Source organism: Vanessa cardui, chromosome W (assembly GCF_905220365.1).
Source record: "Vanessa cardui chromosome W, ilVanCard2.1, whole genome shotgun sequence".
In the NCBI taxonomy this organism is placed as follows: Eukaryota; Metazoa; Arthropoda; class Insecta; order Lepidoptera; family Nymphalidae; genus Vanessa; species Vanessa cardui.
Window position 1 is genome coordinate 4,466,372 of NC_061153.1, and position 72,089 is coordinate 4,538,460.

Genomic DNA, 72,089 nt, shown 5'->3' on the forward strand with positions numbered 1-72,089 from the left:
TGTGTCGAGGTTGGTGCGTACGCTTGCACTACCTTGAGGCTGTACCTCTCGGTGAGCTTTATTATGAGGTACGCAACCCTGTTCGACACACTGGAGATTTCCACAACGTTGTCAGCTAGGGACTTATTTACCAGAAACCCAACGCCACCTTGGGATTGTTGGTCTCCCTCTCGGAAGTACATGGTGGCCCGATTCGAGGGTTATGGTGTCCTCTCCCTCTCTACGGACTTTACATAGCCCTAATATGTGCCACCTAATTTTCCCAAGTTCCTCCTCAAGTTGCGCTAGATGCGAGTCAAGTCGTAGCGTGCGTCCGTTGTACGTCGCAAGGCTCAGTCGGTTGTGGTGGCCTCCCGTAGCCCGGTGATTCTTAGCACCCACCATCCCGCCGTTACCATCGTCGCCACCATGAAGAGGAATAGCGGAGCTGTCGGGAACTGGGGGCCGTGGCTTGCGTGTTCTGTGCATAGAAGGGAATGCCCGTAATCGCAGCGCTGGGCATGCGTGTTGGCGATCGCAGACCGTAGATTCTCGCACCGGTGACGCTGCTGCCCGTCATCGGCCTGTGGTATTTAGCTATGTTTATTTTTATGGTTATACCGCCATCATTTCGGTCGCCAGAGCCTCGTTTGCTAGTCGGCATGATGCACCACGGGCAGGTGAGGTTGGCTTGGGGCGCTAGGATGTAGTTAGCGCCCCCTTACATCCCAATCTTGTTAATCATAATTATTATCAATATCATTTACTTTATTTACTTATTTTATATATGTATGTATCTTATATGTGTATGTATATATAGTTGTTATGTATGTATGTATGTATATTTATTGTGTATTTATATTGCATTGTTGTGATTTATTTTGCACTAGCCCGTTGAGTTTGCAAGCTTCTTTCTTTAGGGTTGTCTGGTAGAGATCACTGTTCAGTGATAAGACCGCCCTTTGCACGCTTTGTATGTTAGTGTTAAGTTTGCTTCTTGCTGTATCTGTGTGATTTTCTTAGATTGTATTATGTGTGCAATAAAGTTATTTATTATTATTATTATTATCTTTCATTACTGTATTCTATAATGTGGGATTAACAAATTTATTTTTGACTTACCTCCTGTAGCATTCATTATATATTTATATTAGTTCTAACAGTTCTATATTAGGTAATTTTATGTAGCACACACTATTACACGTAGTAACACACGTTAGTCAACTTATAATTTAATAACTTTATATATATATATACAGATCTTTCTTTACAAATCCTGTTGACGTTTATCAGCGTTCGATCAAACGAGCGTCTAGACTACAACTAGGGCGTACACTTTCATCCATATAAATAGAACAAAACACATATTTTTTGATGATTAGTTAATTATTTTATTTATCTTCTTTTTTATCGCTACCTACGACGTGACGTACGTAGCTACTGGCGACCACAGAATACCAGCGTTGAAACTCATTTAACAATGGTTTCAACACAATCTGAGTGGTTTACCAATTTGGGCATCACATTATTTTTGTCTTTTGTTATTTTATAAAATTTTGTTAATGATTTAGAATAGAATAGAATAGAATATATTTGATTGAAACACAGGCACAGGTATTGCAATAAAAAAGGAACAAGAGAAACAAAAAAATCTACGAACTAACTAAAACTATGACAATAAATCCAAAATCAAATGATGTGCGTAGACATGTACACATGGAATGCCTGCAAATATGCCGTGTCCCAAACAGGCGGACCATTCAGCAAAATATGGGTCCCAAAAAAACCCAATGCTGATTTTCAATGGTCACCTTTTTGTCGTATTCATCGCTGTGACGAGCAGCGACAAAGACATCGAATTAACATAATAATAATTACGTGATGTTGTCTTAAATTTTCGCGATTATTACACATTTAAATAAAACTAGTTATACCCGATTTGAATCGCGTATATTAATTATTTTTTGGCATCCCGACGTTTCGAGCACTTTACAGCGTTCGTGGTCACGGATAGACTCGAAACGTCGGGATGCCAAAAAATAATTAATATACGCGATTCAAATCCGGTATAACTAGTTTTATTTAAATAATTACGTGAATTAAAATTAAAAAAGAGACTGATATCTGTATAATACATATGAGAAATATATATTTCTTAATAAAGTCATAATAATCATAAAAAAAAAAAAAAAAATAAAAAAAAATACGAAAAAAAAATAAAGGAATATAAACAATATATAAAACAATCGGCGCACGTGAAGTAATGCAGGTGTTCACCCTCCGGCCATCAGACAGCCACGCGCGCCGGTAACGGCAAGAGGTGTATGCTCGATTTTTTTAGTATTTTACGATTATTATATTACGTAACATGCACTCGTGAATTCATGATAAAGGAAACGTGCTTTGTTTGCAGAGTATAAAAAAAAAATGAAAAAATATATTAATAAGGTATGTTAATGCACACTTATAAAATAAATAAATATGTCTTGTCATAACCTGAAATTCATTTTTAGACCACCTTCACAAAACTTTGTGCGATAAATATAAATGAGGGAGCCGTCTCGGGAGCAGCAGCATGCACGAATGATGGAACAACCTGGTACACGCGACGGAGCCATACTAATTGGGTAAATAACAACGTGTACAACGCTGTACAACGGTATGTCTAAATAAATATGTACTTGATTTGATTTGATTTGAGGTGCGATGTTTAAGCGTCAGGTGACGCGCCGCATTGGTAGCCATCTTAGTTGCTCCGATGGCGGCGGACGTGAGGCTGTGTGTACCGCGGTGTTAAAACAACACGTGAGTAGATTTTTTCGTATTTAAACTTTTTGGTCTATTTTTCTTTATTATTGACTGATTTATGTGAATGTTTCCTATTTTAAAGTGGTATTAATCAGGTATTTTATAGCTTGGATGTTTTTTCAATTGAATTTGATAATTTCCTAGCATGATAGTTTTTATACAAAAATATGATCTGGGGTAACAAGTTCCCTTCCAAAGGGGCGAGTTGTTCCACGGAACAACTTACCCCAATCGATCCTTAAATTTCTTACGGTATATTTTTTATTTTTTTTAGGATGGTACGTAACTACAAACGGAAAACTGAAAGAAGGAAAACATCCGAAACTTTATTACGCAATGCTGCAAATTCTGTGATACAAGATGGAAGAAAAGTAAAAACGGTAGCCAGAGAACTGGAAATTTGCCACATGATATTACATCTATTTGTAAAAAATATGAGAGCTGGTAAAAATCCTACTGTAGGTTATAAAAGCAGATCAATATTTACTAAAGAACAGGAAAAAGACCTAGTTAACTATATTTTAAAATGTTCATCAATATACTTCGGTTTGCTGCCAGGAGAAATAAGGAAACTTGCATATGAATGTGCAGTTAAATTTTCTTTGGGAAACATTCCTCCTATGTGGCATAACAATCAAGAAGCTGGGGCAGATTGGTTCACTGGATTTATACAAAGGAACTCATTATTGTCTATACGTACACCAGAAGTGACCAGTGCAAGACGTGCATTTGCATTTAACTAACATAATGTTGATGATTTTTTCTCAAAGCTCAAGCAAAGGATATTTTACTCAAGTATAAGCTATCACCTTCCAGAATATGGAACCTGAACGAGACTGGAGTTACGACCGTTTTAAAGCCGAAGAAGGTAGTCGAAGAAGCTCAAAAAGGCAACTCAAAACAGGTTGGTGTTATAGTTTCTGCTGAGCGTGGGACTTTAGTTACTGTAGAGCTAGCAGCAAGTGCCGCAGGAAATACGATTCCACTAATGTTCGTGTTTCCCTGCTGAAAATATAAAGACTTGTTTTAAGAGATGGGCCTTCTGAGTCAATTGGAACTGGGAATAAATCAGGATGGATAACTGCTACTGAATTCCTCAGATATTTGGAACACTTTATTAAGTTCACGAAACCCAGTCCAGATGACCCAGTGCTACTATTGTTAGACAACTCGTCACATATAGACATCAACGTAGTTGCGAAAGCAAACTCAATAATAATGCCGTCAATCCCACCTCACTGCACTCATAGGTTAAAGCCACTGGATGTGGGCATCAATGGGCCTTTTAAATCGTATAACGCCAAAGCTCATGACAACTGGCTACGAAATCACCCGGGAAAAACAATGTCAATTTATGAAATTTCTGGAATTGTTAAATCGGCATGGCTTTTGGCAGCTACGCCTATAACTATTATGAATGCTTTTAAAAAGACTGGAATATGTCCCTTTAACCCTAGCGTTTTTACAGAGGAGGATTATGCACCATCTTCCGTGACAGATAGGCCACTGTTACAAGCTGCGCCTTCACAAGCTAAATCAAATGAGAAACCCCTCTAGCCTTCTAGTAATTCATTTGCCATAGAAATGAATGACCAGCCAGGACCGTCCAATATTCAAATATTACCGTAGATTAATTTTCAGCCTGAATCTAAAACCATAAACACTTCAACATCCGGTCAGATTGGTGAACCACCTCAACAATCTGCAGTATATCAGGGTGATGTAGTTCAGAATGCCTTTGCGACCATTAATAGTTCACAAGAACTTCAATTAACACCAGTAAAGACAAATGCTCCAGCTGTGTTTAATTCTGATATTGTAAAGCCTTTACCAAAGGCAAGATTGCAGACGGCGACAAAACGCCGTATAAGAAAATCGGCTGTTTTGACTGACACGCCAGAAAAAAATGCACTAGCTGAAGAACAGGTAAAAAAGAAAATAAAGATAGATGAAGTTGTTAGAAAAAAGGGAAAGGAAAAAAACAATAACAAAGGAAAAGGTAAAGGAAAGGAAAAATCTCAAAAAAAGCTAAACGAAGAGTGTTACACGAAAGCGAACGAAGATGAGGATCTGGAATGGTATTGCATAATTTGTTGTGATTCATATTCAAATTCTCTTCCAAGAGAACAATGGATAGAATGCAGCATGTGTATATAATAAGAGAAATTTGATAACTTGAAGAAGATAAATAATAATATTTAAGTTAGCAGTTTCGTATTGTTGTTTAATTATAATTGAAATTTTTGATAGATTTCCAGTTATATTTTGTTGACTTTTTTTTAAGCTCTGTTACGGAAGGGCCAATATTTCTTAGTTATAAAAAATGTTTATCTCGAATATACTTTCTAGTAAGATTTTTAGGCTAACGGCTCTCAATTTTTGTTAACTAATACAAAATGTTAATTAGATGTAGCTAGTCATTTTTTTGTTGTTTTTTAAAGTTTATATGTTATGTATTGCATAACAACTGAATAAATGTAACTGTAGAAATTATTGTTTTATTTTAAAGAAATCATACAATGTCCTTATACTTTATTTGTGTTATCCAAGTGGCACAATTTGCCCTACACATGGAACAACTCACCCCAAAAGTGGGATTGAATGTTCCCTTCCGAAATTTGGAAAAAATATGAAAACATGTCAAGAGATGAAAACAAAGTCGCTTTCTCTGTCCCTATATCTTTAAAACTACGCAACGGATTTTGATGTGGTTTTTTTTAATAGATAGAAAGGGAAGGTTTGTGTATATAATAAATGAACAATATAGTAAAGAAACACTGAAAATTTTAGAAGTTTGCAATGTGATGTCGTAAATAAACAAATTCTTTAGTACCTATATTTAGTATCAATATTGCAGCCGTGAGAAGTCGGTACGGGTCGCTAGTTCATTATAATATTCGATTATGATAATTACATGAACATAACCACGTTCCGGAAGGTGACTTAAATATCCAAATAACCTATAAATAAAAGATTCGACTGAGTATCGCTAACGTGCTCCTCAGAATTGTTCCGTTCCCTTCCGTTTCGTTACTTTGTCATGGATCCTGTGCTCAGAACCTTACCAAACTTTCACCAAATTACCCTTGAAGTATATATTTTATAATAAAAAAAGAATTATCAAAATTGGTTAACGTGATTTTCAGTTATTCACCTATTGGTCGCGCATATACATAATGCAAATTTAAGACTTATGTCGTTTTCATATGGATACCATCATCGGAAAAAAATAAAAAAAAACGGGACCCCACGGGAAGCACTACCTTTCAAACAAAAAAAAATATCAAAATCGGTCCACCCAGTGAAAAGTTATGAGGTAACAAACATAAAAAAAAAAAAAAAAATACAGACGATATATACGAAAAGATAAGTGTACATTCTTTGCCGACTCTGTTACATATTTAGGTTTTGTAATTAGCAAAGAAGGGGTTCATACATGCCCAAATAAGATTGAAGCAATTCAGAAGGTTTGCATACCGAACAATGTATCCGAATTGCGCTCATTTTTAGGATTAGTAATGTATTACGCTAGATTTAATTCGTGAACAGTAGCTCCACATTCGTGAACAGTAGCTTCATTCGTGAACAGTAGCTCCAATAGACAACACGCTCTGTACGCCACTTATATTAGAGTACCCTCAATATGAATTTGTGCGATAAATGTTCTAAAAATATTACAAAAAGAAGTCCTGGATTAGAATGTAGCAAATGTGAGAAAGTGGTTCATAGCATTACTTCATGCTCAGGTCTTATCAACAAACAAATTGCTGCACTACGTGCTGCTGAAAATTTGGACTGGACATGCCAAGAATGTCATAACTCTTCCTTTAGGCGTAGCTCATTCTTCATACCGGAGGAGAACGAAGATGAAGAAACTTCTCAAGATTCAGCGGAAGTTTCCAAGAACGTCAAACAACTTTTGAAAGAAATGACAAAGGAAATGGAAAAAGCTATACAACGGGAGATGAAGGATTTTATGAAATCATTACAATATCAGAGCGATAAAACGAATGAAATAATGGAAAATATTGAGTTTTGTAAGCAATAAATTCAAGAATTAAAAAGAAAAAATACAGAATTAATGAATAAAAATTCTAATTTAGAAACTAGAATTAACGCTTTAGAGCAACGTCAACATGAAATAGAACAACAGAAATTAAATAATCAGCTCGAAGTTTTTAATATTCCGACCTCTGATGACAAAGAAATTAAGATTATAGCCGAAAACATTGCAAAAAAATTACATATGCCATGCGAAGATATTGTTAGTGTACAGGTAAATAGTTTAACGCGAAAAGAGAACACCGGAACAATTCAAATAAAAATGAAAAATACTGAAACCGTTCATAAATGGTTGTCTGTATCTAAATCTACAAAAATTTTAGTTAAAGATATAATAGTCAACGAAAGTGAAAAATCATGTAATAAAACTGTGTTCTTGAAAGAATCTCTTACTTTATTATTATTGTAAGGCACAATAAAAATTGCTATGGAATGAAAAACAGAAATTAAAAGACGTCTACAAGTTTATATGGTGTAAAAGAGGAATAATTTGTGTACGAAAAAACAGCGACTCCTAGCAAATCATACTGAGGTCACTAGAAGATATCAATAAGCTTATATAAGTAGATTAGTCATTTCTTTGGTTATTCATAGTCAAGAACGTATTAGTTTTGTTAAATTGTGCCTAAATTGATGAAATCAACGAGGAGGTAACTGAAATTTATAATTGTTCAAATTTGTATGATTTTATAAAGAATATACCTAATAATAATACTATAACCTTGTCTTGTGTTCATGTAAATATAAGGTCCATGATTAAAAATTTCTCAGCCTTAGAACAAAGCATTAATATGTGTATTAAAGTTCTGGATATCATAGTTGTAACTGAAGCTAACATCACTGACTCAATAAGTAATATGTATAATTTGGAAGGGTATGAAATGCACACAGCGTTGCGTAAAGCGAGAAAAGGCGGTGGAATTATTATCTATGTAAAAAAAAAATTAAGACTACTATTATTAAATCACAAACAAATAACTTTAAATGTATTCTAGCTAAAATTAAAACACCAAACAATTGTACTACAACACTGTGTGCAATCTATCGTCCACCTAACTACAACAAACACTCATTTCTAAAAGAACTGGAACAACTTCTGAAAAGTTTCTATTGTAAAAACGATTTGCTCATAATAGGTGATGTAAATATATATTTAAAATCAGATAATCCGGTAAAACATAACTATATAAATATGATGTCTAGCCTAGGTCTAGTGTGCGGGATCTCAGATTACACACGAGTTGAATTATGTAATAATAAAATTTGTAAATCATGTATTGACCACATATTTATCAAATCCCGTTCACTAGATCTATACACAGTAGCGCTCGACACTGTACTAGCGGACCATCGAATGATTGCATTGGCCTGCGTTGGCTGAACGCCTATACAGTATGATCGAATAAAATACAAAATATTAATTAATAATAACCGTCTAAACAATATTTTCAACGATATTAACTGGACGTCTGTGGAATCTTTGAAATGTCCTTTAGAAATATATGAATTAAATAAAAATAAATTTAATAATTGTTATAACGAATCCAAAGTAAAAATCAAAATCAAAAATAATCCTAGGCGTATAAATAATAATTGGATAAATGAAAGTATAATTAAGGCATGTAAATTCAGAGATAACCTATTCAAAAAATGGAAAAAGGATGTTCACAATATGATACTAAAACTTCAATATAATAAAGCAAGAAATTATGCAAATAAAAAAAATAATTACTTTAAAAATAAATACTATAAAAAAGAAATACACAAACATAGAAAAGATTGTAGACAATTGTGGCAGTTATTAAATTCACTAACAGGTAGAATAAAAAAAAAAGCTTAGATAGAATAATATTACAATCTTTTAACAAAAAATCAACTTCAATTCAAGATATAACTAATCAATTCGCAAAATCTTTTGATAACGGCGTAAAAAATATAATTCCTTCGTGCAAGATTCCACTACTTAACATAAATAATTATAAAAAATCAATAAATGTCACGTGTAGATTTGTTAAAGCTAACGAATATGAAGTCTCAAAAATCATAAAATCACTTAACATCAATAAAACGGCCGGAATAGATAATATTAGAGCAGTTGATATCAAAAAACTATATGAAACATTTACTTCTATTCTTGTAAAGTTTATTAATAATAGTGTCACATCAGGACTTTATCCCAAAGATCTAAAATCTGGCATTGTAAGACCTATATTCAAACGAGGAGATGGTAATAAATTTGAAAATTATAGACCAATAACTATTCTCCCTATAATCGATAAAATTATGGAAAAGTTCATTAGCCAACAAATATACACATTTTATAAAGAAAATAATATATTATATAATAATCAATTCGGTTTTCAGCCCAAGAAAAGTACCACACAACTACTATCAATGTTTACAAATTCCGTTAATAAACATTTAAATAATAAAAAACACGTTTTGGTAGTTTTTGTTGACTATACGAAAGCTTTTGATACATTGCGACATAATACACTACTTGAGAAATTGGAAGACAACGGTATTAGAGGTCCACTGTTAAACTGGTGCCGTAATTATCTAACTGACAGAACGTACCGAGTTAAAATTTCTGAAACTATTAGTGACGAGATACAAGTGACAGAAGGAACAGCGCAGGGTTCAGTATTAGGACCCCTTCACTATATAACTTATGTTAACGACCTCGGAAATGTCATCAGGCAATGCGAAATGTACCAATTCGCTGATGATACATGTCTCTTGTCAGCTCATCTCGATATAAAAGAAGCAACGAAACAAATACAACACGATTTTAATCAATTGGCGAAATGGTCTCATGACGTTGGTCTTGTAATCAATCAAGAAAAAACAAAAGCAATGTACATAAGTTCAAGTCACAACAGACACACTGGAAATATAAAAATTATTGCTCATAGTCATCAATGCTTTCACAAACCATACGTTGATTCCTGCAACTGTTCTTGCATTGACACAGTTAAAAATCAACGCTATCTTGGAGTAATCATTGATAGTAATTTAAATTCATATCAATAGTATATGCGACAAATTAAGAGCCCTATTAGCTAAATTAACAATAATTAAAACTAAAATTCCCTTTTCAATTTTATTAATGCTATACAGATCTCTTGGTGAATCAATAATATCATACGGACTAAGTAGCTATGGCCTAACCTTTAAAACAAATATCGAACGTATTTACAACCTTCAACTAAGACTATTAAAAACTATTGTACCCAAAAAAATTAAAAACCAAATTCGAAACGACCCTAGCTAGTTATTTAATTTTTGCAAAGTAATGCCAATATCTACTAAAATTAAATATACAATATTATGAGAACAATACTTAAATTCAAAGTTACAAATAAAAAAAATGTCATAATAAATTTACTAGAAACATTATAAATCAAACATTGGAGATCCCTAGATATTCAATTTTTTACGGTAAACGAGTTCTGGAATATATTGTTCCTACCTTATTAAACAATTTACCCAGAAATATTAAACAAAAAATAAATCATAAAAATTATAAAACTGTACTTAAAAAATACTTTATAGATCAACCTGTATAGGAGAGCAAAACAGCGTCAAACTTGTTTTTATATAAAAATAAAATCAATATTTATAATATATTATTAAATATTAAGTATTATTATTATAAAGTAGAAGTATATTTTATTATTCGTAGTACAAATCTTCGTGCAAAAAATTATAACAGCTGTATTGTGTGTGTTTTGTCTTTTGTAAACTTTTATTATTATTATTACTAACTACTGTTTAAGAATCGTCAGAGCACAGTAAAATTAACTGTGGTTTATGCTGCACTGATTATATGAAATATTTGTTATTTTTTTCTTAGTAAATAAATAAATAAATAAAAAAAAAAAAATTGTTCCAAACATTAGTACAATTTTAGCACCATTGTATATATTATTAAAAAAAGAAAAAAAATATGAGTGGAATACAGAAAGGAATAAAGCTTTTAATAAGGTTAAGCAATTGTTAACATCTAGTGAAATTTTAGCAGATTATTCACCTGACTTTCCCTTAATTCTAACAACTGACGCTAGTAGTTATGGAGTAGGGGCTTTAATATCACATATAACCGCTAAAGGAGAGCGTCCTATAGCTTATGCGTCTCGGGTGCTTAATGCTGCTGAGAAGTCGTATGCTCAAATAGAAAAGGAAGCTTTAGCTATAATTAATGGCATTAAAAAAATTCACACGTACTTATACGGAAGGCAATTTACGTTACGTAAGGATCATAAACCGTTGCTAGCTATTTTCGGTGATAAGCACGGTATCCCTACAATGGCGGCTAGCAGATGCAACGGTGGGCCGTTATTTTAGCCGGTTATAATTATAACATTGAATACGTTCAAAGTAATAAGAACGCGGCCGATGCTTTATCTAGATTTTCAACGGAAGAAGGGAAACTACAAGTTGAGGAGAAAACTTACGTTAATTTCATACTTTTTTTTACCTATAACACGAAAGACAGTAGTAGAACATCAGAATAAGGATAACATACTTAAGAAAGTAATTTTATATTTGCAATCCGGGTGGTCCAAGACGTGCGACGAAGAAGATCTTAAGCCGTATTTTGTACGTCGTAATGAATTATATTTAGATGCTGGGTGTATAATTTGGGGATACCGCTTAGTAATACCTAAATCATTAACATCTGAGTTACTAAAGGAAATACACGTTGGTCATTTAGGTATAGTAAAGATGAAGAGCATTGCACATAGTTACGTTTGGTGGCCCGGTATCGACGCCGACATTGAACGCACTTGTAATGAGTGTGTTACGTGTGCAATGGAAAACGCAGCACCAGCGAAAGCTCCGATCAAGCCATGGCCTTTTATTCCGGAACCATGGTCAAGATTACACATTGACTTCTTAGGACCGCTTAACGGTAAAACATTTTTAGTCTTAATAGATTCCACATCGAAATGGTTAGAGTTTTTTAACATGTCAAATACGACCGCGTCTGCGGTTATTAAAGTTTTACGTGAAACTTTCACCAGGTTCGGTTTGCCTAAGGAAATAGTTTCTGATAATGCCGCCTTTCTCGAGCAAAGAATATGTCAATTTTATGAGGAACAACGGTATTAAGGTTACATTCTCCCCCGTGTGTCATCCGTCTAGTAATGGAGCAGCGGAAGGCGCTTTTGAGTTGTGCAAACGGGCAATAAAAAAATCATTAAGTTATGGTTGTGATATCGATGCCGCATTTGCACCTATTTATTAGCATACAGGAACGTCGAACAAAGTACCACGGGTCTTTCACCTGCTATGATTTTACAACGTCGGCGTCTATCTATCATATATATATATATCTCTCAAGACTAGACTTATTGCATAGGGATTGGGCGGTGGAAGATAGAGTACGGGAGGTGCAAAATAAGCAAATAGAAAGGGGAAAAGGAGTAATAAGGCAATTTAAACAAGGGGGTAATGTCTGGGTAAGAAATTATGGGGAAGGAAAGAAATGGTTAAAAGGTAAAATAGAGGGTAATATTGGGTCTCGTAATTACCTCATAGGTAGGGATGACGGTCCACCTATCAAAAGACACGTTAATCAGGTAAAAGGACGACGTTAAACTTTGATTTATCTACGTCAAAATCGCAACCACAAAACCTAAACATGCCGAGTGATCACCCCATATCTGAACCACAGCTAGAAATACCGACGACTGAGTCGGCTAAATCATCCAACACGGAACTTATTATTCCACCATCGATGTCCCCTGAGAGTCATGTAGATGTTCCACCACCGATTCGTTCCCAGCGCGTTAGGAATCCAGTTGAACGATTCCGAATCGAATTTGATTAGGTTACTAATATTATATAATTTTATTTTTAAATTAGGTTAAGTTAATTTAGGTTAAATGTATAAGTAATTAAGGGTGAGGGTGTAATGTATGGGGTAGTTTTATAATATATTGTTATTTTATAACTGTGGGTAATTGCAAATTTATGTATGCTTCTTCTCTCGCTATTAAACGCTTAACCGAACGGACGTATTTTATTGTGCTCTGTAATTATCCTCTCATAATTATCAAGAATATTATATATCAGTCACATATTCAACATTCGGATGGGTGTACGTTGCGGACAGCTAGAGAGTAGTCAAAATAGCCGTTAGTTTGTATTGTGAAGCTACCCAGGAGTGCAGCGGGTTTGCTCCAGTAATTTAAAAGTTATCTTTGATTTTTGAAGTGACGGGTCTGTCAGACCCACTAGGCACCCGAAGGGTTAATAAAATCAAATATAAAAGTTGAAATATTATCATTTTCATCACAAAATTTCATGTAATTTGAAAATCGGAACTTTCAGCCCCGGCCTCCCCTATATTTAATATTAGTATTGCACCCGTACGAAGCCGGGGTGGGTCGCTAGTTGATTATAATATTTGACTATGAAATTACATAAACATAACCACGTTACGGAAGGTGACTCAAATATCCAAATAACCTATAAATAAAAGATTCGTTCTCCTCAGAATTGTTCCGTTCCCTTCCTTTCCGTTACTTTGATATGGATCCTATGCTCAGAACCTTACCAAACTTTCACCAAACTATCCTTGAAGTATATCATTTGTAATAAAAAAAGAATCATCGGTCGGCTCAATTTTGAGTTATTAACCAATTTATCGCGCACATAATGAAAATTTAAGACTTATTTGTCATTTTCATATGGATACCATGATCAGAACCGGACTAAATTAAAATGGGACTACACGGGAAGCACTAGCTTTCAAACAAAAAAAAATATATCGAAATCGGTCCACACAGTTAAAAGCTATAAGGTAACAAACATAAAAAAATATACAGACGAATTGATAACCTCCTCCTTTTTGAAGTCGGTTGAAAACTTGTAAGATGATCATTGAAATAAATGAGACTAGTAGAAGTTAAACCTAAGTCATTGCAACTCAATTTACGCTTACGAGTCAGTGATAAAAATTCGTCCTTTTTCTATCGGCATAGGAACCGTACTATAGTGGGTTTAGTTTTCTTAATGTCGTGATTCTTTGGAGCCACCCTCGTAACAAAGTCAACATCTGTGTTAATATTTAAGTATGTATCTGCCTTTTCTGCAATATTTTGTAAGATAGAATACAAATTTTCATTTTTTTTTTCAAGAACTCCATATATTTCAATATAAGTTCTCGTAGCCCATTGTTCCTTGCTATTATTTTCGACTATCAGGGATTCGAATTGAGACTTTAAATGCTCACTTGACTTACATGACAATTTCTTAACATCTGTTTCGCATTGCAAATTTACTTTTATAAAAGTCCAAACTTTCCTTAACACTAATTAATTCTTGCCTTAAGGCTTTTGATTCTAGTGGTAACATAAAGGATTTAAATTCAGCCTTCAGACTTGCACTCTCTTTTGTTATTATAGATTTTACACTTTCAACAAGAACTGAGGAGGCGAACAAATTATCGTGCATGAGCAGCCTCTGCGCAGATTTATGTTCTCGTCTATACCTACGTTGCGTACAGGTACAGTACAAAGTGCACTCTGGGCAAATCCGAGACTTTTTTGTACTCATTTGATAAATTATCTTTATTGTTCTTCAAAGGATACAAACATTGGAAGTGATAGTTCTTTTTGCACTTGGAGCAAACTATACAGTCAGTGGCTCCACCTCTGGTCACTTTGCAACACTCGTACTTCATTTCGATTTTAAATTCGATTAGAAATAATTGGAAGATATACGACTTATATGGTACTCTCGGGATTTGAACCAAGGATTAGCGGTCAACGGTGTAGTGCAAAAATCGATCACACAACTAGACCAACAACGCCTGTACGTCAGAAAGCCAAATAAGCGTACAGGTTTATCAAAGGACTGTTATAAATTAAAATTCTTGTGTTCTTTTGTTTAACTCATATATGTCAAACACCAAAGGTCACAGTAATGTCACGAATAAAGCTGTTTGCAATATAATTAATTAAGAAATGGGTACAAAAAACCTCCGATTTCTAAAACGAATTACTCGATAGTCACAGTATGCAATAATATTAACGTTTCACTTTAAATAAACTGTTAAAAATCCCTTTAAACTATTTACATTTTATAATTGAATGAACAGAACAGCAAAATCCGAAACTTTACTTAGTGATATTTGAAAATCGTCAGCATACAAGTGGTAGAGAGATGTAATATGAGGGGAGATATAATTAATAAATATTGTACACAAGAGAGGAAATAACACGCCACCTACACGCTGCTGACGCCCACGCAGGTAAGAATGAAACCAATCAATTACCAGTGTAGATATGTTAAGAGAACTAAGAATAGCAAGAAGGATATCAAAGTCCGCGGTGTTGAGGGCATTACTAAAATCTAGTAATGTCAGCACCTTAACTTGTTGATTATCCATTCCTAGTCTAATATCATCAGAAACCTTGATCAAAGCAGTAGTCATACGTCGTCATTATGACCAGGTCATTTTTTTGTTCATGAACATCATACAAGTTTGTTAAAAAGGAATTAAAAACCGTCACCTGTTCACTAACGGATTTGGAACTTGCGACTTCAGCCCAGTCAATCTTAAAAGCATGTAGTGCATTCAGCAGCAGAGCAGTGGCTGTAATTTGTAGGATAGATAGAGTAGATCGCGATAGGAAAAATCAAGAGCAGAGCATTGACCATATTTTATGACATGTCAATAGAAGAGACAATAATAAGACCAAGAAGAGAAGGAGTGCAGTTGGGGAAAGTGTGAGTAGCATTTAATAGTAATTTAAATAAAATTAGTTATAACGGATTTTAATCGCGTATATTAATTATTTTTGACCGACGTTTCGAGCACTTTACAGCGTTCGTGGTCACAGGTAGTCTAGTTTTATTTAAATGTGTAATATTCGCGAAAATTTAAGACAACATTATTTAATGGTAAAATTTGCAAATCAGCTCCATTTAGGAGAGACTTCAAACGTGAAGCACGATGATCGTCTTTTATGAGACAAGTATTGAAGTCACCCATAATCAGAGTATGATTATATTGCTCCATTGCTCTAAATTTTTTTCAAATACGAAAAAAAAGTCAACCATGAGGCAGGGGCTATAAAAAACTCCCAATAAGAGCTTGCCATGACCAAAGGTGACTTCGACAAAAAGGGTGTTCTGGACCTACAGTTCTTTGGGTTTGGAACAGGTCCATAATAGAAAAGGGAATGTGATTGCGAAGGTATATTACAACACCACCACCTTGTCGGTCTACACAGTCGTTACGAATAATATTGAAGCCAAGGAGCGAGTAGGAGATCGACGGTAAACAAGGCTTTAGCCATGTTTCAGATACAAAGATGTTGTATGTATATTTTTACAGTCAAAGGAAGACAACATATCAGGATAATGTGCAGGCATATGAATGTGCGTTAATATGAATTACATTAAACTTTTTAAAGCTATCAGCGAAATTAGAATTGAGAGTTTCACTGAGTGAAAGAATACAACAGAAACTATTATTGCTGCAAAATGTATCAGAAATGGTACTGCATGGAGAAAGGAACAGGAAGGTATCGTCTGCATCTTCGTTAATGCAAGACCTACTGTTTAATTTATGGTGATGAGTAAGAAACGAAATTACTTAACAAACAAAAATAATTAATAATAATAATTTAAAAAATAAAAAATGTAATAAAAAGAAAAACCGACTTCAAACAAAACACTATTTTAAAACAAATAAATATGCACTAAAAAGTAATAAAAATAATTATGTATTCAACATATTTTTTAGAGTCCTCCTAAGTAAAATGAAATCAAAAATATTAAACTACTTAAAAGTCGATTTACGATTATATAACGTAGTTATATAATGTTGTCTTAAATTTTCGCGATTATTACTCATTTAAATAAAACTAATTATAACGGATGAATCGCGTATATTAATTATTTTTAAACATCCCGACGTTTCGAGCACTTTGCAGTGTTCGTGGTCACGGGTAGACTAAGATGACATTTGTCTATTTGAAGAACAAAGGAAATATTATTAACAACTACCGCCAACGATTTCTCAATTGATATCTTGAGTAACGTTCCGGTTGCACGCAGAAGGCACTAACTGTATCTTTAGGTCTTGCAGTCTGTTGGATTTGGGATTTTAAATTTTTATAAGTGGATCCCAGGTGTTAGAAAGTCTCCAACCATCTTCTCTATTGAAGTTCGGATGTTTTCGAATTTCAATAGCCTCGCGTATCATTCTAGGAATGAATCTGTGTTCTCTAGCGAGGATCTGTGTTTTATCAAATCGGATAAAATGGTTAGGTTTATCCAGAGCATGTTCACAGACTGCAGACTTTGAAGAACGCCTATTTTTGACATCTCCTATATGTTCCTTGACCCTGGTACCGATACTTCTCTTTGTTTGGCCTATGTAAGATAAACCACACTCACATTCGAGTTTATATACTCCTGCAGTTTGTAAAGGGATATTACTCTTGATAGGTCTCAAGAACTGGCTCACTTTCTTATGAGGCTTGTAAACGGTTTTAATCGAAGCTCGCTTCAAGATGTTGCCAATCCTGTCTGTAACTCCTTTCACATATGGTAGAAATGCAGGTTGTCGCTCAACTGTGGGTGGCTTGATACGGCTTCTGCGATGCTGGCGAGGCACGGGCAGCTTGTTCTGGTGGAGTGCAAGCTTGACCTGACGTAGCTCGTCCTCTAGGTGTTCAGCATCGCAGAGATGGTTTTAATCGAAGCTCGCTTCAAGATGTTGCCAATCTTGTCTGTAACTCCTTTCACATATGGTAGAAATGCAGGTTGTCGCTCAACTGTGGGTGGCTTGATACGGCTTCTGCGATGCTGGCGAGGCACGGGCAGCTTGTTCTGGTGGAGTGCAAGCTTGACCTGACGTAGCTCGTCCTCTAGGTGTTCAGCATCGCAGAGATGGTGGGCTCTCTGAAACAAAGATTTGCCAACGGTAGCTAACTGACTAGGGTGGTGGTGCGAGTCACCATTGAGGTATTTGTTGGTGTGTGTGGGTTTCCTATAAACTGTGTGACTTAATGTATTATCAGGATTCTTGATAATAAGGATGTCAAGGAATGCTAAAGAATTATTTGCCTCTAATTCCATAGTAAATTGAATGTTTTTATTTATAGAATTAAGATGTACTAAAAATGTAGATGTCAGATCACTAGGTAATATTGTGAAAGTGTCATCTACGTACCGTTTATAAAACCTAGGTGTTATTGGTCCGGAGCTAAGAGCCCTCTCCTCCAGGTCTTCCATGAATAAATCGGCGACCACGGGGGATACTGGAGAACCCATGGCTACCCCGTCAACTTGTACATAGAATTCATCATTCCACAATAAATAACCTGATGTGAGGCAGTGATGTAACAGCTCTGCATATTCAATAGGCATGTTGTGTGTCTGTAGCTTCCTCTTGACAATTTCGATGCAGTCTTGTATGGGTAAGCATGTAAACAATGACTGGACATCAAAACTAACCATTGTCTCGTTGTTGGTTAATTTAAGGTCTTTGATTTCACCAACAAACTGGTAAGAATCCTTGACATACGCCGCAGTGTGTCCTCGGAGGGGTGATAATATCCTTGCTATGTGTTGAGCCAATCTATATGTTGGTGTATCGATTTGGCTTACAATAGGACGCAGCGGAGCACCAGTTTTATGGATCTTAGGTAACCCATACAGCTTTGCACATGTAGGCACGAGTGATTTTTTGTCCAGATTTATCATGTCATCTTAGTCTACCCGTGACCACGAACACTGCAAAGTGCTCGAAACGTCGGGATGTTTAAAAATAATTAATATACGCGATTCATCCGTTATAATTAGTTTTATTTAAACGTAGTTATAGTTTTTGTTATATTTGGAGCCGGTGTCCGGTGTATATGAGGACTAGCCAAGTCAGACCTTAGACTATATTATATTATCCTAAGTTATGGAAATAAATTATGTTTTAAATACTTATAAATATATTCAGGGCTGGCCATAGTACTTGGCACCCATTTATATCTCACTTCATTTGTCGTTGAAGTCAACAACCAAGGCCTATATCTTAATATTGTACTTGGCTCTCATTTTACATTTATGTTTTTGATGGGATATCATTACTTTTTGTACTTAAATTATTAGGAAGTAGGTACTTATTCGAAACAAAATGGTTTCTTGTTACCTTTTTTAGCGTATGAAGTGCGATCGAAATATATATTGTAATATTGGAGTAGTATATTTCGAATAGCTAGGCGATTCTTATGGTTTTAACGTAAATGTATAATCTTTAACTAACTCTACCGAATGCAAATCCTCATAAACGATTACGAGAAGACAATACGTTATTAACGCATGCAGTATTGAATCTCGTACTAGAGGTACAGCTTCCATCAGAAGGCATTGAAATAAATCTAATGAGCGTGGTCGCCACCGGCTCGGACACATTCGTGTCAACGTTCTATCGCAACGCTCCTATCCTCTTTCCTATGCTCCTATGCTCCGGCGTCGCGTCGCATGCTGTGTTTCGAAATGTCTATTATTATTTTTTTTATAAGTATAATGATTTTACACCATTGATGTGCTCTAAATATTTAAACAATAATTAATACTAAATCCCAGTTATTGATAACGTAATTAAATACACGTAAGTAATAAGTGTTCCCAATAAAACCAATAAAATGAAAAATGTTATTAAATGATAAAAATTTACCAGTTTCAGATTTTTCCCTTTGTATACACCTGATTACCTACGTTATACCAAATTTGAACATTCTAGGTCACCTGGAACTGGGAAATAGTTTTGATCTATAGGTCAGTCAGTAATAAAAATGACGATTTTTGGCCATTAACATGTAATTAATCGTTTGAGATGTGGTTATGAAATATGGAACACATATATATTTCGCAAGTCTCAATATATGTGCTAAATTTGACATGATTATGTCAAATAGTTTTTGAGTTATGAGAGGATCAAAAGTGGCAGTCCAAATGGTTCGTGTAAAATTACGCCAGTTCTGTTACCTGGGCGCTCGAGCCGTCGTGCCGTGCAGTCGTGTCGGAATTATATTGTCTTATCAATATTTCTCGAAAGTTTTTTACAATTACCCTCGCTTGTTTATTGGTTTCTGTTTTTCTGTCGCGTTATAATATTGAACTTGGCTTGTGAATGGACTTTGTTTTGCTTTGACGATTGGTTTTGTTGTTTGGTAATAGGTCTTTCATAGACCTATTTTCTCTTGTTGTTGTTGGTTGTCGTTATTGTCGTTTATGTCGTTGGTTGTTGTTCCGAGTGTTGTTTTTATTGTTTGTTGTTGGCGATTGACGTCGACACCGAATTGTCGTCCGACGCCTTAGTTGGCCGTAAACGGCCTTATAGGAGTCTCGCAATTTTTAACTCTGATTCGGAAACTGAGACAGAGACGGAGATACGTACAGCTGCGAAATGCACAACGGCTTCGACCGTTTTGCCACGAGTTGCCGGTGTGCAACGTGGGGTCGTGGTAGTGACCTCACTCGGACTAAGGCTGAGCTTAAGGCGAGGGTCGCCGAGGCCAGGGAGGAGGCTTTTGAGCGCTCTTTGAGAAGTAGAGCGTTCCGTAAAAATGTTTCGGAAATTGTCTTGGGCTCCGAAGAATCTATCAAAAAAATTATCTAATCAAAAAAATTTTTAAACGCATCATGGAATGCATAGTGGCGTAAAACCTACGAGCAACTTCTTTAATATGTTCCCCCAATTGAGTTTACTGTCAATGATAATGCCGAGGTCTTTAACACTACTGCTGAACTCTATTGGTATATTATTATATCTTAGGCTGGGCAGAGTCAGAACATCTAGCTTAGCTAACTGTCTCCTGCTGCCTATAATGATGGCTTGACACTTGGATGGATTGACAGTGAAACCATATTTAGCGGACCAAAGAGAAATGCGGTGGAGATTATCATTTAGGGAGTTAATAGCCGCGGCAAGATCATTGACAGCAGAGTGTTCGTAGAGCTGCAAGTTATCGGCATACAGATGGTAGTGCGAAGTTAAAACTTTAGTGATGGCGTTTATAAAAACAGAAACTAACAGAGGAGATAATATGCCGCCTTGAGGAACGCCGGCACTCACTTCGCACCAATCAGATTGTAGCTGACCAATGCGTGTGGATTGCCGGCGCCCTCGAAGATAAGAAGAAAAGCATTCAACAGTAGATTCTGACAAGTTAGCATGGGAAAGAAATGCAAGAAGGAGGTCATGGTCTACTGCGTTGAAAGCATTGCTAAAGTCAATTAGCACGAGCACTGTGAGTTGCTGGTTTTCCATGGCAATACGAATATCGTCCGTGACCTTTAACAATGCTGTTGTTGTGCTGTGACCTGGACGAAAGCCCGATTGGAGTGGATTGAATAAGTCGCATTTATGAAGGTAGCAAGAGATTTGTTGATGTGCAATGGACTCCAGGATTTTGGATAAAAAGGGGAGAATTGTTATAGGACGAAAGTGAGAAGGTAGCGAAGGATTTGATATTTTAGGGAGTGGGAGAACAAAAGCCTTGCGCCACATCTCAGGAAATGTACTCGTGGAAAAGGAGAAGTTTACGATGTGAGTTATGGAGGGAATTAGAAAATTGAGGATGAGGGTAATCATAATTCGACTTACTCCATCGCAACCAACCGCCTTAGATTTGATCGAAAGAATGGTTTTCTTAACATCATTCTCCGTTATAGGAGAAAAGCTGAAAGGTGGGGAAGTGATTCTAGGCAAGCCATGTATTTCAGAAAGCGTTGAAAGTTTAGTTTGCAAGTCGAGGACTGGAGGTGAAGAGAAGTGAAGATTGAGATTGTTTAAATCCAATTGAGATTGATCAGAGAAAGTTTGAGACTTGCCAATACCGAGGGTATTTAAAAATTTTAAAGCTTCCTCGGGAGAAGATTCACGTATTTTGTCAAAGATATATCGGCGTTTGAGCTTCCTACACAACTGATTGCAGCGATTCCTTGCAGCTTTATAAGCTGACCAGTTGAGAGCAGAACGGTCCCTCTTATACTTACGGAAGGCTTTATCCCTCTTGACTCTCGCTTTTCTTAAATCGTCATTAAACCAAAGGTTTGAAAAATTTTTTATTTTAACAAGGCGTAGAGGCGAGTGTCGGTCGAATAATTCAATTAATTTAGAGCACAGAAAATGCAACTTCTCGTCAATTGACGACAACACCTCTATCTGCGTCCAAGGAATAAGAGTAGCATCTCCCAATAACCTATCGAGATCTAGGTAACGGTAGCTTCGCAGCAGCAGCATCTTGGGTTTGGGCTTAGGTGATCTGAATTTAAAGGAAGCGAATATTAGATCGTGGTGAGAGAATTCCGGCGCTGAAAACTGACCAAATTTAGGGACCAAGTCACCTTTAGACGTTATAATTAAGTCTAAGAGACTATCGGGACCGTCGATTGGGTGGTGTGTTGCAGCGAGCGGTAAAACCTGGAGGTTAAAGGAGTCTAATATAAGTCTGAGCTTAGACGACCGATAATTACTCTTGATCAGACAGGACATCCCCCATTACAATAAGATTAGTGTACTTAGGCATCAGATTCTCGAAGAGGGACTCAAGAGAAGAAAAATAATTGATATTGGGGGGACAATAGACCACTCCAAGGGCTATTTTGGCGCCTACATTTATCTCGATGAATAAATATTCAGAAGATGCGGTATACTGGGAAGTTGATTGACAGATAAATTTGTAAGGGATGTGACTTTTTAAATATATTGCAACACCCCCACCAGTTTTTCCGATTCGATCATTCCTGATTAAGATGTAATTAGGTATAGAAAAAGAAGTAGAAAGAAGAGAAGGTTTTAACCAGGTCTCGGAAATAAGAACAGCATGAATGGATGTCTGGTTAAATGTAGAAAAGAGATCGGAAAAATGACTTGGAACACTTTGCGCATTGATGTGACAAATATTTAAATTCTTACGAAAATGTGAGAATTAATTAGATAGTAAATCTCCTAGTAATTGAAAATTATCATCAGTACTAAAAAAAGAAATGACGCCATCATCATCTCTTGCAGAATAAAATGATTCAGAGCTTGAATTCATAATGCATATACAAAAAAATATTATATACTAAATAAAATATATATTTATACAATAATATATTTATATATAACAAATATTTAAATATAATTATATGAAATCATTTTTTTTGGCGGTAGGTGTCAAAAAGTGCACACTGTTAAAAAATCACTCTCCAAAATTTTCTTTATTTTTTTGTTTAAAATTTATTTTAACAGTTTAAAAAAGTAATATTTTACATAAGTGACATATATAGGCTACTTTACATAAGTTATTGTGGTTCTTATGTCTTTAATTGCATAATAATTACACTTACCTGTTGGCTCTACAAACTTTCCCAAGGAATTTTTTACATATCACAAATAAAACATTATTTATTCTTAAATACAATGGCAAGAGTGGAAGATATACTGGAAGTTCACAAAAACATAGCAGAATCGCTTGGTAATAGGATGGCAGAATTCGAAAAACAACTGAAATCCACAAGTAGCACTGAAGGTAACAGGAATAGTCTTGATAAACTTGCAAGTGAGTTTAAAGAGTTTAAGGCCTCAGTGTGGAACATCTTGGACCTCCTAAGGACACTTGTCACTAATTTATCTTCACAAATTGATGACATCGACAACACTTCTAGAAGAAATGCTCTGCTGTTCGGTGGTATTCAGGAGGCTGAAGGTGAGAACTTGGTTTCAACTGTCCTTGGAACAATTCAAGTGTTGATGGGCATCCCTGATATTCAGCCAGGTGTGATCCAGTACTGCCATCGTATAGGAAGTAAGTCTGAGAAGGCTCCTCGACCCATTGTTGTTCGATTTAATGACTTAAAAGTTAAAAGTCTCATTTGGAGTAATAAAAAGAAATTGAAATCGTCTCCAGTTGTGCTGAGTGAATTCTTGACTAAGGTTCGTCAATCTCTCTTCACAAAAGCAAGAAAAAGATTTGGCATAACTAACACCTGGACCCTTAATGGAAGCATATATATCAAATTGCCAAATAATGAACGCAGGCGTGTCACAACTCAGGAAGATTTCGATGAATGCCTGAAGATGTTCCCCAGTCCATCGCCTTCAACACAGTCCATTGACAAGCCTGCGAGCTCTGTGCTGCCTCGAGTCAGCCCTTCAGCTCTTCCTGACGCCAGCAAAAGGCCACTTACGCGACGAAATTTGGTCAAGAAGCAATAGTATGTTGTTATCCTATGTATTCTATATCTTGTTTTGGTTTTACTTTCATTTATTTTATTTATAATCATCCCATATTACATATTGAAGTCCCTCTATTCTCTCGATAATATTTCGTATTACTTGCGATTGATATGCATATGTGTGAAATTTATTTAAAATCTACACAATGCTTATCTTAAGTTACAGTTCACTTACACTTAATTGTTTTTTTTACCATCACAATGATGTTTATATTGTCCCACAAGGGTCAATTCTTGTGGGTAATTATGATACATTTTTTTCTTTTCGTTTAATTATTATTAGTGTACCCGTAGCAATTACAATATTTTTATTCTTTATCCAAATTACATGTTAAATCGGGTATATTTGTTTATCAATTCCATACGGTTGGCACTTGACAAGTTGACTTCTGAGCCAGCTGTCAATTGCTAGTGACTTGGATGATTGCGTTTTGGCACACTTTTTTTCATGTCTAATAGATTGAGGAAGGTCGGTATATTTGAGATATTCCAGGTAATGTGGATTAGCTCGAAATCTAGAAAATTAAAAATAATATAACGCATTCTTGTCCGAATTATACTGTTTCTTGTTTAAAGATATTCGCAAAAAAAACAAACATTTATCCCAAATATGTCGCACTTACTCTATAGATATAGATAACAAATTTTATTAGAAGTATTCCTTTTTACATTTTATTTATTTTATATTAGTTACATGTTTCTCAATCTGTATTCGTTAGCTACGATTAAATGGATAAAATTACTTTTTTTTCATATAGTCATGTTGTATGTTAAACGATTGTACTTTAGCTATCATGTGCATGATGGATTTTTTTTAATATCTACTTTTTACCTTTATTACGAAATTTTTTATTTACAAAGTCTTATTTACATCTGTTTCTTTTTATCATTAATGAACAGCTATTATTATTATTAATCCATTTTAACTTTTATGTTTTTGGGATGAGCAATTTTTTTTTGTAATTCACTTAGATATATGGTTTCTCGACCTTAACGTGCATTGTATTTTTTTTTTTGCTTATGTATTTTAGTAACTCTTATTAGTTACGTATTTTAAGTGAATTAATGTGAGCCAACAGAATGTGTATGATTAGTCTAGTCAATTTACTTGATTTATTTTAGTTTTTTTTTTTTTTTTTAATTCTTTGATTTCATATAATTATATTTAGATTTTTGTTACATATAAATATATTATTATATAAATATTTATTTAGTATATTATATATTTTTTTTTGTATTTGCATTATGAATTCAAGCTCTGAATCATTTTATTCTGCAAGAGATGATGATGATGACATTTCCTTCCTTAGTACTGATGATAATTTTCAATTACTAGGAGATTTACTGTCTAACGAATTCTCACATTTTCGTAAGAATTTAAATATTTGTCACATCAATGCACAAAGTGTTCCAAGTCATTTTTCCGATATCTTTTCTACATTTAACCAGGCATCCATTCATGCTGTTCTTATTTCCGAGACCTGGTTAAAACCTTCTCTTCTTTCTACTTCTTTTTCTATGCCTAATTACATCTTAATCAGGAATGATCGAATCGGAAAAACTGGTGGGGGCGTTGCAATATATTTAAAAAGTCACATCCCTTACAAACTTATCTGTCAATCAACTTCCCAGTATAACGCATCATCTGAATATTTATTCATCGAGATAGATGTAGGCACCAAGATAGCCCTTGGAGTGGTCTATTGTCCCCCCAATATCAATTATTTTTCTTCTCTTGAGTCCCTCTTCGAGAATCTGATGCCTAAGTACACTAATCTTGTTGTAATGGGGGATATCAACACCTGTCTGATCAAGAATAATTATCGGTCGTCTAAGCTCAGGTTTTTACTAGACTCCTTTAACCTCCAGGTTTTACCGCTCGCTGCAACACACCACCCAATCGATGGTCCCGACAGTCTCTTAGACTTAATTATAACGTCTAAAGATGACTTGGTCTCTAAATTTGGTCAGTTTTCAGCGCCGGAATTCTCTCACCACGATCTAATATTCGCCTCCTTTAAATTCAGATCACCTAAGCCCAAACCCAAGATGCTGCTGCTGCGAAGCTACCGTTACCTAGATCTCGATAGGTTATTGGGAGATGCTACTCTTATTCCTTGGACGCAGATAGAGGTGTTGTCGTCAATTGACGAGAAGTTGCATTTTCTGTGCTCTAAATTAATTGAATTATTCGACCGACACTCGCCTCTACGCCTTGTTAAAATAAAAAAATTTTCAAACCTTTGGTTTAATGACGATTTAAGAAAAGCGAGAGTCAAGAGGGATAAAGCCTTCCGTAAGTATAAGAGGGACCGTTCTGCTCTCAACTGGTCAGCTTATAAAGCTGCAAGGAATCGCTGCAATCAGTTGTGTAGGAAGCTCAAACGCCGATATATCTTTGACAAAATACGTGAATCTTCTCCCGAGGAAGCTTTAAAATTTTTAAATACCCTCGGTATTGGCAAGTCTCAAACTTTCTCTGATCAATCTCAATTGGATTTAAACAATCTCAATCTTCACTTCTCTTCACCTCCAGTCCTCGACTTGCAAACTAAACTTTCAACGCTTTCTGAAATACATGGCTTGCCTAGAATCACTTCCCCACCTTTCAGCTTTTCTCCTATAACGGAGAATGATGTTAAGAAAACCATTCTTTCGATCAAATCTAAGGCGGTTGGTTGCGATGGAGTAAGTCGAATTATGATTACCCTCATCCTCAATTTTCTAATTCCCTCCATAACTCACATCGTAAACTTCTCCTTTTCCACGAGTACATTTCCTGAGATGTGGCGCAAGGCTTTTGTTCTCCCACTCCCTAAAATATCAAATCCTTCGCTACCTTCTCACTTTCGTCCTATAACAATTCTCCCCTTTTTATCCAAAATCCTGGAGTCCATTGCACATCAACAAATCTCTTGCTACCTTCATAAATGCGACTTATTCAATCCACTCCAATCGGGCTTTCGTCCAGGTCACAGCACAACAACAGCATTGTTAAAGGTCACGGACGATATTCGTATTGCCATGGAAAACCAGCAACTCACAGTGCTCGTGCTAATTGACTTTAGCAATGCTTTCAACGCAGTAGACCATGACCTCCTTCTTGCATTTCTTTCCCATGCTAACTTGTCAGAATCTACTGTTGAATGCTTTTCTTCTTATCTTCGAGGGCGCCGGCAATCCACACGCATTGGTCAGCTACAATCTGATTGGTGCGAAGTGAGTGCCGGCGTTCCTCAAGGCGGCATATTATCTCCTCTGTTAGTTTCTGTTTTTATAAACGCCATCACTAAAGTTTTAACTTCGCACTACCATCTGTATGCCGATAACTTGCAGCTCTACGAACACTCTGCTGTCAATGATCTTGCCGCGGCTATTAACTCCATAAATGATAATCTCCACCGCATTTCTCTTTGGTCCGCTAAATATGGTATCACTGTCAATCCATCCAAGTGTCAAGCCATCATTATAGGCAGCAGGAGACAGTTAGCTAAGCTAGATGTTCTGACTCTGCCCAGCCTAAGATATAATAATATACCGATAGAGTTCAGTAGTAGTGTTAAAGACCTCGGCATTATCATTGACAGTAAACTCACTTGGGGGGAACATATTAAAGAAGTTTCTCGTAGGTTCTACGCCACTATGCATTCCATTATGCGTTTAAAAAATGTTTTGCCCATGGAAACTAAAATCCAGCTCGTTACTACCCTCTTGGTTCCAATTCTTGATTACGGTGACTCCTGCTATCTCGATCTGTCGGAAGAACACCTGCATAAACTTAATCGTCTCCTTAACACTGGCATTCGCTTCATCTTTTGCTTACGTAAATTCGACCACGTTTCTCGTTTCAGGAAACAGTTACACTGGCTTCCTATACGGGAACGTAGATATACTCGGCTTCTATGTCTTCTCTACTCTATTCTTACCGACCCTAATGCTCCCACTTACCTATCCTCTAAATTTTCTCTTCTTTCCGCTACTCATAATAAGCCCTTACGATCCTCTCAATTCCTTACCCTTTTCATACCTTCCCATAAATCTGGCTTTGTTTCCAACTCTTTCTCTCTAGTTGCAGTCCGGCTTTGGAACACTTTGCCTGATTCTATTCGTAGAGCTCCATCGCGCGATTCCTTCAAGCGCCAAGTAAAAGAATTTTATCTGTCGTCTGTCAACACTGTGTGATGTCTTTTCATCAATACTATTCTCATAATTGGATTCATATATGAATATATATATATATATATTTTTTATTTATGTATATATGTTAAATATTTATGTACTTATATATGTATATGTTTGTACATATTTATGTATATTATGTATATATTGTGTATAACATCGATTTAATTAATTTACTGTATTATTATTATATATATGTATAGGGGTCTATAGCTATGTATATATTTTAATTTTTTTTTCTTTAACTTCTGTGCACACCCTACTGACTTCTCTCCTGCACTATTCTGGGTTGGCTGGCAGAAAATGCTGTAATAGCGTTAAGTCCGCCCTTTGTACATGTTTGATCTGTGCAATAAAGAAAAAAAAAAAAAAAAAAAAAAAAATCAAAGGATTAAAAAAAAAACTAAAATAAATCAAGTAAATTGATTAGACTAATCATACACATTCTGTTGGCTCACAACAATTCACTTAAAATACGTTACTAATAAGAATTACTAAAATACATAACCAAAAAAAAATACAATACATGTTTAGGTCTAGAAACCATGTATCTAAGTGAATTACAAAAAAGTTTGCTCATCCCAAAAATACAAAAGTTAAAAGGGATTAATAATAATAATAGTTGATTAATAATGATATAAAGAAACAGAAGTAAATAAAACTTTGTAAATAAAAATTTCGTAATAAAGGTAAAAGTAGATATTAAAAAGAAAAAAAAATCCATCATGCACATAAAAGCTTAAATACAATCGTTTATTATAATGACATGACTATATAAAAAAAAGTCATTTTATCCATTTAATTGTAGCTAACGAATACAGATTGAGAAACATGTATCTAATATAAAATAAAAAAATGTAAAAAGGAACAATTCTAAAATTTGTTATCTATATCTATAGAGTAAGTGCGGCATATTTGGAATACATGTTTGTTTTTTTGCGAATATCTTTAAACAAGGAACAGTATAGTTCGACCAAGGATGCGTTAAATTATTTTTAATTTTCTAGATATCGAGCTATTCCACATTACCTGCAGTATCTCAAATATACCTACCTTCCTCTATCTATTAGACATGAAAAAAAAAAGTATGCCAAAACACAATCATCCAAGTCACTAGCAATTGACAGTTGGGAGCGACACTATAATAATTATAATAGTCTTCAAAACTCGCCTCAGGTGTCAACTTGTCAAGTGTCAACCGTATGGAATTGATAAACTCCAAACTCAAACTTCTTTTTTCGCTTGCGTTAGCTTTGGTTGACACACGTGTTAGTGAGATATCTGTGTTATTAAAATCATTTTGTGTTATTCTTTCAATAATTGTTTAGTGCAAATAGTTAATTTATATGGTTTCTGGGTTTTACTAACATAAATTCGGTTTGGGTAAGTGTTAATTTTCTTTTATAGTTAACATATATTAGTTAGTAAGTTAAATTAAGTAGTTTAAAAATGAATGTCGACCCTCCTCCTGAACCTCTCGATCCCGGGGGTTTGGAAACTGTTATTGACGGTTCGAAATCTTCCGCTCGGAAACGTTCTGGGGATAAATCCTCCGTTTCACCCGATTCCTCCTCTAAGAAGACAGTAACTCATCCCACTACCGCAAATCCTTCCATCCAGACTGTATATGTCAACCCCGCCTTTACTGATGGCCCTAAAAGTTATGCTAATGACGATAAGGGCCCATTCATAGTTCATGTCTCACGTGAAGTCGCTGACCCAGCCGCAGGAAACTCTATTCGTGCAATTCAATTCGGTCAATTCTTGCATAAGCATAAAATTGGCTCAATTGTTAATGATGGGGTAAAAAATGTTGGCCGGAACAGAATTGAAGTACAATTCTCTACAGCTCAATCAGCAAATAATTTTTAAATAACCCTATCTTGGAACTTTGTAAGTATAAAGCAACATTACCAACTTACAATGTCACTAGAATGGGTCTTGTGAAGTGTGTACCGGTTGATTGGTCTATGGAGGACCTTCTGGAGTCTGTCGAGCTTCCTCGTGGTTGTGGGGAAATTATGAAACTGAGACGATTGGATAGAAAAAATATCAATGAAGGAGTTGTGACCTGGATCCCAACTCAGTCTGTAGTTATAACTTTTAAGGGCCAAATCCTGCCTAATAAAATTTATTCCTATCATACCTCCCTCCCGGTTGAAACCTATAATCTTCCTACCATCATTTGTTTGAACTGTTGTCGTTATGGCCACATCAAGACACAGTGTAGATCCACACCCAGATGTTTGAAATGCTCACAATCTCATACAGGTGACTTGTGTGAGGTTAATAAGGAAAACTCTACATGCCTTCACTTTTTTGGTAAACACTTTGCCACGGATACAGATTGTCCAGAGTACTCACGGCAGCAATCAATAAAAATTGTTACGTCCCAGGATAACAACTCTTACATGGAGGCAGCCTCTCGCTTCCCAAACGTTCGCAGAACCTACGCTGAGATTGCAAAAGAAATGTTCTCCCCTCCTGTGTACACTCCGCCAAGCCCTAGTTCTCCCTCTAGCCCTCCATCTAAATCCACCCCTCTTCCTAATAGATCATATAGACAGACCGTCTTCCGTTCTCCTCCACCTAGAGTTCCTCTAGGAAAGAGGTATGATAAACATGCCAAAACCAAGCCATAGTTGGTAATTGCTTCTCCTCGTCTCCAAATGGTTGTGTTTTGAATGTTGGTAACCCCTCCCCGCCTAATAACAATCCCAACTTACTAGAATTATTAATTAAAACTCTCCTAAGCATCCTAAGTACATGTAATGAAATTCCTCTACCGTCCAACGTTGCTAATGATTTAACTCAACTCTTCAATATATTCAAAAATGGCCCCAATCAGATTCCTTCAATGGAACTGTAAGAGTGTCCGTCATAAGAAATCTGACCTCCTCTCTCTTATTAATTCTCATAAACCTGTCATTGTTGCCCTCTCTGAGACATGGTTGATCCCCGGTTCCCGTTTTCGGATTCCGGGTTTTTCATGTTTTAGGGATGACAGAAATGACGGGTATGCAGGTTGTTCCATCCTTATCAGGCACTCTGTCCCCTTCTCCCAAATCCCTCTCCCCCCTTTTAGCCAGCATATCAATGCCGTGGCTATAAAGGCCTTCAATATTTATTTTTTATCACTTTACATTCCTCATCCTAATCCTTCTCTTGCTCCTGAATTACTCTCCATTTTCTCTTCCCTTCCATGCCCCATTCTTGTTATGGGGGATTTTAACTCCCACCATACGTTATGGGGCTCCTATTACTGTGATGGTTTTGCTCCCTTGTCGGTGGACATTGCTGAGGATGTAAATTTATGCATTCTTAACGATGGCTCGCCGACTCGTAGAGTTTACCCAAATCAGAATCCTCGTTCCGCTGTTGATCTAACCCTATCATCTCCCTCCCTATCCTCACAAATCTCTTGGAATATCCTCCCATCATCATTTGGAAGTGACCATTTCCCTACCCTTCTTTCACTTAATAAAAAAAAAAAAAAAACCCGCTGAGTTTCTTTCGCCGGTTCTTCTCAGGTCAGGGTATTTTCTTTCCGAACCGGTGGTAGTGTTTCAATTGACCATCAATAAGAAAGTTTAATGCTTCTATATTGAATAAAGTTATTTGAGTTTGAGTTTTTTTTTTTGTGGCTTTTATTTGTGCCAAAGAGGCACACATTATTTCGCCAATATCACGTGCGATGGAGAAGACACGATGGAGATTGATCGGTTCGGTCGAGATTACATGCTCAAATTAATTTTGAAGGCATAATAGCACTAGACGAATTGGAGACCCATAACCTAAAACAACACAACAATAATAATTACATAAAAAGTAAATAAAATAAGGCAACTACTATTAAAATGCATAACAACAATCACAAAATAATTTACAACTTAATCTTATTACGTTCAATATATTTACATATTCACGCTCATGTAGGTAATCAGGGCTACCATGGTTTAATATATTAAAAAGAAGCGATAATATGTGCAAGCTCCGGCGAAGTCAGAAGGCAGACCGTAAATGAAACGAATGCACAAATTTTGAAGTCTATCTAGTTTGTCAAGTAGCTCTTCATTCGCATCAAGATAGCAAACATCAGCGTAGTCCAGGATAGGAAGAAGAAGGGATTGTGCAAGTAATATTTTTGTTTTGAAAGGAAGGAAATTCTGCAAACGTTTTAGAGAATGTAGAGAGAAATGGACACGTTTACTGACTTCGTTAACCTGAGCTCTCCACGATAAATTGCAATCTATGACTAACCCCAGATTAGTAGCTTGGTCACTATATGCAATTTGAGTTCCATCATAGATAATTGATGGTACAATGTCCCAATTAATCTTGCTACGTAACTGTCTGGTACCTCATTATCATTGCCTTCGACTTCAAGGGATTAACAAGAAGCCCAAAGGATGCAGCCCAGTTCTTAATTTTTACAAGATCATAATTGATAGCATGTATGGTCGAACACAGATTTGATAAGGTGGCGTGTCTATAAAGTTGTAAATCGTCTGCATAGAGATGGTAGTGAGAAGAAATAACTTTGGTAATTTCATTAATGAAGATTGAAAACAGAAGAGGAGAAAGTACGCCGCCTTGCAGAACGCCAGCAGAGAGATCAGCCCAGTCCGAGGAAGCCTCATCAGACTTTACCATCTGCCGACGACCACGAAGATAAGATTGGAACCAATCAATCACAGGCTGAGCAAAGTTAAGTGAGCGAAGGATACCAAGCAATACATCAAAGTCGACTGAATTAAAGGCATTGCTAAAATCGAGCAAAATGAGAATAGTAAACTCTCTTTTGTCCATAGCAAAGCGAATGTCTTCAGTGACTTTAAGCAGTGCGGTGGAAGTACTGTGACCGGAACGGAAACCGGATTGAAAGGAACTAAGGAGATGATTATGAGTTAGGAATTCTGACAGTTGCTTATGTACAACGTCTTCAAGGATTTTTGATAGGATAGGCAAAATAGAGATGGGACGAAATTGTGAAATTAAAGAGGGATTTGATATTTTAGGTAAAGGAATCACATGTGCTAACTTCCAAACGGTTGGAAAGGTATTGGATTCAAAGAAAAAGTTTAAAATGTGAGTAATAACAGGGTTTAAAGAGTCAAGGACAGGTATTAACATATCCCGACTAATGTTGTCATAACCAACCGCCATGGAAGTGATAGACAGGAAGCTTCTCTTGACTTCGCTCTCTGTGACTGTATGAAAATTAAAAGGAATACAATCAGGCGTGATGGCGTTCGCCATCTTTAACAATGTTTCAACCTTCGTAGAGGCTGAAATTGTTAAAGGGGGAGTAGAAAAATGTTTATTTAGAGAATTCAAATCAAATGAATGTTGAGAAGATTTTGAGGGATTACGCACGCCTAAAGATTTAAAAAATCTCCACATTTGTGAAGTAGTCAGTTTAACGATGGAGGAGTGGATGAAACGGCGTTTAGCATCTCTACACATCCTATTGCAGAGATTTCGCAATTTTTTGTACGTCGCAATATTGAGGTCAGTAGGGTTCCTTTTAGAGACTCTCTTGGCTTTGTCACGTTTTGCCATAATATTTTTAATAGTTTCAGTAAGCCAAGGTGCAGGTACCTTAATTTTCCTAATTGGAGCGTGCTTGTCATACAATTTTGTTAATGACTCATTAAAATAGGCCACCTTATCGTCAACATTCGTAAACGCATGAATATTACTTCAGTCAATGCCATTGGCGTCATAACATAAATTTGCAATATTTATATTTTCCATATTGCGTCTTAAAATTGTTTTGGTCTTGTGCTTTGAGAAGGAGAGTTTATAGCTAATGAAGAGTAAATCATGGAAGGAGAAAGGAGCTGTAAGCTGACCATGAGCTGACACACTGTGAGGGTTGGAGACAATAATGACTTCAAGAAGAGACGGAGTACAAGTAGGTGAAAAATGAGTTTCTGAGAGAGGAAGAATAGTAAAATTAAAAGAAGACACGATAGATTTTAAATTTGTCGCTCTGTGATCATTTTTCACGAGACAAGTGTCAAGATCACCCACCCACGGAGCATGAAAAGAAATCATAATTTATACAAGCATCACTTAAGTCAGACATATAGATATAAAATAAATATTAATATATAAATATATATACCTTAATCTAAATAAAAGAAATAGTAAAAACAATTAAACGAAATAAAAATACTATTAATCACAAGCGATACAAATAATCTCCCACATTATTTGTCCCTGGCTTAATAAATACATAACAAAAAGAGAAACAAAGAAGAAAAAAAAGTCTATATCTATGCTACATATCTACAATTATACATATGATGACACAAATATTTTGAAATTCTAAATAGCAGCTACAAAATATAGATATTAAATATATATCTATTTTAAAATTTAAAATGCAAAGAAAAAGAAACATAGCTGCTTATTCACCACAAAGATAAAAAATTTCAAGTAGTATATCCGAACGCTAATCTGCTGTCAAGCGTGTTAATGCCAGTTGTCATACGTCAGTGTTTTGACTGTTGTTCAAGTACCTTGTCTTTAAGGTTAAATTATACTGGTTAAAAACAATTTAAAGAATTTGACGAATTTTTAGACTACCGACTCGTAAATAAGAAAAAATAATAGTAACATATTATTAATAGGCAGCTTAAAACAAACTACACGGGTGACGTAATGAATGGCAGATAGCAATTATAGAAATATATGAGAAACCTTTATCCGCCGAGATCTTGTCTTCTGGTCCGGCGTACTGGAAACTTGAGGAAACTTTTCGCAAATATCCTTTAATTCGGCCGATGTAAGGATCTTTTTACGGCTTTTATCTGGAAGCGCCACAATGATTACTCCGTCAGATGTCCAGCAATTTTTCAAACCGAAATGTTTCCGAGCAGCAACGAATAATTCTTGCCTGGGCTTAGTCAAAAATTCCGATATAGTAACTCCAGACCCTTTAAGAGATGTTTTAGAGTTCCAAACAAGATTTCTGTGCTTTGTGGCAATAAAACGAACCAGTATTGGTCTTGGTTTTTCCTTCTTTGAGCCAAGACGATGGCAGATATCCAGCTGTGAAGAATCAATACTAGGCAGCTTTAATTCATTGTGCAATACGGATTGAATCTTGCTCTCCACTTGCTCGTCAGTACTCTCCGGCAGACCGTGAAAAAGTAGCACTCTGCTGCGGGAACGAGCTTCCTGCATATCAAAACCCACCGAGAGCAGCTCTAATTGCTGACGAAGCATACTAAGGGTCTTCCAGATTTCATCTTTGAAAGCGGCATAGTCCGAGGCGAGAGAGAAACTGAAGTCTCCAAAGGTAGTGGTCGGTGATTTAGTGCTTCCTTGTGCTTGTGTTGACAGTGAGAGCATTTTATCAAATTGATTCATCCGGGACTCGAACATTTTAACAATGTCATCCATGTTCTTGCTGAGCTGGTTATGTAAATCCATCGTACTTGTATTAATGTTGAGAATTGATTGTGAACCAGGTAATTTATATTAACTTTAACACTTCATATATTATTATTTGCAGAAAAATGAAATTTGAAATAAAAACTTAAGAGTAAAAATTTTTGCTCTTAAGTTGTTAAGTTGTCGATATTTCAACCTACCCGAAATTTTCTAGATAATTTAAAAAATGTGCAATGTTTTGGCGATTCTCAATGGCGAAATGTTAGGTATTCTGATGTGCAGAAAAATTATCGTCATTTCCCAGGTTTTTCTGAAGTGGAAGCAAATGAAGAACTAAAACAATATGATAATAATCGATTCCTTATAAATGCTGACAAAGCATACGGTTCTTTGAGCTTCGCTCTCATGAAGCAAAAGGATGTACTTGAGAAGAAGCTTCGAAGCTTTTTACTGTGGGTAAAAACATCCCCTGATTTATCATTTACTGAAATTAAAAATAAAATTCAATATTATATAGATATTTTTGTTACTGATGATTTCTCCAAAATTTCTAACGATGCCCTTCAGTTGACCAAATACCAATTAAGATGGGTGAAAATGGGAGCTTCACCTTACATTCTGATCATTATTTCCGGCTACCATATCCCATTTGTCAAAAAGCCCCCACTCTTTACAACAGACCTAAGAAGTTCCGGCCATGCGACTCCGTTTTCTGCGCAAATGACACAAATTATATAGAAGATGATTGCCAAAAACGTTCTATCTGTAGTGCAACCGTCACCCAGCTTTCTGTCACGTATGTTTCTGGTACCAAAAGGAGACGGGACAATGAGGCCCATATACAATCTCAAGACACTAAATCAGTATGTCCTGGCAACGCCATTCAATCTGATAAACATTCACAAAATACCAGGGTTCCTACAGCCGAACGACTGGCTAGTGAAAATAGATCTTTCACAAGCTTATTTCCACCTACCGATACACAGATCACACAAGCGCTTTCTACACCTCTCGTATCAGCAGAAAATTTTGGAAATGAACTACCTGCCCTTCGGGTTAATTTTCGCGCCAAAAACATTTGCAGCCCTGAGCAATGAGCAATTGGATGGCTCAATATCTGCGCCAAAAAAAGATACGTCTTATAGTATACTTAGACGACTATTTAATTGCCAACAGAGACGTGTCGACCTTGAAACAGCACGTGACAATAACGATAAATTTTCTAGAGTACCTGTGATGGATGATAAAATACAAAAAGTCTGTTCTGGTTCCCAGAAAGACTATAGAATATTTAGGCATTCTATGGGACCCATGGCAAAATCGGAAAATGCTTCCAAGAGAGAAATTACTATTAATCAATTAGCAATGTAATGAGAAAAACAGAAACGAATATGAAAGAAATTCAAAGCCTTATTGGACAAATGAATTTTGCCAGCTTCATTGTTTCGCTGAGCAGGCTGAATTATCGACAGCTTCAGAAATTAGAAATAACATATCTCAAGTGGGAAGTAAATAGTTTCAAACTGAACAACGAATCACTAGCAAAACTTTCAGTGGTGGCTTCAGCACCTTTGAGATTGCTCCGTAATTCACGAGCCTCATCCGACCCACTACATGGCCACCGACGCTTCAGACCAAGGCTGGGGAGCGAGGATAAACAATGTAAATCTGTCCGGTGTGTCGGTCAAAAACGGAAGAGAAGTTACATTGCAATCACAAAGAATTACTGGCCATACTCAGAGCGTTCGAAGAGTACAGTCTGAACCTACATTACGCATCTGTTCATTTACAATGCGACAACAAAACCGCTGTTGCATACTTTCATACAACGAGGGCGGAACGAAATCGCAAAACCTTCTGGATCTGACATACAAAATATTTCATCTTTTACACCATTGGGAAATAAGCCTGACGATCCATCATATTACCGGCATATACAACGCGGAGGCAGATCGACTGTCACGATTACGTACCCATCCGGAATGGCATGTTCTATCTTAAGGGACTTCACCCGTGTTTGCACGATGGGGAACTCCTGTAATCGATCTGTTTGCGTCGAATCTCACACGCGTAGTAAAGAGATATTGCTCACTAGGTTGCCGGGACGACCAAGCGGAATTTCACAATGCATTATCCCAAGTATGGAATTATCCGTTGGCATGGGTGTTTCCTCCTCCGTTTTTGATACCCAAAGTTTTACAACATTTGCATCAATGTTAGGGTATATTCCTCATTGTAGCTGCGAGATGGGAAAAGGTATTTTGGAGGACGGATCTAAAAAGTCGAGCATTTTCAGCTCCTTGGACAATACGGAACCTTCCACAAGTATTGATAGACATATCGACGAGCCTTCATCCCCATAATGTATCGCAGATGGTGCTGGAAGTATGGAAATTTGAGGGTGGAATGAACAATTAAAGGGATGGTCACCCGAACAGAGAAAACTTTTAATGGATAGTTGGCGTCCTTCGACAAAACTGCATGGTCACGATGGGTAAAATGGGCTAATAGGATAATACAGTAATTGTTAACAAACTTACTGGATCGGATTTAGCACGATTTTTATGTGATCTACACTATAAAGGAAAGATTTCTTATAGCACAATATTGTCACACAAATCCGTTGTGTCAGCCTTAAGCGACTTGAAATCATCGGAGCGTCTTAGTAGCCATCCGCTAGTGAAACGAATGTTAAAATCCATTTCACTATCAAAACCTTCGACACCAAAACCACCGATTTGGGATGTTGAGATAGTTTTCAATCATATCTCCTTGTTAGACACAGAAACAGAGAGTTTATATGAAATATCAAAAATTATTGCTGCTATTCTTTTAATGTACTCTGGAAGACGGATACACGATTTAACTTTATTACGAATTAATTCTAATAATTGTGTGTTGTTAGATGATTATATTATTTTGTGGCCAGCATTCGGTTCAAAAACAGACTCAATTAATTATCGCCAGTCGGGTTGGAGATTAAATATTAATAAAGATAATTAAAATTTAGATCCTGTTCATTGTCGATTAACCGTTTAATCATGATTGGGCGTGATAGAAGAAAAACTTCTAATAGCAAAAATCTATTTATTTCAACCTGTGGTAAGCCTAGACCTGCCTCTAGGTCTATAATTGGTGGTTGGGTCAAGAATCTCCTTAAAAAAGCTGGTGTCATGGCATCGGCTGGTAGTTTTAGAGCCGCGGTAGCCTCCAAAAGGTGGCTCGAAAATAGCCCCATCGATCAGTGAGCCTCGATCGACCATGGGAGTCGAGATGGCCCAGTAGTTAGAACGCGTGCATCTTAACCGACGATTGCGGGTTCAAATCCAGGCAAGCACCGCTGTCTTATGTGCTTAATTTGTCTTTATAATTCATTTCGTGCTCACCGGTGAAGGAAAACATCGTAAGGAAACCTGCATGTGACAAATTTCATAGAAATTCTGCCACATGTGCATTCCACCAACCCGCATTGGAACAGCGTGGTGGAATATGTTCCAAACCTTCTCCTTAAAGGGAGAGGAGGCCTTTAGCCCAGCAGTGGGAATTTACAGGCTGTTGTTGTTTGTTGTTGTTGATCAGAAAAAACTTTTAAGCAGTTCTATTGCCGGCAAATTCTTCCTAAAACAAGAGTATCTGAACACCCAATACAGAATTTGTTTACGCCAGTAACAACATGACTGTTACATGAGCCAATTATTGTTATTAATCATTTATTATTATTAAATCATATTTTTAATTCTGTTAAGAGCTAAGAAGCAATTTATAACATAATCACTATAAAGATTATAAAATTTTATTGTTACTTTAATTAATGCCTTTTTCAAAATAAAATTTACTATTTGTAGTATAAATTTTCTTTAACATTTTACTAATGTTATTTCCTATAGTCACATTACATCGACCACCACCACCAGGCGATAACAAACACGTCTCATATATATAATTAGGCTTCGAATAACGGTACAGTTGTTTAATAACGGCGTTTTACCTACAAATAAAACGTATTCGATAAACATTAAAAAGATGAGTAGTATTATTCCATCGCTCGGTTGTTTTAATAACGGCGTTTTACCTACAAATAAAACGTATATTAAACATACTTACCTTATTCGAAGCCTAATACTTTAATTCTGCCTGGTGGCAAACAACAGACGTAATGACGAGCAAAGTCAGCGCCATTACCTTGTTAACTCAGATGGCGCCACTATGGTGGTGGTGGTAAAATTGAAAGAAAGGAAAAGGAAAAGAAAAGGACAGAAAAGGATAAAACAGAGGAGAAAAGAGATAAAAAATGGAACGGAAGCGATGGCATATCTCTTATATATATTTAATTAGGCTTCGAATAAGGTAAGTATGTTTAATATAGGTTTTATTTGTAGGTAAAATGCCGTTATTATAAATTTTTATAAATAAAAAAAAAACCGCCTTCAAAAATGAACTAAAAAGAAAAAAATAATCAGTTACATCCATATCCAATTAACGATTTTTTAATCACCTCTCAAAGTCGGTGCCGACATTGCTAATATAGGTACATAATACATAATACATACATACAAAAACTAAATCTATTTATTGTATAGATGACACCATTAGACAAACCTTACTATCGATACAAATTAAATGATTTCAATATAGGAATTTATTTACTTTGTTGGCACCGACTTCAAAAGGTGATTAAAAAATCGTAAATTGGATATGGATGTAACTGATTATTTTTTTCTTTTTAGTTCATTTTTGAAGGCGGTTTTTTTTTATTTATAAAAATTTATTTAATGCTTTTCAGTGTTGTTTTGTTATTTATAATTACAATTGGTAGTGTTTATCATTCACTTTATTATACTCAGTACATTTCGGCTTTCGACTCTAAACATAACTCAACACCGTTTCAATACGATGTGGACTCCAACTCAAATTAAGCGTTACCTAAGTTACAATAGCCTAATGTTAACTGCTCATCGCCAATTAGACAATACCATTTTTCCCGATGCAATGCCGTTAATCATTGAGGAATTCTCCGGGTAATCCACCATCAGCTAGACTTCATCATAGGCATGTTTACTAACATCAATTGCTTGACGACTATCTTAAAGAAATAGAACTAAACCCGTAAAATAGTTACTTACTAATAGGTTCTGATTACCAGTTGTGGTCTTCATCATCAGTTCGACTTCATCAAATGTCACTTTTCGTGAGCATATGACCAAGGCACTTTGAATAAAACCAAAATCACTATAGGTATGCCTATAAAATTTGAGGAGTTCCCTCGATTTCTCCAGGATCCCATCATCAGATCCTGATCTCCTGACAATGGGACCACCTGTAAAACATGCCCTTTCAAACAAAAAAAGAATTGTCAAAATCGGCCCAGCCATCTTCGAGTAATTCGGTAACATACATAAAAAAAAAAAAAAAAAAAAAAAAGGCCCCGACGAATTGAGAACCTCCTCCTTTTCAACCGACTTCCAAAAGGAGGAGGTTATCAATTCGTCTGTATTTTTTTTTTTTTTTTTTTTTTTTTTTTTTTTTTATGTTTGTTACCTCATAACTTTTCACTGGGTGGACCGATTTTGATAATTTTTTTTTTGTTTGAAAGGTAGTGCTTCCCGTGGGGTCCCATTTTTTTTATTTTTTTTTCCGATGATGGTATCCATGTGAAAACGACATAAGTCTTAAATTTGCATTATGTATATGCGCGACAAATAGGTGAATAACTGAAAATCACGTTAACCAATTTTGATAATTCTTTTTTTATTATAAAATATATACTTCAAGGGTAATTTGGTGAAAGTTTGGTAAGGTTCTGAGCACAGGATCCATGACAAAGTAACGGAACGGAAGGGAACGGAACAATTCTGAGGAGCACGTTAGCGATACTCGGTCGAATCTTTTATTTATAGGTTATTTGGATATTTGAGTCACCTTCCGTAATGTGGTTATGTTTATGTAATTATCATAGTCGAATATTATAATCAACTAGCTACCCACCCCGGCTTCGCACGGGTGCAATACTGATACTAAATATACTACAGAATTTGTTTATATACGACATCACATCGCAAACTTCTAAAATTATCAGTGTTTCTTTACTATATTGTTCATGTTTTATATACACAAACCTTCCCCTTGAATCACACTATCTTTTAAAAAAAACCGCATCAAAATCCGTTGCGTAGATTTAAAGATATAGGGACAGAGAAAGCGACTTTGTTTTATACTATGTAGTGATGGAACTCCTATACGGCTCGCAGTTAGGGTGCGATATGGGGCAGAATTTCTTACTATCTTTAATCAAATTTTGTGTATGTGATGTGATGTCATATGATGTACGAAATATAGTTGGTCTTTTTCAAAGTTTTTTTGCTGAGTTCGATTACAGCTCTTTCGAGGGATCCTTGTAGTTTACGCCGCGTGACGTATTAAATCCGCATTTTTGAAAGTCTATTTTTGCTTTATTCGCAAGTTTCCTTTGAAATTGTCCTCGAAGTAGTTTCTGACTCATATAAACGGAACGTTTAATCTATCCATATTAAAAAAAATTAGTTAGTCAACATCAGCTTCACTTAAAATCAAAAAATAAATAAAATTTTAACAAAAAGAAAAACCGACTTCAAACAAAACACTATTTTAAAACAAATGAATATGCACGAAAAAGTAATAAAAATAATTGCGTATTCAACATATTTTTTAGAGTCTTCCTAAGTTAAATGAAATGAAAAATATTAGACTACTTAAAAGTCGATTAACGATTATATCATGTAGTTATAATTATTGTTATATTTGGAGTCGGTGTCTTAGTTCCCAAGGTTGGTGGCGCATTGACGATGTAAGGAATAGTTAGGTAATATTTTTTACAACGTCATTGTCTATGGGTGATGGTGACCACTTACCATGAGGTGGCCCATATGCTCGTCCGCAAACCTGTTCCATAAAAAAAAAATCATCTTGTGATACCTGTAACCTATATTTTAACTGTAATGGGTAACTATCATGATTATATAATGGTTCGACAGCTGTTGACAAGTTACTCGGCAAATTACATTTCTATCCCATATACCAATTCAAATGGTGTATAATTAGTAGCTCTATGTAATGAGGTGTAAGCAAATGCTCCACGTATCAGGATAATTATCACGCTGTATTCTTAAAAATGCTCCTAATTGTTTGTGTGTATTCGCCAGCGAACCAATACTCTCATGATGATATGCAGTAGACTATAATTTATTAACATGCAATAATTAACATACATCTGACATTGTTGTATTAATAAATTCTGCTCCTCTCTCAGTCGCTATGCCAACAACACCACCATATCTAAGTATAAAGTTTACTACCAAATTTTTTGTTATTTCATCAGCACTTTTCGTAGTAAGTGGACATGCGACTACAAATTTTGATAACTCGCATTGTATATTAAATATGTAATAGTAATTTTTTATATCTATCCTACTGCAAAGGTCCTACAATATCTAAAAATATTTTTCAAAAGCCATGGGAGCTGTTGTAGTCACAACCATTGGCTCTTTTATCATCATCAGTCCGTTTTTGTCCACTGCTGGACATAGGCCTCTCCAAGTGCACGCCACTGTGGTCTTTCTCCGGCTACTCGCATCCAGCTCCTGCATGCCGCCTTGCGTATAAGCCGGGGATACACATGCCAATAAATCGGGAAATTAGCTGGTATGAAAGTTACTGGCATGTACGAGTAACTGGCACACTACGGATACATTTGCAAGTAACACTGGCATGCATACTGTGCCCTTGCATGCCAGTATTACCATCGCGTATACACAGGATAGTTCATGAGAGTATTTCGTACCTACAACATAGATAACAATCGAAGTGAATTAAACAAAATTGTGTTATTATTAGCAATTGAATGTGTAGCTAAATTAATAAGAAAATACCAGTACGGGTTTGGGTAAGAGATTGGATTAGTAGAAGGGAAGATTTTGGAGCAAGTAGTTGTCTGCTTAAAGAAATGCGTCAAGAAGATCAAGCTAGTTACAGAAACCATTTGAGAATGCTCCCCGAGAAATTTGATGAATTGTTAGGAAGAATTGGGGACAAAATAATAAAGAATGATACTCACATGTGAAATGTCATCCCGGCAATAACCAAATTGGAAATAACACTAAGATTTTTAGCTACAGGTGATTCATTTGTATCTCTAGAAGCATTGTACAGAGTAAGAAAATCGACGATTTCAAAGTTCGTTCCAGTTGTTTGCAGTGAAATAGCTACTGCACTAAAGGCTTTTATTAAAGTGAGTAAAACAATTTTGAATATCTTTCCTGACCGGAAGGAAGTTAGCGTAGATTTTTTTAATTTTTTAATTAACTATACGCCAATTAATTGCTCCTTAAATGCTCTTTCAAAATCCGCAATTGCTCCAGGAATTAATTAATAATTAATTTTTTTTAAATTGACAACTTGAAAAATTAAAATGCCTATAATTCAAAAAATTATACATTTTATACTATATTTTTTTGCTCAAAAAATTGCTCGATTTGTTCTATTGGCTAGGCAAAAGAGTTATTAGATTTTTGCCGTATTTATAGTAATTAATTACAATAAACTATTTGTACGTGTTAATTGCTGCGCTATGACGTCATCAGTTGTCGTTGAGTTGAGTTCAGTATGAATCTTTGTGCGTGCATGACGTGTAATTGATCTGGTAGCGAGAGGTCATTGACCTATATGCAGTGCTTAAAAGTAATGGCTTCGGATGTTATAAAATGCAATTCTTGCAATATTGTGATAAACGAAGTACTATGTTATATACAAAATAAAATTTTAACAAAAAGAAAAACCGACTTCAAACAAAACACTATTTTAAAACAAATGAATATGCACGAAAAAGTAATAAAAATAATTGCGTATTCAACATATTTTTTAGAGTCTTCCTAAGTTAAATGAAATGAAAAATATTAGACTACTTAAAAGTCGATTAATGATTATATCATGTAGTTATAGTTATTGGTATATTTGGAGCCGGTGTCAGCCACGGTGCCCTTGCCCCAACAATCAAAAGAAAGAAGCGATACGAGCCCCTTGATTGATCCAGTATATTATTGTGTAAAAGGTAATTTGTAAAAAACATATTTGTTAAAGTATTCTCGTATTGTTTTTTGATAGATATACTGTAGGGTTTTATTGGCTGACACCGACTCCATATATAACAATAATTATAACTACATGATATAATCGTTAATCGACTTTTAAGTAGTCTAATATTTTTCATTTCATTTAACTTAGGAAGACTCTAAAAAATATGTTGAATACGCAATTATTTTTATTACTTTTTCGTGCATATTCATTTGTTTTAAAATAGTGTTTTGTTTGAAGTCGGTTTTTCTTTTTGTTAAAATTTTATTTATTTTTTGATTTTAAGTGAAGCTGATGTTGACTAACAATTTTTTTTTTATATGGATAGATTAAACGTTCCGTTTATATGAGTCAGAAACTACTTCGAGGACAATTTCAAAGGAAACTTGCGAATAAAGCAAAAATAGACTTTCGAAAATGCGGATTTAATACGTCACGCGGCGTAAACTACAAGGATCCCTCGAAAGAGCTGTAATCAAACTCAGCAAAAAAACTTTGAAAAAGACCAACTATATTTCGTACATCATATGACATCACATCACATACATAAAATTTGATTAGAGATAGTAAGAAATTCTGCCCCATATCGCACCCTAACTGCGAGCCGTATAGGAGTTCCATCACTACATAGTATAAAACAAAGTCGCTTTCTCTGTCCCTATATCATTAAATCTACGCAACGGATTTTGATGCGGTTTTTTTTAAAAGATAGTGTGATTCAAGGGGAATGTTTGTGTATATAAAACATGAACAATATAGTAAAGAAACACTGATAATTTTAGAAGTTTGCGATGTGATGTCGTATATAAACAAATTCTGTAGTATATTTAGTATCAGTATTGCACCCGTGCGAAGCCGGGGTGGGTAGCTAGTTGATTATAATATTCGACTATGATAATTACATAAATATAACCACATTACGGAAGGTGACTCAAATATCCAAATAACCTATAAATAAAAGATTCGACCGAGTATCGCTAACGTGCTCCTCAGAATTGTTCCGTTCCCTTCCGTTCCGTTACTTTGTCATGGATCCTGTGCTCAGAACCTTACCAAACTTTCACCAAATTACCCTTGAAGTATATATTTTATAATAAAAAAAGAATTATCAAAATTGGTTAACGTGATTTTCAGTTATTCACCTATTTGTCGCGCATATACATAATGCAAATTTAAGACTTATGTCGTTTTCACATGGATACCATCATCGGAAAAAAAAATAAAAAAAATGGGACCCCACGGGAAGCACTACCTTTCAAACAAAAAAAAAATTATCAAAATCGGTCCACCCAGTGAAAAGTTATGAGGTAACAAACATAAAAAAAAAAAAAAAAAAAAAAAAAAAAAAAAAATACAGACGAATTGATAACCTCCTCCTTTTGGAAGTCGGTTGATAAACTAGACGTTATGGACAATGTAAGTTTAGTGCAATTGTGTGTTGGTGGATTTAAAAATGAAGAAATTAGCCGAGCGAAGTCACTGCTATTTAATGCGATACCAAATGCAGGGCGATTTATACAAATGAAAAATAAAGGCAAGTCAGCTAGGGATGTGGAAGATATTATAGATCTATTTAAGGCAACAGATCCGGAATTAGTACCCATTTTTGTGGCACGTGAAATACAAAAACTACCCCCTATTACTTTCGACCATATAGATGTTACAAGGTTACTGAAGGATCTGTTGTTGTTTCGTAGTGAATTGGATGTCATTAAGTACAATTACGTTACAAAGAAAGATCTTGATAAGCTTAAGATTGCATGCTACCCTCAGTCTCAAGGAGACATGTCGATGCAAGGCGGCTGTGAGGGTAATAGTCGGTTGGTGGGGACGAGCGATGAACAACAAAAAAACATCTGCAGTCAATTGACAACTGAAATAGCGACACGAACATATGATAAAGCGGAAGGTCAAGCGCATCTAACGGTCTCGCTTCAATCAAACGATGGCGCTTGCGATCCCGCTCGCACTCTGCTCTTGCACTCGGAGAGGACCGCAGCGGTTTCGTACAAGGACGTTGCACTGAATAGACAAGCGCCACACCCACTGCATAGTAGTAATGATGTCTCGCTTACACTTGAGAACTGTAATAGAAGCGATCTCACTCCTACTATAGTAAAATTATTAATTCGAGTCAGTAAAATGACATTTCCAGTGTTGCAGGTTTTTAATCTCAAATAAATAGTGATGTGATAGAATCTCGACTATAATTTTGGGAATTTCGACTTAAGCACTATTACTAATTCCAGTCAGTAAAATAACAAGTGCAATTGTCACTGATACTGTTCGGCAATCAATAGACATAGACATTTAGTCATGCTTTATTTTATTAAGTATCAAAGCGTTTTTTCATTATAAATATTTAATACATATTGTATTAAATGATACGATTTTAGAAATGTGTACCTTACCAGCGTATTAAAATTTCTCACTACAACATTATTACAAAGCTGGCTCCGATTCTGAATTACTCACAATCGGAATCGGAATCAATAACAACCGTAATGAATAAAAACGTATAAAAGTACTTGTATTTTCCTGACCTTTTAGTGTTAATTCCTCTGAACCTCTTTATACATTTTTTCCCAGCTTTGTAATAATATTGTAGTGAGAAATTTTAATACACTGGTAAGGTCCATATTTCTTAAATCGTATTATTTAATACGGTATGTATTAATTTACAATAAAAAAAACGCTTTGATACCTAATAAAATAAAGCATGACTAAATGTCGAAGTCTATTGATTGCCGAACATCACTATTGTAGCGGGTAACCCTTTTTTGTATCAGTGACAGTTGCACTTGTCATTTTACTGACTCGAATTAAAAATCGTACTATAAACGCGTGGAGGCGCCTACCATGGTTCCGAACAATATGTCAAACAGATTGAATAGCGCAAAGTCGACGGAATGTACAAAAAGGAATAGCGAATGGATTACGGTAACGCGTAAACATAGAAACCGAAATCGGTTCATTGGAAATAAAGGTATTGGGACAACAGATTCTACGGGTAGTTTTAAGGCTGCGGAAATAAATATACCGTTTTATATATACAATATTGATAAGGGCGCCGCTAAGGAGGACATAGTAAATTATATAAAAAATAAAACGGGCGTATTAGTTAAATTATCGAAGACCATAATGAAACAACCTAAACAGTACGAGGCCTATAAATTTGATATTCCATACAACAAATTGTCTGTATTTATGAATGAAAATACATGGCCTAAAGGGGTTTCATTCAGGAGGTATATATATTTTAATAATAGTAATAAGAGCTCTGTTAAGGCGATGTCTGTAGATGATAATAAAATAAACTCTAATGGATAGGGAAGAATATTTAAATTTAATAAGTTTCAACTGTAAGGGTATTAAAAGGTCATATGAGTGTGTTCGGTCTCTATGCCAAACTGCAGATATTATAGCCATACAAGAAACTTGGTTACTAGAGCCTGAGATACCTATTCTTGCCGACATTCATCAGAACTTTATGTATACTGGTAAATCAGCTTGTAGGAACTACATTTCAATATTTTCATTCGTACATGCGTTGGCGTCAACAGACGCGCTCCGACTGAAGCAAAATCCAAGTCCCGCCTTATTTATACGACGCGAGAAGCGGCAAGCGCGTGTGGCGCTCACCTAGCGCACTCCAACGGATTTTCGTAGCAAACTCATGAAATGAATATACGAAATTGCAGCGTCGGGATTGGTTGAAAAATCGAACCTTTAATTCGTCGTTCAATTTCCAAAATATTTTAATTTGTAATGTTCCACTCCTAATTGGCTGACTCCTAATGTAAATTTTGTAGTTTTTGTTGTTAAGAAGTGTTCTTTCTCTCAAGAAAATCCCAGAAGCAGTACCTACAATAAATTAGCTAGGGACCAGTACCCCTACAGTGGTGACCTACTGACGTTGAGAAAATGGATCAAGATACCGCGGCTCAAGACCCCAAACCTCTGGCCGAAGTAGACCTGGCAGCCATCTCCGTACAGTCACGGATACTACCATTCTGGAGGGACCTTCCACGAGCCTGGTTCATACAATTTGAAGCTGTCGTCGACCCCTTGAAGACGTCCGATGATCAGAAGTTCCGTTACGTCCTGCAACAGCTGCAGGCCACGGACCTGCAACACGTCACCGACATTCTATACGACACGCCGGCTACTGATAAATACATCACATTAAAGAACCGACTACTTACCGTATATGAAAAATCCGACGTAAAGAACTTCTAAAAACTCGTCAGCGGTCTACAGCTGGGAGACCAGAAACCCTCTCAATTACTTCGCAAGATGCGAGAACTAAGCGCCGGTATGATTACGAACGAAGGGCTCCGTATCGAGTGGCTCAACTATTTACCTACTCAGATACGCGTTGTTCTATCCGTAAATACGAAAATTGCCGTCAAAGCATTTTAGAAGCTACAACCCTGACTCATCCAGTCCCCGGTAGTGCACTCAGTATCATGACGGACGCTTCTGATCATAGTCTCGGCGCCGTAATACAACAAAAAGTTAATAATAAATGGAAACCACTCCCCTACTTTTCAAATGCAATGAGCGCTACACAACGCCGCTACAGTGTATATGATCGCGAATTATTAGCAATATATACAGCTGTAAAACACTTCCGACGACTCATCGAGGGATGCGAAGTAAGCGTGTACACAGATCACAAGCCACTTGCCTACGCATTACATTGCCAAGCTAAAAGTACCGACACACCACGCCGAGAACGACAACTACATTTCATAAGTCAGTTTTGTACAAGTATTAACTACATTCAAGGCGAAGAAAACATAGTCGCCGACGCACTTTCTCGCATAGAAGACATACAGTGTCCAACCGTAATTGATTTTACACAGTTAGCAATCGACCAGAGTAATGACGAAGAATTGAAATCAATTAGAAAACAGCCGAACTTGCGATTTACAACTATCGCGATGCCCGGTATAAGCCAACCAATCACGTGCGAGCTGTCAACCGACACACCGCGGCCGTACCTACCGAACACATATCGCTATGCTGCATTCAAAGCGCAACACGAATTATGTCACCCGAGCGTACGGACTACCAGGAAGCAAATAACCGCGAAGTACTTCTGGCCCAACATGAACAAAGACGTCGGAATATGGACTAAGGCATGCGTCAATTGTCAACGAGCAAAAATACATCGACACGTCGTGACACCTTTAGGCCAATTTCCACCGTCGCAGCGCTTCGAACACCTACAAATCGACATAGTGGGACCGCTACCACCATCAAACGACTATCGATACTGTGTCACTATGATCGATCGCTGTACGAAGTGGCCCGAAGCAGTGCCCGTTCAAGAAATTACCGCAGAAAATGTAGCTAAAGTTTTTTATGAAAACTGGATCGCACGTTTCGGTTGCCCGCTACGCATATCGACGGACCAAGGCCGCCAGTTCGAATCCGAGCTATTCAAATCCTTAATGAATAAATTCGGAATAACAAGAATTCGAACCACTGCATATCATCCACAGTCTAACGGCCAAGTCGAAAGGTGGCATCGAACCCTTAAAGCGTCACTAATAGCACAAGAAGCCACAATACAATGGACGGACAAATTACCCATCGTGCTATTGGGTTTACGAACGGCGTTACGTAAAGACAATTTCAGTCCTGCAATAATGACGTACGGAACAACATTGCGAATACCTGCCGATTTCTTCGTGCCTACACAACCAAAAATAAACGACACAGAATACGTACGCCGCCTAACGGAAACCATGGCAACGCTACAACCAGCGCCACGCAAACACACTGCCCAACAAAAACCCTTCATCTATAAAGACCTAACGACGTGTACGCATGTGTTTGTGCGCAATGACATGGTTCGAGCTCCGCTTACGCCGCCATACGATGGCCCGTACAAAGTTTTAAAACGCTACGATAAATATTTCAAGATTCAATTGCCCCTACGTACAGCAATCGTAACATTGGATCGACTCAAACCAGCCTACATTTATAATGCAAATCCATCAGAAGAGTTGCCCCATCCATCTGATACGACATCCGAATACACTACAAGATCTGGAAGAAAAATCAAACCTAAGGTACGATTTTCTTGAAGGGGAGTGATGTAGGAACTACATTTCAATATTTTCATTCGTACATGCGTTGGCGTCAACAGACGCGCTGCGACTGAAGCAAAATCCAAGTCCCGCCTTATGTATACGACGCGAGAAGCGGCAAGCGCGTGTGGCGCTCACCTAGCGCACTCCAACGGATTTTCGTAGCAAACTCATGAAATGAATATACGAAATTGCAGCGTCGGGATTGGTTGAAAAATCGAACCTTTAATTCGTCGTTCAATTTCCAAAATATTTTAATTTGTAATGTTCCACTCCTAATTGGCTGACTCCTAATGTAAATTTTGTATATATATCGACACATTTGCCAAATAAAATTATTCCGATCCGACCAGCAAGAAGTGTTCTTTCTCTCAAGAAAATCCCAGAAGCAGTACCTACAATAAATTAGCTAGGGACCAGTACCCCTACAAGCTGTTCATTTATCTGCGGGATTTTTACGAGGCAGACCGTACGGAGGCGTGGCATTGCTCTGGCGCAAAAATGTATTAAGTGCAGTGTAACAGTGACCGTATAACAGCAATAAAAGGCGTTATATCGAACCATGAGGTGTTAGTATTTAGTGTTTACATGCCCACTGACTCATTAGAAAACATTACAGAATTTAATGAATGCTTAAGTGATATTGTAGCTATAATAGAACATGTGATATTGAGTCTGTATATATCTTGGGAGATTTCAACGCACATCCGGACGGTTTGTTTGGTAAGGAAATGTTAAATTTCTGCATAGAACAGAAGTGGACGTGCGCCGATGTGGCCATGCTTGGAGACAGCAATAACTACACATTTATAAGCGAAACGCACGGATGTAGGCGCTGGCTCGACCACTGCCTGGTTACTGAGGCGGCGTGGCGGACTATAAACAACATAACGGTGCGTCATGATGTATACTGGTCAGACCATTTTCCACTACAAATAAAATGTAGTTTACGTTTGATACGTGCGAAGTCACAAGCTCAGAATAAAAATGTAAAGGTTAATAAAATACACTGGGGGGAAAGAAATGTATCGCAGTTAAATAAATACCATAACATATGTATGAGTGCTTTGAAAAACATAGATTTTCCGACTGAGCTGTCAAATTGCTGTGACAGAATGTGTGTGAATGTTAACCATAAAATCATCATTGATGAACTGTATCAAAAAACTGTAGAAGTCCTTCAGTCAGCTGCGATACAGAGTCATGAGTGTGGAGGGGTCGGGAGATGTAAGCATGTGGTGGGTTGGAATAAATACGTCAAATCTGCTCACAGAGAGGCCCGTGAGAAATATATTTTGTGGAGAGCAAACGGTATGCCTGCGTATGGCACAATCTATGATGACATGAAAATAAGTAAAAATGTCTTTAAAAATAAATTAAAATTCTGTCAAAATAATAAATTAAAAATTAGGTTGGAGCTCATAGCAGAACATCATAAAAAGAGAAATTTTGTTAAATTTTGGAAAGAAACAAATAAACTCAATCCACGACCGCGCCTCCCTGCGAGCGTTGATGGAGTGACGGATGCAAATCAAATAGCTAACATCTTTAAAGACTATTTTAGAGTTCAGCCTACTCGGTGCTCTCACAAGCAGATGCTTGATGTCGGGGTGTCTGACTCGGAGAGTTCCGTTAGTTTTACGGCCCTTGACGTTAAGGAAACTGTAAAAAGTTTGGCAAAAGGGAGGTCTCCGGGTCATGACGGCTTGGGCGTCGAGCACCTATTATATGCTGGACCTCATGTCTATCGCATTCTAGCGATGCTGTATACATTTTGCATTCGTCATACGTATTTACCCACGGAACTTATGGCGAGTGTTGTGATACCTGTTGTTAAAAATAAAACTGGTGATATCGCGGACAAAAGTAACTACAGGCCTATCTCTTTAACTACTGTGTTAGGTAAAGTATTTGATGGTTTGCTTGACCGTCTGTTGGGTAAATATGTAAAGCTAAACGATGCTCAATTCGGTTTTAGAAGAGAACTATCCACAGAAAGTGCTATTCTCGCGCTGAAGCAGACCGTTAAATATTATACGGATAGAAAGACGCCAGTATATGCGGCTTTTCTCGACCTCTCCAAGGCTTTTGACCTTGTATGTTTTGAAAAACTGTGGCTTAAATTAAAAAGACTGAAAGTGCCATCTGAGGTAGTTAATATGTTCAAATTTTGGTACAGTTCACAGACTAATCGTGTTAAATGGGCAAGTGAGTTCTCGGAAACTAATAAATTGGAATGTGGTGTGAGACAGGGAGGCCTGTCTTCGCCAGTTCTGTTTAATATTTACATAAATGACCTAATTGATGAGCTCAGCAAAACAGGTGTAGGTTGTTCGATAGATGGTACAATTATAAACAACCTCAGTTACGCGGATGACATGGTTTTGCTGAGTCCCTCAATTAGCGGTCTTAGAAAATTACTTACTGTGTGTGAGTCCTATGCTGTGTCACATGGGCTGGTATACAATGAAAAGAAAAGTGAGCTCTTGATTTTTAAGGGTCGAAATAGCATATCAGATAATATCCCTTGTGTAACTCTAAACGGAACACAACTCCAAAGAGTTAAGAGTTTTAAATACCTGGGTCACATAGTCACCGAGGATTTATCTGACGATGCTGACATGGAGAGGGAGCGTAGGGCCTTGGCGGTACGATGCGGTATGATAGCTCGCAAGTTTGCACGTTGTACGAATGACGTAAAAATTACTTTTTAAAGCGTACTGTCAAAACTTATACACGTGTAGCCTGTGGATAAAGTATACGCGGAGGGCCTTCAATGCGCTGCGCGTACAGTATAACGATGCATTCAGGATACTGTTGGGGTTGCCGCGCTTTTGCAGTGCTTCACTAATGTTTGCTGAAGCCCGTGTGGATGATTTCTATGCTATCATTAAAAAAGAGAGCAGCATCTATAATGGCTAGGATGCGCAGAGTTCCTAACGGTATCCTGAATGCATTGATGCTGAAAATGGGTAGTCCATTTGTTAAGCATTGGGGGGAACTTCATGTATCTACTCGTTGTTTTAGACCCCTTATGTATGCTAAATAATAGTTAAAATATTTACTAACATAGTTTTTTAAGCCTGTAACTAACACTGTGGATATTTATCTGTTAATAAACATTTATTATTTTTTTTTTTTTTAAATCTTTATTTGAAAAGAGGCTTTAGTCGCTGAGCGACTATGTCAGCCCCATCGTTCTAATTTACAAATCACTAACTTCTTATCTTAATTAATTTGATTATCATAGAGTACACACTAATGGCCAATTTGGATGAAGGATTAGACAAAATCAAATTACATAACCCAACATCATGTAAATTAATATCAAATTCTAATTCTAATGTATCACGTTCAGCTCCAATCCGAGCACACTCCACCAATGCGTGGAAAACATCTTCTCTTTTATTGCATAATGAACAATTGGGAGACTGTACGGTTTTCATCATGAACCCGAACGCATTCAGTGGAATGTGTCCGGATCGGAGTCTTAAGCTCGTAACCAACATTTGTCGACTCAGCGGAACATTAATAAACCACGGTATTTTAGGCGGCTCATTCATAATGGTTTTATACCAAATACCTTTTTCCACTGACCTCTTGTTAAAATACTCCTTCCAAATTTCCATACATTTAATTTTAATATCTCTCAAAATATTTGTGAAAAAAGGTATATGGTTTACAGGTATACCTTCTACAATTCCCATCTTTGCACCAATATCAGCAATTTCATTACCTATCAAATTGACATGTGATGGGACCCACTGAAACTTTATATTTTTACCGCGTGTTTGTAAATTCAAAAATAAATCCAAAATACAATATGCTACAGGCAACCCTCGCTTTCCCGAGGTGCACCGAGCTAAATGTTGTAGGGCACTTTTAGAATCACTAAGCACTACGAAATTATTACCTTGACATGAGTTGATGTATGATAAGCATTCAGATATTGCAAATAGTTCAGCTTCCATAATGGATATTTTGCTATTTAATTTAAATTTTGATGTCGTATCAGCTTGTGGATCATAAAATGATGCCCCAATTCCGTTATCATCTCTGGATCCATCCGTGTAAATTTGATAGTAATCACTATACTTTTGTTGAATGGTTGCTATACAGTTTTCTAACAACATGACTGAGCTATGACTTCTTTTAGAACCATGTACATTATTGATGCAAAGACACAAATGTGAATTAATGTCTATGTTAGTGACCCATGTAGATAGAGAAAACATTTCTAAAAGTTGTGAACTATGTACGTTTATATCAAATAGTTTAGTGTATACAATAACTAGCAATGGTTTGGTTTTATTATTCCAATAACCAGAATTCTCACATATAGCAGCTAATTTCCGAATAACGACAATAGTGTCACCGTTATCAAAAGACTTTGTTTTTAACAAAAATTTCGAAGCTAGATATCTTCTACGTAAAAACATCGGTTGTAAACACAATTCAGATTCCATCGTGTGTATAGGGCTACTCTTAATAAAACTTCCTATCATTCTCATTGCTTGGTTTTGAACCTGGTCTATTTTTTTCAAATTTGTCCTGGCACTAGTGTCTATTAAAAAACTTGCATAATCTAACCTACTCCGTATGATTGAGATATACAACTGTCTTAAGTGTAATGGATGAACACCCCAAGATGATCCTACTAGTACATTAAATATATTTAAAAATTTCTTAGCTCTACTACATATTTCGTTAATTTGTTTTCCCCATCTTAATGACCTATCCAACCATAGACCCAGATACTTAACCGTTTGTACATTTTCAAGAGGGACCTCATCAATAAGAACGTTAACCTGCTGGTGTAATCTACGCCTTGAAAATAAACATATTTTACTTTTTATTGGTGATAAATCCAGTCCTAAGTTCTTTAACATTATGGATAAACTATCTAATGCATTTTGTAAAGTAATAGTCATCAATCTTAAATTTTGGCCCGATACATACAAGGCAAAATCATCTGCATACTGAGAAATAAAAACTCCTTCGATATTTTTACAGATAGCACTAGTTGCAACATTGAATAAAATTGGAGACATTGGATCCCCCTGCGCCAAACCCTTGCAAGTCCATCTTGTGACTGAGTTATTAGTTTGTGATTCTAATATAGTTATACGTCTTTCAATAAGATACTCCCAAATGTATCTGCATATAGAAGATCCAACTTCCATATCATCTAATATACGTGTAACCTGTACAATATCAATGTTATTATAAGCATTGTTTACATCTACAAAGCAACCTAATGTTTGTTGTTTATTTGAAAACCCAATTTGAATTTGGCAAACTAATCTGACTAAATTATCTAAACAAGATTGTGACTTTCTAAAACCTACAGTGCTATTAGAAAATAATTTATTTTTTTCAAAATGCCACTCAAGACGTGTAATAATATTATGTAATATTTTACATAAACAAGAAATAAGCGATATTGGTCTTAAAGATGATATATCACTTGGATCACGACCCGGTTTTGGGATCGGCACAATCTTAACTTCCCTCCATTGTGGTGGAATTTTCCCTTCAAATAAAAGTCTATTAAAAATATGAATTAATATTTGTTTATTAGGAAAATGATATATCATCGAATATGAAATAGCATCAATACCTGGGGCCGTATCTTTAATTTTTAAAATATTGTTTAGTTCTTGTACCGAAATAGGGGATTCTAAATAACTATTATGAGAATGAAAATTGGGCGATTTTGGTAAAACGTAATCCGGCGTTAACTGTTTTAGGAGCATGCAAGCTTTTTCCCAATCCAAATTACTTTTGTAACTCTTGTAACCTTTAAGCCATTGCATTTTCCGCCACATCTCACCACTAGATAGGACTTGTGAAATAGTACTGCAGAATTGTTGAAACGAATAGGCTATTGCCCGTCTAATAAGTTTTTGAGCATTCGAGACTTTTTCTTTAAAATTACTTAAATTTATCGGTGTAGGATTCCGTCTAAGCTGTGCTAACGCTCGCCTCCGTTCAGCCACAGCTTTAGATAATTCGGGTGACCAATAAGGTTTCGGTCTGAATTTAGACGTGGGATTTTCACAGTACTTGATCACAGGGATCGATGCGTCAGCCGCTCGCAAATGTGATATCCGGAGAACTTTTCTGCCAATTATTTGAGATGTATTTAATTCGCGTTGAATCTCCGTTATTAAGTGAAACATAATTATATTCAACAGAAGCGTCATATATTTGAACAACCCTACTATTTTGTTTAGATGACCAATTTAAATGGTGTGCGTTGAAGTCCCCCCCTATAATTGTTTTATGAGACAATTTTGAGAATAATAACTTCCAGTCGCAACTAGACGTGTTAATATTTGGCGGACAATATACTAAAATCACATTTTCTAAAAGACAACAGTTAAAAATTTTAATATGCAATGCTTGTATATGCCGGTTAGGTAAACTAATACTATTACACTGCCCTTTAATTGTTTTATGAACAACAACAGCGATTCCTCCGTATGAGTCATCACGATCCTGCCTATAAACATTATATGAATTAATTTTTAAACAACTGCCGGGCTGCAACCAGGTCTCAGATATTAAACAAATATGTATTTTTTCCTGAAGTAAAATATTTTCTAAAGCATATAGTTTCGGTCTTAAGCTTTGAGCGTTCCATTGCAATAATTTAACTTTTATTACTTTGCTATTGCTATCCACTGATAAATTTACTGATAAATTCCAAAATACAACTCATATACGGCCAATCAGAAATATTATCAACCACCACAAGAATAACCCATTCAATACAACACTTAATAGAATTTTGAAATTTTTCACTTAAAGTTAAATTTTTAATAAATAATATTTCTTTCAAACGTGATACAAGCTCGCTAAAATGCACCTCGCTTTTATTATTATTTATGATACTATGGTCATCGTTATCAGTTGATCTGTGTGGAGTGCAGTCCGGCTCAATACACCTGTCCCGCTCTGACTCATTCATTTTACTATTTGCTGTTCCGACTGTGTTTTTGACCTTGCTATTATTTTGTTGTGACTTAGTTCGCTTCTGAGTAAACAAATGTGAGAATTCTGGTAAGATTGGCGTATATTTATGCGTAGTAGATTCTTCATTTTGCAGATGCATAAAACTATTTGAAGTAATAATATTTTGTTTTTCCTCGTTTTGTTTTATTATTTGCCGTGATTCCGGTAATGATTCTGGCCGCACATATAAATTACGCGCACTCCGGTATGAGCAGTTAAACTCTGCCATTAATTCCCGTAACCTTTTTTCTCTTAAATAAATAGGGCAGTTCCTATTCAGCGCCATGTGATTACCATTACAATTAACGCACTGATATTCTTTAACTTCACAATTTTCATGTGAACCGCCACACTTAGGACAAATAATCACCCGAGACGAACATCTGGCTTTAGGATGCCCGAATTTCCAGCATCTTGAGCATTGTGTGGCCGGGAAAATGTACGGCTCCACCTTGGTACGCAAGTTATCGATGTATACATAGTCCGGCAAGGAGGAACATTTAAAGTCAATACGCGCAACTTCACTAGGTATCCATTGACCATCCTCATTTCTCCGTTTAAGTCTTTTTAAAGCTAGGATCTGTATGTTATTAGGACACTTAATCGCATCTAAAACCTGACTGTCAGTTAGTTCAAGGTCCACATTTCTTATAATTCCATGAGTAACGTTAACTTCTGACTCTCGATACACTCTCCAGCCTTTCTTTTCAAAATCCGGGCAACTTATAACTTTGCTAGCGTAGTCATCATTTGGAACTTCCAACTTAATTCTATACGGATTAATATATTTTATTTTTATTATTTCGATAAAGTTGAGTGATGTAAATAGCTTGGCAATAGCAAATTGTTTTGGTAATTTTTCTCTACTCGATATAAAAATTTCAGTTCTAATTTGGCCTTGTTTCCTAATCTTCTTTTCCACCTTTGTCCATCCATTATCTTCTTCCTCTCTGCCTCGCTTTATCGGTCTATCTAAAGTGATATTTTCTTTCTCTTTAACGTCCTCCTCCATGAATACATGCTCATAATTTTTCTTATTGTGATCCATTAGAATTGGCGATATCCAACCACGTAATTCTTCGTCCTGACTCATGTCTGAGTTTTTCTCCTTCTGCTCACACTCACAATCATCCGGATCCATACCTTACAATCTTTGCGGAAACCTGCATAGCAGGCCCGCCTTAATAAACGTAAACAACTAAGATAATTAAATACGTTAATTATACTCGGAATAATCGGTCGGCGCGTGCGACGTACACGAGTACCGTGACAGGAATGATTTATTATTATTTATTATTATTATAAAGGCCATATTTACATGTACAGCCTATTACAATGGGAAGAGGAGAAAAGATAAATAATCAACTTTGACCTTGAATTGATATGTCATTTGCGTTCGACTAGTGAGGTGAAAATAATTGAATGAACAATAAAACCCTACAGTATATCTATCAAAAAACAATACGAGAATACTTTAACAAATATGTTTTTTACAAATTACCTTTCACACAATCAAGGGGCTCGTATCGCTTCTTTCTTTTGATTGTTGGGGCAAGGGCACCGTGGCTGACACCGGCTCCAAATATACCAATAATTATAACTACATGATATAATCGTTAATCGACTTTTAAGTAGTCTAATATTTTTCATTTCATTTAACTTAGGAAGACTCTAAAAAATATGTTTAATACGCAATTATTTTTATTACTTTTTCGTGCATATTCATTTGTTTTAAAATAGTGTTTTATTTGAAGTCGGTTTTTCTTTTTGTTAAAATTTTTATTTATATAAACAATTGTATATAAATTGCAGGTAAAATGAAAAACGTATTTTATGATCTCTGATCAGACACCTTTACAACAAAGACAATTAAAAGAATTACAAAACAAACTTAAATATCAACACGATAAAGGTAATAAGCATCTTATTATAAAATATATAAAAGGTGTTCCTAAAATAACTGATTCAGCACCAAAAAACTTAGAAAATTAGAACCTAATCAAAACATCTTTTAGATTTCCTTATACAAATGCTCGGAGCCTTGTTAAGTCAACCAAATTAGATGAACTTAAATGTGTAATACAATCATTCAGAAATCCTCTAGATGTAATTGTTGTGACGGAAACGTGGATTAAATCCAACTATGAAGCTAAAAGACTACAAATAACTGGTTATATACACTATTTCAATCACCGGTGTAATACACGAGGTGGTGGAGTTTCTATTTTTATGCAGAAGAATCTAAATCATTATTTAATCGAAGAAAAATGCTTGGATGGAAATCATTACCTCTGGATACATCTTAAAAAACTTTCATTGGATATCGGAGCTATATATGATGAAGAGAGGAATTGTGTTGGAGACTTTAACTTTAACCTATTAAGCTCAGATAATTTAACAACGTCTTACAAAGAAATTTTACAAGAAAATGGATATAATATTTTGAACAACATCAATCCTGTACTACTGTACTACTGTACTAGAGAAACAGCTACAAACCAAAACCATTATTGACCACGTACGCACCAATTTAAATGAACATGAATTCGACTTTGCCATAATAAATACAGCAATGTCAGATCACAAACATATGTATCTAGAAATCAAGAAGAACTATCAAAACTCTATACACCTACGATTGAATATGACGCAGTTAACTATAGTGAGATGTACAAAATAATGGAAAGTAAACAAAGTAACAAAAACAACTCTGAATATAGCAAATTGGAAGAAAAAATCACTGCAAGTATTAAAAAAAGTAAAATAACCAAAACCAAAATATTAAACGCACCTAGACAAGAATGGCTAAATAAAGAAATTATAAATCAAATCAATCAACGGAACATGCTATAGACCAGATATAAAAGTAATCCTCATGATGAAAATTGTAAAAATATTTTTATACAAAATCAAACCGAAGTAAATTCAAAAATACAAGAAACAAGAAGTAAGTTCTATCTTTATGCTTTTAATAAGTGCAAAAATAAACCTAAAAAAATGCAGAATTTAATAAACACCCTCAAACAACAAACAAACAAACATAAGGAGATCGTAGCACCAAACAAACTTCAAATATTAGACAAATGTGTAACAGACATAAGGGATATCTGTGAATGCTTTAACGACTTCTTTTCAAATATAGGATCGGTATTAGCTAATCAAATTCCTAAACAGTATCACAGTAAGAATTCTATATATTGTAAGCCTTCATCTAAAACAACTACGCTAACCCAATTTACACCGACTACAGAAAGCGAAGTAGCTGGGATCATACGTAAGTTAGATTCCAATACTAGTTCGGGAATAGATGGTATAACAACTAAATCACTAAAATGTATTTCAAACTTAGTAGTTGGAGAAATTACTCGGTGTTTCAATAAAAATCTCAAAGATGGAACATTTCCAGATACGTCTTAAAATTGCCAAAGTCACGCCAATATTTAAGACAGGGAGTCAATCAGAACCAAGTAATTATCGACCCATATCAGTTCTTCCTATTCTCTAAAAATTTATGAAAGGATTATCTATAATCGCTTAGATACATATTTAACTAGCCAAAATTTCTTGTATAAGAAACAGTACGGCTTTAGGCAAAAATCTAATACTCTATCTGCAACGGTAGATCTGATAACGATAATAAAACAAAGCATCGATAACAAGCAAATAGCCTTAGGAATATTTATTGACCTTAAAAAAGCTTTTGACACTATAAGCCACAACCTGCTGATACAAAAATTAACGGTCATCGGTATAACAGAAGACATACAACGTTCTTAAATCTTATCTCACGAATAGAGTCCAGATTGTTAAAATTTGTAGTATACAAAGCAGTCCTAAAAAAATTACGTTCGGTATACCACAAGGATCGATATTGGGACCACTGTTATTTCTTATATATATAAACAGCATTCAGAATATTGGATTACAAGGCGACGTTACTCTTTATGCTGATGATACGTCCCTGTTTTATTTTAACTTCGTAACTCCATCAATACGATAATTTTAGGAGCCTAAGAAGATTTAAATAAATTAAATATCTGGTTTCGATATAACCTACTAACAATAAACACTACTAAAACAGATTATATATTTTTTTCAGCAAAAAATAAAAGAATATCACACCACAAACCATTAATGATAAACAATCAAATTATAAACAAAGTAGGTGAAGAAAAGTACTTAGGATTAATTTTAGACAGCCCTCTAACTTGGAAACCACATCTTGAAAAAATTAAAAACAAATTAACATCATTAACCCTAGAGTAGTCGCGCCTTCTCGTGAAACGCGAGTGATCGCGTAGGGAGCATTTTGCCGCCCGTACTTAATACGTTTTTTTATGTTTTTTTATGTTTTAAAGATAAAATAAAACACCAACTATAAGAACAAGAATCATTTATTAAACTTTTTTAATTAGAAATTAGAAAACAATGCTTTGGAAAATCTTAGGTAATTATTTTAGTATTTTTGGAACTTCCTCATTATTATTTAAATAAAAAATATAAAAATAGAACTTAAGATCTAAATCATTCGTTTTCCTCATTTACAGCATGTATTTCATCAAAACAATGCTGGCACATATATATGCAATGCTCATTGCACAGTAATTTTGCACATCTATTGCACCCTTTTTTTGTCCTTCTATTTTTCTTCGATGGACATACTACGCATATTCCTTCTCGAACTGAGGGTATATTTTGATGTTCCGGTGGCACAAATCGAGCGATTTGGTTCCTCAGATCCTTCTGTAAAGTAATCACGCCGGATCGTCTAACGATATGTGGTCTAATCATAGCCATGGCAATTTCTTTCAGAAATGTTGAACGTAATAATAATTGGCCAGTATTTTCCTTATATATTATTTGAATATTTATGCCTGCAATGTTCAAAATTGAGAAAAATAATCGCATTGGCCATCTACGAGTCATTCTACCTACGGAATATTCTTCTTTCATTTGATCAACGACATCGACTCCTCCTTTAGTCCCGTTATAATAAGTTATGATTTCTGGTTTTTGAGCAGCACCGGTAGTTTCATCGATCTTATTGTCATTGTGTAATGTTGACAGAAGTAGAACAACTTTTTTGTTCTTTTTATTAGGCACATAGGATATTAGTACCTTCTTCTCACCAAATCCGAACATTGTACTTGGCTTGTCTCTATCTTTGATGTTTAGAAAGCAGGGTGGGATTTCTTTTTTGTTTCTTCGCACAGTGCCTACTATAGTTGTTCGGTGGTTAGCAACCAAATCGTCAGCAAGTGGAATTGACGTAAAGTAATTATCCATTGTTATATTGCGGCCAGTATTTAAAATATTTGTGGATAATCTTTTCACCAAAGCGCTTGGTCTGTTATCAACGTTGAATGGTCCCTCTGGTTGTTTACCGGTATATACTTCCAAGTTGCTGGTATAAAAGGATTTTGAATCCACGAGAGCAAATATTTTTATGCCGTATTTTGCGGGTTTGTTGGCCATGTACACACGGAACTTGCAACGTCCTCTAAATGACTCTAACATCTCATCAATTGTGCCATTTTCTCCAATCTGGTAATGTGTCTGACAATTGGAGACAAAAGTTTCAAAAAAAATCCTCATTGCTGCCATATTATCATGTTGAGCACGTTCTGCCCTAGTTTCCACAGCATCAAAACGAACATTTCTTAGCAGAAAAAAGAATCTTGTCTTTGACATGGTTGCTCTGAATATGTCAGGCGCAGTCCCATCATCAATCCACATTTCATGAATATTTAGGTGATGCATTTTTTTCATCCCCGCCATAAGTAAAAGCCCGACTAAAGCTTTTATCTCAGTCAAGTCAGTTTCTTTTGTATCTCTTTCCCTAGAAAACTTCTCCTTATATATACGTATGTGCATATTTGTGAATAGCACGATTTCTTCCAGCATTTGTTGAGTAACAAATAAATCAAAACATTCCAATGGAGTTTGAGAATTTTTAGCCATTTTACTTTTCACTCCGGGGCGATTTATGACAATGTTTTCTTGCCTAGTTCATATATTAGGCCTTGAAGGAGGATGTACTAACCACTTCGTTCCATCTTTCCCTTCATACATAGGAACTCTTCTAGGCCGTCGCTCTGAGCTTGCTTCAGTTGTAGAACCTACAAAGGTTCTTCGTCTGTCAATCAGCTGAGCCAGAAGTTCGTTACTTGATGATCGTGAGCGAGATCTAACGGGCAATCGTGAGCGATGGCGAGATAGTCCTTGGGATGCCACGGTGATAGAAGAACGTCCGCGGCTTCTTTGTGTTATTGTGCATTGACGTTGTATACGCCTCGAAGGTCTCTGGGACGTGCTGACTAGGGATGGACTTCGACTTACTTGCGTTACAGTAGAACTACGTGTGATAGATTGCGTATTTTGTATTACTGCGGCTCCAGCTCCACGACCACGGCTACGACCACGCCGTAATGACTCCTGAGAAGGCACAGGTGATACGCGACAGGTTGATGGCTCATCCTTGTCAGATTCTGCCGCTGATTGCTCCGTGTCAGTACAATGATCACTATGTTCACTTTCCCGGTCACTTTCAGACACAATTTCATCTTCCTCGCCATCGTTCTCCTCTTCCAACCACGCAAGTATTTGTTTGTCTTGTTTGTTTGTCATTTCACACGATATTTATCTAAAAAAGAAATAAACTAAGCATAATAAAACAAAAACACAAGGCCCAATAATTAATTAAAACAAAGTAAAATTAATATCATACCATATTACCATTAAAATAATACTATACGCAATGAAAACAAATAATATTTCAACATTAGTAAAAACTAAGATCCACAAACTTTACTTACGTGAGTAGTCGCGCGGTGAGCAATTTGCCGCCAAACGCGACACAGCCCCAACAACCTTTGTCTCCTGCGGTCATCCGCGCACTGATTTAATTCTTATTTCTAAAACAAGAAGTCGAGGGTCGGGGGGGCAGCTACACGGACGCTTGACCTTGACAATTGCATAGTGTACAAAATAAGACGAAAATTGTGCCGCGGGCGGCAAAATGCTCATAGCGCGAGCACTCTAGGGTTAAGCGGAATGATCAGAAATATTACTAGATGTCTACCACGCCCAGTAAAGTATACGATCTATAACTCCTTAATCAAACCATATTTAGACTACTTAATAGAAATCTGGGGTACAGCTGGCCCAACAAACTCAGCGCAATTGCAAGTTAAGCAGAACAAATTAGTAAAATCGCTTTTTAATTACGACTTTTTCACATCAACTCAAAAATAATAAATGTCGCTCAAACCTACAATTACTTTATTTGCATACTAATCAAAAAAATAATGGACAAGAATATACACGCGGAAATACAATTTAATAAAAAACAACATGCACAAAGAATAAAATTAAGAAACGCTAATGATATAAAACTATCAAAACCTCGCACTATTAACTATGGAAATAAAAATATAATGTTTGACGGAGCAAAACGATATAATAATTTACCTAAAAATATTAAAGAAACAAAAAGTATGCGTCAGTTCAAGATGATATTAAAAATAATATAAAATAACACAAATTCGTCACATGAAACAAACCATATAATAAGGTAAAATAAAAAAAAAATAAAAAATCCAAAAAAAAAGAAAAAATTCAAAAAAAAATACATTATATTTAATATTATAAAAACAAACAATTTACAAAAAAAGCAATAATAAATCCACTAACTCATACCACTTCCAGCTGTATTTAATCCGTGTATTTGCGATAACACCGGACCATCCACAATAATGCAAAGTTTTCACAGATACCCTCTTTGTAATTGCATTTATTTATGTTTTACTAATATTATGCTTCCTTATTATGTTACTTTGTTACGCCGCTAGGCAATTATTGTAATTGTTTATTTAATGTTCTCATGTAAATGAATGTCATGTATTCTTAATGAGAAATAAAGATCTTTAACCCGAATTTTATAATACTATCCACAAAACTGATCTACATTTCGAGATAACAGAATTTTTTTAAGTAAAATAATTCTTTTAACTTTTTTGGTAAAAATGTTATTTTTATGTAAAAACCTTACTGTATAAAAAAATAACTTTTTTTATCTAACGTTAGGTAACTTTTTACGTTTCTAACAAACAATTCATATTCAATATTACAACCAATTAAATAAATATAAATTTAAAAAATATCTATGATGTATTTTAAAAAATATATTTTTTATCTGTATAAATTCATTTATAGCTTGGTACGTCGACTTTTTATTTAAATAAAATACGGCAAACTATATAACAATTTTTATTGCGTTTTGTTAAACTTTAATTTTACAATATTCTACGCGGATGGTAAGGCAGACAAGAAAGACGAAGAAATTTATATAAGGATCGAAAATAACGAAATTGGTAAGCGCGGCGAAAACTAGCGTAGGTCCGGCGTGGAAAGCGGTTAGCGAGGCCCTGCGGCGGCCGGCGGTCGACTGATGCTCCTCGGCTCCTCGGCTCCGCCCACTTGTGACGTCACGCGCTATTGACCGTAGGCTGGATAACGTGCCGCGCTGCGCTAGCGCCGCTCGCGGCTTGCGGCCGCTAAGATGAAACTTCGTGTGCACTACACCACCCCCTTCGGAGACTTATTGTTCAACTGTAAAATAATTAGGGAATCGGATTTTACGTCCGTATGATGAAATTTTTGCAGGGAAAGGAGTTTGAGGAGGGTGTTTGGTTGTCGGTTCCTGATCCGACAATATGTAGGCAGGTTTAACACGGTCAATGGATACTGTGACCGGTCCTCTAGCAGTTTGTACTGTAATTGTTTTGTCAGTCTGTTCCAAAACTTTTAACGGGCCTGTGTATGGTGCTTCTAAGGCGCCTCTTAATGTATCCTTCCTTAGAAAAATATACTCAGAATTTTTCAGGTCTTTATGTATAAAAATGTTTTTGTTACCATGCCTCGATGCGGGCACTGGTTTAATTTTCGAAATATGTTCTCTAAGGTGAGTAATAAAATCTGATGACTGATTAATATCTTTAGAAACTGAGTGAAAGAACTCACCAGGCATTCTCAAAGGCTCACCATATACCATTTCCGCAGGCGAGCACTGAAGATCCTCCTTGCATGCCGATCTTACTCCCAGCAGTACAGACGCGAGCACATCTGTCCAGCTTGTGGTTTCATGAGCCATAATGGCTGCCTTTAACGTGCGATGCAGTCGCTCTATCATACCATTAGCTGCTGGGTGGTACGCGGTTGTATGCTTCAGCTGGATACCGCACAAATCTGTTAAAGACTTAAATAATTGTGAGTTGAATTGTCGACCTTGGTCTGTGGTTACTATCTGAGGGCAACCGAATCTAGAAATCCACGTATTGTAAAACGCTTTTGCAACTGTTTCTGCAGTTATATTGTACAGAGGCACGACCTCCGGCCAACGGGTAAATCGGTCAATGGCTGTGAGGCAATATTTAAAATCCGATGATGGTGGGAGTGGTCCAATCAAGTCTATGTGAACATGAGAAAATCTGGAACCAGTCAGTTTAAAAGTGCCTAGTGGTGATGATGTATGTCTTTGTATCTTTGAACGTTGACATTTTTCACAATTTTGAACCCAGGTACGGCAGTCTTTCCGTACAGAAGGCCAAACAAACCTCTCAGTAATCATTTTTGTGGTAGCTTTGACACCAGGATGACTAAGTCCATGCATACTGAGAAAAATATCTCGGCGGAATGCCTTTGTAACATAAGGACGGGGTTTCTGTTGAGACACATCACAGAACAGTAATAAATCTGTACCTGGAATAGGGACTTGCTCCAATTTTAGCGATGAATTTTCGTTGAGAAGTTGTTTTAACTCTGCGTCATCTTCCTGCGCCCGTGCAAGTGACACGGGGTCCGGTGGACTTGAGAGGCTTTCAATTCGTGACAAGGTATCGGCAGTCAGGTTATCTTTACCTGAGATGTGCCGGATATCTGTTGTAAACTGCGAAATATAGTCCAAATAGTTAAATTGACGTGGAGAGCATTTGCGGTCTTTTTGTTGGAAAGCAAATGTTATTGGTTTATGGTCCGTAAATATGACAAAATGATGACCTTCGACCATGTGCCTGAAGTGTTTTACACTTTCGTAAATTGCCAACAGTTCACGATCGTATGCGCTATAAAGACATTGAGTTTCTGTAAGCTTACGTGAAAAGAAACCAAGAGGTTGCCAATGACGTCCAACTAGCTGTTGCAAAACTGCTCCAATAGCTATATTCGAAGCATCGGTGACGAGAGCGAGCGGTGCATCTGGAATGGGGTGTGCTAACAAACTTACATTAGAGAGGTTCATTTTACATTTTTCAAAAACTTGCAACAGTTCTGGTGTCCAGGTCAGGGCCGTTGAACCCTTGACTTTTGGACCTGCCAGCATAGCATGGAGTGGTGCTTGATCCTCTGCAGCATTGCGTAAAAATCTGCGGTAGAAATTTATCATTCCCAGAAATCGTCTGAGGCCTTTAGCAGTAGCGGGAGGAGGGTACTCTTTTATTGCGGATATTCTGTCATCCAGGGGGCGGGTACCTTCTGAAGAAATAGTGTAACCAAGAAAAACAACCTCATCTTTCCCGAATACGCATTTCTGTGCATTTAATAAAATACCATACTCACTAAGGCGCTCAAAGAGTTGTTTTAGATGTTCCTGGTGCTCAGCATGAGAATGAGAGTAAACCAGAATATCGTCGATGTAGGAATAACAAAAATCCAAACCACGCAGTACCTCGTCTAAAAAACGCTGGAAAGTTTGTGCAGCATTCCTTAGTCCAAAGGACATATAGGGGAATTCGAAAAGTCCGAAAGGAGTCGTAATTGCTGTCTTCTGGACGTCTTCTTTATAAACCGGTATTTGGTTATAGGCTTTTACTAGGTCTAGCTTAGAGAAAACGTTACAACCTGCAAGCCTATTCGAATAATCCTCAATATGGCGGATTGGGTACCTGTCTGGTATAGTTCGGGCGTTTAACGCCCGGTAATCGCCGCATGGTCTCCAACCGTCCTGTTTTGGTGCAAGGTGTAATGCAGATGCCCACGGTGAGTCTGACCGACGAGCAGTACCATCACGTAGCATCTCCTCGAATTGCTCCTTGGCGATCTTCAGGCGTGCCGGTGCTAACCGTCGAGGTTTACAAAACACAGGTGGTCCAGGTGTTGTTCGGATATAATGCACTGTAGAATGTCTTACCTCTCGATCAATGCCGCATGGTCTCGTCAATGTGGGGTACTTCGATAAAAGTGTGTGGTGCTCGCTGTGTCCCGATATGGCCTTGACGCTGTGGTGTTGGCATGCCTTCAGCTCTGCTGGACACGTAAGAGAAGTCACGCCATCGAGCAGGCGCTTATGTCTGCAATCGACTAAGAGGTTATAGTGAGAAATAAAATCAACACCTATAATAGGTCTGTCAACTTCAGCCACTACAAAATTCCAGACGAAATCACGCCTCAGTCCAAGGTTTAAATGCAACTTTAGAGTACCGTAGGTGCGTATTATTGATCCATTCGCTGCCGTAAGGAAATAATCTGTGGGATTCCTACGGTCCTTCAAAAATCTACGGGGCAGTACGCACAAATCGGATCCGGTATCAATTAAAAATTGCGTCTTGGTAACCCGGTCCGTAACAAAGAGGCGGCGAGGTGAGGGTGAACAGTCGGTTGCCGCCATTACTGACTGTCGCGGCAGTTTTCCGAGGCAAATTTACAAGGCCTTGTACACTTCTTTGCCCTCTCGCCAAATCTCGAATGATACCAACAAATACCTGGATCTCGGTTTCTGCTTGCTGACCGTCGCCGATGCCTGGAACCACTGCGTTGCCTTCCGGACTGTCCACGTGGGTAATTGGCGCGACCACGCCCTAAGTTCATTTGCGCCACCTGATGGTTGAGCTCCGTTCGAATGCGGGTAGAAATGAAATCTTCCATCTTCTTGAAGAGCGCATCGAAACCTGGAGTAGAAGCACTAGAAACTTGATTAGAAAACGGCGTTACTTCGATTATTTTATCTGCTAACTCAGCAACTTCATCTAATCTGAGACTTGTTTGAGACGCTATAATTGCCTGAATATGCGTTGGTAGGCGGCTAGCCCATAGGCTTCTTAAAAAATCGTCGTTCACCTGGTCACCGGCTAACGAACGTAAGTGACGTAAAAATTGCGTTGGCTTGCGGTCGCCTAACTCCTCGTGGGTCAAAAGTTGTCGCATTCGGTGATCACGAGATGTGGACAGACGTTTAATCAGCTCGTTTTTCAGCTTATCGTACTTCCCAGTTGCGGGAGGGTTGGTTATTACATCCCTAACTTCACGGGCTATCCTCTGGTCTAGTTGTTGCACGACGGTATAAAATTTAGTAGAATCGATTTTCGTACCTGATGTCTCAAATTGTGCTTCAACCTGGGCAAACCAAATATCGGGGTCTTCCGGCCAAAAGGGGGGTAGACGCACGGACACGCGGTCAATTGTCGCGGAGCATTCTTCAAACTTGTCGTCAGCGGTAGCCATCTTAACGGTCGACGAACGTTACAACGCGATCACGTCGGGGTCACCAATATATAGCTTGCTACGTCGACTTTTTATTTAAATAAAATACGGCAAACTATATAACAATTTTTATTGCGTTTTGTTAAACTTTAATTTTACAATATTCTACGCGGATGGTAAGGCAGACAAGAAAGACGAAGAAATTTATATAAGGATCGAAAATAACGAAATTGGTAAGCGCGGCGAAAACTAGCGTAGGTCCGGCGTGGAAAGCGGTTAGCGAGGCCCTGCGGCGGCCGGCGGTCGACTGATGCTCCTCGGCTCCTCGGCTCCGCCCACTTGTGACGTCACGCGCTATTGACCGTAGGCTGGATAACGTGCCGCGCTGCGCTAGCGCCGCTCGCGGCTTGCGGCCGCTAAGATGAAACTTCGTGTGCACTACACATTCATTCTTCATTCGTTTAGCGAACATCCTTAGTAGTGGCCTCCATTTTGTTTATTCGCTCATCGAAAAATGGCGTCTTGAATGTCGAGAAAACTGTTTTCGTTACTTTAGAAGTTAAATTGTAATTATGTAGTTTAGTGAAATATGGTTGTATTTAAGATGAAAATATATTAATCAAGAACTGTTTGTAGTTAATCATATAGCGGAATTTTCAACAAAATACTTGTAATATTGAGAAATACGATTTGTTTTGAATGTTTTCTTTTGTCATTGGAATGTAGTAGCTCTGCAACTATTTCATGTTCGCCTCAATGTTTATTATTTATATTTTCTCAACAATTATTGTACTATTATTAAGAAAAAATATTTTCGAATAAGATAATTATTCTAATCCAATTATGAAAATAATCAAAAGCTATCGTAATCTTCTTTTAAGTAGACTAATATAATTTATAGACAGTAATTGATAACCTCTGTTTGATGGGTGAACGTGCAGTATTCTATTGAATGGTCTACTTATAATTAAGTTGCTAATCGAATTATCAAAGAATATTGTAAGTGTACTCACCTTGTATATATTATTATTATTATTATAACGAATTTGAAGGGAAAACATATAAACTTTAAATGTTAACGAAAATGGATCAGCAAACGTTTCATAAATTTTAGGATTTTTTTTATTTAATAAATCATCATAATTTTACTAGTGACACTAATTAATTATTATGAAGTTTTTTATATTATATAGATTATCGACAAACCTAAATTTTGTCAAATATATCCTAATTTCCTTTTTATAAATTGCTATACACTCAAGCAGATTTTAATCTCGATTTATGATTATTTTTCAGTAAATTAATGATTGAATGCTACATCGACATAGAAAATATCGTTAATTTTAATCAAGTATTTATTATTCCAACAATATTGTAGTCAATGATGAAAAATACTATTTTCAACCGACTTCCAAAAGGAGGAGGTTATCAATTCGTCTGTATTTTTTTTTTTTTTTTATGTTTGTTACCTCATAACTTTTCACTGGGTGAACTGATTTTGATAAAAATTTTTTGTTTGAAAGGTAGTGCTTCCCGTGGGGTCCTATTTTTTTTATTTTTTTTTCCGATGATGGTATCGGTATGAAAACGACATAAGTCTTAACTTTGCATTATGTATATGCGCGACAAATAGGTGAATAACTGAAAATCACGTTAACCAATTTTGATAATTCTTTTTTTATTATAAAATATATACTTCAAGGGTAATTTGGT

General features: G+C 36.3%; 2 protein-coding genes and 1 pseudogene across 2 annotated transcripts; 1 reads left to right on the top strand and 2 right to left on the bottom strand.

Annotated features, from left to right (window-relative positions):
- Positions 1-4,371: 4,371 nt before the first annotated feature.
- LOC124542462 lies at positions 4,372-6,835 on the top strand (annotated as a pseudogene).
- A 46,897-nt stretch (positions 6,836-53,732) lies between these two features.
- On the bottom strand, positions 53,733-59,043 carry LOC124542463. The gene is made up of 2 exons (XM_047120408.1): positions 58,145-59,043; positions 53,733-53,847 (listed from the first exon to the last, which is right to left on the bottom strand). The coding sequence occupies exons 1-2, from the start codon at positions 59,041-59,043 to the stop codon at positions 53,733-53,735; spliced, it is 1,014 nt and encodes a 337-aa protein (XP_046976364.1).
- Positions 59,044-62,770: 3,727 nt separating this feature from the next.
- On the bottom strand, positions 62,771-63,863 carry LOC124542464 (piggyBac transposable element-derived protein 4-like). Its single transcript, XM_047120410.1, has 2 exons — positions 62,838-63,863; positions 62,771-62,776 (listed from the first exon to the last, which is right to left on the bottom strand). The coding sequence occupies exons 1-2, from the start codon at positions 63,861-63,863 to the stop codon at positions 62,771-62,773; spliced, it is 1,032 nt and encodes a 343-aa protein (XP_046976366.1).
- Between the last annotated feature and the right edge of the window lie 8,226 nt (positions 63,864-72,089).

Excerpts from the sequence above, each read along its gene's own strand:
- LOC124542463 (XM_047120408.1), bottom strand. The coding sequence starts at position 59,043 with ATGGATCCGGATGATTGTGAGTGTGAGCAGAAGGAGAAAAACTCAGAC. Across the intron at positions 53,848-58,144 it reads ATTTATTTAAGAGAAAAAAG|CATCAATGCATTCAGGATAC; the intron begins GTTACGGGAATT and ends ACCCATTTTCAG.
- LOC124542464 (XM_047120410.1), bottom strand. The coding sequence starts at position 63,863 with ATGGCTAAAAATTCTCAAACTCCATTGGAATGTTTTGATTTATTTGTT.